Genomic DNA, 62,613 nt, shown 5'->3' with positions numbered 1-62,613 from the left:
AGTTTGACGTTGCCATCATTATCTCTACTGTAAATCGTTATTCTCTGTCTACTCAGTGCGACGCTTACACCCTGATATCATAATGAACAATAGACAAAATATTGATTTTTGTGGTAGTTCAACTATTTCTCACGAACAAACGACGATAAAGGGTGTTGTGACGATAATAGACGACGACGACGATGACAAAAGGTATTTCGACGGTAGCAGACGATGTCAAAGGGTGCTTCGATGATAATAGACAATGACAAAGGGTGCTCCGGCGTCAGTAGACGACAACAAATGGTGCATCATCAATCAGAGCTCCTTTTACAGCAGATGATGCATCATCAAAGGGTGATCCAGAATGTTTAGGATGACATATTGTGAGGAGCTCATGTTAAAGCAGAGGAGTTTACTCTTTAGAGCTAAAACAATGTTGATTTGAACCCTTTCTGGCAGGAGGACATTTTTATCATTTCCTCGAAATGTCATTTTATGACGCTAATAGTGGGAAAAGGTACTTAAGTCTTTGCAAACACACCAGACTCCGATGCTAAGTGATGCTGACACACACGGGGAAACAAGCTCCACGTGATTACATATGTGGTGCTCATTCAGACCCAAGAACACACACCTACGTGTTCCCGGGGGAACATATAACCTGCTTCATTGGATGATAGACCATGTCGTGGTGTGTTGGGCAAAATATTTTCCTCCATGAGGGAGCATGACCCACAAAGAGTGGTGGAATATGGTATTCCTACTCATAATTAATATACCCATTATCCAAATCATTTGGACGTGAAATGGAGTGGAGTTATAAAATTTCTATTATACTTTAGCTTTTCTAGCTCATCTCTCTCTCTCTCTTTCTCTCTCTCTCTCTCTCTATATATATATATATATATATATATATGAAAACCTACCAACTAAAAAACATGTCAAATCTACCTATTTCACATTTTATTGAGTTTTTTTTTTTTTAATTCTAACCGTACATATGTGATCTATATGCTTGTTTTTATATGAATCAGTTATTGGAGCATTTGATTCTAATGCATGGATAGGTTTTTATAAGTTATAAAAATTAACAACGTATAATTTCTATAAAATTTTGAAGCTCCCAATATCAATTTTCTATCCAAAATTCATGATCCAAGTGTCGATTTCTTGTAAATCAATCATGTTGAAAACATATGTACCATCACAATTTTGAAAAAAAATACTAAAACTTTTTCATTGGGTCGGTTTTGCATGTTTATCAATCCAATAAAAAATGGTATTTTTTTCAAAGTTACAAGAAATCAACACTTAGATCATGAATTTTGGATAGAAAAATGGTATTTAGAGCTAAATTTTATAAAAATTGTACGCCATTGATTTTTGAAACTTATAAAAGCATATCCATGCATCCAAATCAAATGCCTCAATAATTGATTCCTATAAAACATACACTTCACGTGTATGGTTGAAATTAAAAAAAAATAATAATAATTCAATAAAATATGTAGTGGGTAAGTTTGACATTTTTTTTGGGGTAGGTTTTCATTTCTCTCTCTCTCTATATATATATATATTTAAAAAAGTGATTTGGCATCCTCACATTGACAATGTACACAAGGGCCATGGTCCTGGTGGGATGAAATATGGATGGCGATGTCAAATCACTTTAAAAAAAAGTGATTTGACAGATCACGGGGTCTGCTCTCACCAGGGACCCCTCCTTTTACGTCAGTTAATCAACGACCTACTTACCAATGGACATCACAGTTGCAGTCCCATCACATGGTGACAAGAGGAAAGTTCCTCATTAATTCTTTATACATGTAAAAAAAGAGAACTTTTTTGACAACTACAAAGACATAATGAACAAAAAGTTTGGATGCTGAGTGCATTAATTCTATAATTGAGTTTTTTCTCTAGATAATTAAAATAAAAAATAAATTGGTTGAGTTTTCATATTTCCCTCTCCCAAGCACCCAGATCAATAGTTTGAGGTCAACTCATTAAAAGTAAGGTTTTTATTTTCACCCTTTAGATGAGATCTATTGCTCCATGCTAAATGCATTCGAGGATTTTAGGTCCTAAAAATATAAAACCTCCTTAAAGAAAGAAGAGTTAATTGCATTTTGAGGGCATGGGTATGCAAGATATATCACTGAAGGCAAGAATAAAGTATGAATCAATACAGTATACAAAGTCTAACCATGGTCACAAGCCAATACGTGGGCAACTTATCTTTGCCTCAGGCACATTACTACAACAACTACAACTACAACTACAACTACGCCTTCATCCCAAAACAGCCATATGAACCAAAAAAGAAAATCATTCTGGGTCTTCCACATGAATCCTTCTTCTCCAATCATTTATATCCAATGTCATGTCCTCGGTGAAGTTCAAAGCATTCATATCCTTTCCTATCATTTTCATCCAAGTCTTCCTAGGCCTACCCCGACCTCTTTTAACTAATATATTTTTTCATTTCTCCATCCTTCTAACTGGAGCATCATTAGGCCTTCGCCGAATATGTTCAAACCACCGTAAACGATTCTCTCTCATCTTATTTTCAATGGGTGCAACCCCTACCTTCTTACGTATCTCCTCGGTCCGAATCTTATTTTTATTGTATTTCCACACATCCATCTAAGCATACGCATCTCAGCTACACTCATTTTTTGAATATGATGTCTCCGGCACATTACTACTGTCAAAATTTTGATAAACTTGATTAACGAAATCAATTTCAGTGGTTACAACCATCAATTAATCTCAAGAAAAACATATAAATAAATAATTTTGTAATTAAAGTTTGACATAAAAGCAAAATGAATTGAAATTTTTATGGGAACTAGTCTACTTTTAAATATATTTTCATAGAAGATACTTTAAACATTAGCTAGCAAAACCTTTATTTATGGGTACACTAAGATGCACAAATGCCACAATCTCCTTACATGAATATAGCACCTCTCAAAAGGCAAAAACAAGGCATGACAAAATATTTGGAGAATAGGTTAATATAAGCATGTGAAAAGTTTTTTCTTTTTTCAAAGACAAATTCATCCCGGATGGGGATGAATTAATAACAACATCAAACACTGTTGAGGGTAAGTATTGAATACACAGAAAGCTGAGAGCAAAAAAACAAAAAAGCAAAATATGTAGCAAGGAAATTCTTTGGTTTTGCCTAATGAGCATTGAGATCAGTCAAGTAAAACTGTTTTGTTGATGAGCATACCATTTTGCAGCATGGTGACTGACACCAAAAGGTATGAATCTATTAAAAGCATCTGTAAATAACACAACCCTTTGGAGAAGCCACGAGACTGATGAGAACTCAACAAGTAATGACATCATAACCAAGGACAGAATATGCAAAATCAACCATTGTTCAATGTGAAAAGCATGTAGGCAATGGAAAATGTTGGGCCATGTATCTAGGATGGGGTTTGTAATTACAATGAGCACCAAAATGCTAAGAAACGAGAAGTGTATTGGATCAGAAGAAGCAGATCCGGATCCACAACTCAATGAAAGAGATAGGGAAAACATCAAATGGAGAGTTCAAAAGGGGGCTCCTCCGGGTTGGTAGGAGCTGTCCGTGCACGTCTCTTTGTGGTGGGACATTGTTGGTTCAAAACCCAATGGTATGTTGAATAATAACTGGTGGGCCGGTCTTCTTAAGCTCATTTGGTAGGGGCGACTTGAATGTCATCAAGTTGACGGGATGTCACAAGTTCAAAACCCACATGTAGCATCCCTTGCCGCAAGGTCATAACTGGGTGTACTCACCGGTGGGCAGGGGGGACATTAAGGGTTTTACAAACAGGAGGCCATACAAGGTGCGGTTGGTGATGGGGGCTTTTCCTTGGATTATATAAAAAAAAAAAACCCAGCTTGCCTTTCAAAAAAAAAAAAGATGGCATCAAACATGGGATTGCTGAGAAGGATTACACAGTGGAGGCAAATATAGCCACAGCTCATTCAAACCTTCCAAGATTTGTAAATCATCTTATTTGAACTAGACAAGGATGATAGCAATCAGTTGGGCGTTAATCATGGTGATGATATGAATGATATGAGAGCAGATCATGCTCTGTCAGCTTCTTCCATCCCCAACTTCTCTGCGGAGTCCTCCTCCTCCTTGCAAATTCGTCGCCAGATTTACTAATAAGCTACCAAACTACGATTATCTCTATTAATTACCGAAGAAAAGCACAAAATTGAGGAAAAATAAGAAAAAAAAAGAGAAAAATAAAAAAACTAAAGAAAAAGAGAATAACTGATTTATCTCATTCAATTCTACCTCATAAATCTCTATAATGAGTATTTATAGAAAAACACCATAAACCCTAGGTTTACTTTAGATCCGACATGGATCTATTACATAAAAAGATCTAATTCTAAATAAGAAATTCAAATAAAAATCTTAATATAAATTAGATCTAAATGGATCTTTAATTATGGACCTGGGTCTTCTGCTTCGCTCTTGCATCATTCTCTTCAGGTTAAAGAAGACTTGCCCTCAAGCCTAGGTCTCATTTACACTTCTTCCAGTTTCACTTGACTTTTATGAACTATAAAAGTAATACAGTCCCCAACAAGCATGAATCTATCAAGCACAAAAGTTGGCCATGGTAGAATCTTTTTTGTTGATGATCCAAATAGGAAGAGTATTTAGACTTTGTTGCTCCCTGATGGCCTGGTGTAAAACAACTCCAAACAGATCTGCTTGTAATATATGATTCAAAGAATAAATGTTCAGTTGTAAACACTTTTGGATCCAATTGAGTTTAAACGAATCCAAATAGTTTATAATTGGGTCCAAGTTTTGGTGGTGTGTTGGGGTAGGACCTGGGTCAAACGGAAAAGATTAAATTTAGATTTGGGTTGGGCATTTAGAAGTAGGACTAAAGACCTGAATTTAGATTTGATCCAAAAAGGAACTCATACCAAACCAACTAAATCTAAGTAAGAAAGGTGGATCTAGGTCTAAAAGTAATGGAAACAAGTTATGGATGCGGAAAACAGTCTGAAAAGACTTAGAACCGGTTTGAGAATGCTTTGAACCAATCCAAAAACCCCACAAACTGGTCTGACTCTGAGTCAAACCGGTGTGGTGTGTTACAACAGAACTAACCCAATTTATAAAGCCAGTTCAGAATGTTATGGCGTCGGGTGGCTTCCCACCCATGTTGGCAAACACTGTGAAAGGCGCCCCTCCCCCTGCCTGAGGTACCACCACGCAGGTGCCTCCTCCGACTGACGTGGGCTTCGACTAATATGGGATCTTGTGGGCCTGCTCCGTCTAGCGCCAAGCTGCCAGATGGCGGCCATCCGATGGGAGCACCCTCCCTTGCCCGCCATTGATGAGAGATGGGAAACAACAAGGGTGGTGAGCCGCAGTTCACCATCAGTGAGTTAGATTTTTGTTGATCGTCCCCATCCAGCAACAGCTTGCCGAACGACAACCCTCTGGTTGGTTGCCTTTGCTTTGCTGAAAAAGAGAAAGAAGGGGGAGGAGTAGAGAGCACCCTTTGGCCCTTCATGATTGTTGTCGATTGAGGGAGAACCACCAGTGGATTGGGTGGCCGCCGGTCAGCCCCGTCCGTCGGATGCTCACCAGACTTGCCTGCATCGCCTGCTGTGTGCTAGTCTACCAGAAAAATAATGAAAGAAAAAGGGAGAGAGAGAGTGTGCAGGCCTTCCCGTCATCTCTGCCCTCTCCCGCCATCGTACGCCATATCAACGACGACATCGCTAGCCCAACCGTGTTGGGTAGGGTAGCAGCGGTGATGCAAGACTTGTCGACAATGATGATAGCAGGACAAATGGTGGTTGAAGTCTATTCAAAGCAGGCTCCATATGTGTCTCGAATTGCATCCTGAACATCTTTACCAACGACGTGATGTCTTGTCTCATCTTATCGATTTGTTGTTTTACATGGCATACTTCAGTCCATACACGTTCTGATATCAAATTGATGCAAATCTGTCACCAAATTTATGAAGCTATCCAATTCTATTATCTCTACTAATTACCTAAGAAAAACATGAAATTGAGAAAAATGCTAGAAATAAAAAAAAAATACTAAACTAAAAGAAAAAAATAACTAATTTATCTCGTTCAACTCAACCTCAGAAATCTCTATAATGGGTATTTGTAGGAAAACATGATAAAACCCTCGTCTACTTTGGATTTGACATGGACAGGGCCGTACCTGTGTTTTTTTTATGGGGCCTGAGGCGGAGGGAAAAAATGGGCCCCCTATTAATAGTAGGAGTTTGGGGGGACAGGGCTTCGAAATTTTTTGAGCCCTTGTTAAAAAAAATTTTGAGCCTCTGTTAAAAATGGACTCCTTAAAAATAGGCTCCCTATTAACAGTAGGAGTTCGAGGGCAGCGCCTCAGAATTTTTTGAGCTCTTATTAAAAATGAGCGCCCTAAAAATAGGCCTCGTATTAATAGTAAGAGTTTGGGGGCAACGCCTCATAATTTTTTGATCCCCTATTAATAGTAGGAGTTCGAGGGCAACGGCTCCAATTTTTTTGGGGCCCCTATTGAAAATGAAATCCCTAGTAAAAATGGGTCCCTAAATTTTTTTTTGGCCCAAGGGCCCAAGTCTCATTGGCCTCTTGACAGGTCCGGCTCTGGACATGGATCCATTGTATAGAAAGATCTAATTCTAAAAATGAAATTCAAATAAAAATCTTAAATCAAATTAGATCTAAATGAATCTTTATGGACTCGGGTGCGGATACACTATAGGAGAAAGAACGTTTTCCTTTTCTTTCTGTAAAACCAATAGAAATCGTTCTTATCTCCATAAACAAAAAAAAAAACATAAAAGACACTAAAGTCACAATAATTTAGTGAATGATAATAAAACCTAAATACTTAGTCATTTTATAAAATGTTGCGTGATTGGGGTATTTCTTACACAAATAAAAAATGCAAAATAATTGAATAAAAGACATTCAACCCCTATCAATCCTTTCATCATTTTTAAAATGTTCTTAACTCAATTTTTTTCTCCACTAATGCCCTTGAACAATCCATTACACATATATATATATATATATATATATATATATATATATATATATATATATATATATATATATATATATATATATATATATATATATATAAGAAGAGAGTAGCCGCCACCCCTTGCTATCACACCTTCATTGTCCATCACGAATGATAGACAACACTAAAACACCCTGCATGCGCAAAAAATGGGATTTAAGCGGTATGCACTAATGGGCGTTTTAACATGCGTTAGCCATGGTTGACTGCCAACACCGTTACAGCTACTCCCATCTCATATATATATATATATATATATATATATATATATATATATATATATATATATATATATATATATATATATATATATATATAGAGAGAGAGAGAGAGAGAGAGAGAGAGAGAGAGAGAGCTGCTTAAGCGTTAGGTGCAAAATGAACATGCTAAATGGGGTTTTCAGCTTTTTTTTCATTTTATTTTTAAATTCTGACCATACATATGTGATCTATGTATTTGATTTTATAGGGATCAGCTCTTGAAGCGTTCTATTCCAACACATGAGTGGGTTTTTATAAGGTTCAAAAAATTAACATTCCAATTTTTTTGTAAATTTTCGAGGCTCCAAATATCATTTTTTTTTATAAAAAACACATGATCTAGGTATGGATTCCTCATAAATGGACCATGCCTGACACATTTATGGGGTTGGAATTGCGAAAAAAATATCAAAAAGCAGAAAAACCTATTTAGCAAGTATGATTTTGCACCTAATACGTGAGCAGCTGCCGATTTCTATTTCTATATATATATATATAGCTCCTAAAGTAATGTTTATGTTACTAACCATTTATATCTCAGACCATCCCAAATCTCACTAAAAACCTAGCTGCACATGTTTTTGTTTAATCCTAACTTGCATATGCATTTATTATTCACTACACAACATGATTTGGATTAAATCAATTTGATGAAAAACTTTGATTTCTACTCCTAAAATAATGTATATGTTACTAACCATTTATGTGTCATACCATCCCAAACCCCACTAAAACCCTAGTTGCACATGTTTTTTGTTTAATCCTAACTTGCATATGCATTTATTATTGCTTACAACATGTTTCGGTTTGAATCAATTTGATGAGAAAATTGGATTTCTATTTTACCAAGTTTTGGAGCAATATAAGCTGTGCATTTTCAAAAGCTTCAAATATGCATCTAAGTAAGAAAATACTTAATAAATACATGTTTTTATATTAAGTAAACTATAAACAATATATCTATAAGTTAAGATTAAGCAAACACCAAAATTTTTGAATCCATTCAGGACAGTTTAAGAGATATGATTGTTTTCCCGAGTGCCACAAAAAGGAAATATTCATGAGTAGTTGAGCTTTGGTCACCCACCGAAGGCTCTTGAGCCTTGTTACTACATCGGAACCCATCGGAAATCCTAAGCCTGCTTATGCTGGGCAGACTTTCACTTTTCTAGAGACATTATCAACGCATTGAACTTCAGTGGCCTAGGCAAAAAATGAAAATTTATTTGGACGGTTTGGGTGTTTTAGGCTTGAAAGCTTAATCTGGACTGAACGAAATCACCATATAGGTTTCACGATGCACAATCTGATTTCACTCGTCTACACGATCAGTTGAGGTGGGAGGTTCTGTAGAGAACTCGTCGGAAATGGCTTGGGGCTCCTGTTGACTGGATTGGGAAGAACATCTAGCTCTAGCATAACTAATTGTAAACTACATGTGTATCCTGTCCCATGTACCCTGTTTTTGCCATGTTCATGCCGTTGAGTCATTGTTGTAAATGGCAACTTATATTGTTGGGCATGATACCTCATCACGTGCCACTATCGCGGTTTTTGAATGAAATTTCTTCTAAAAAAAAAGAGATAAAACTGTTTTGGAGCTGTTCATTACTCTCTCTCTCTCTCTGCTTGCTCGTGATGTCGGCCGATTCCTTCGAGCCGTCAGGGTGGAATCCCTTCAGGCTTGCTCTGTTGGCGCCTCTCTCCGGGCTCCGTTTTTCTTTCGTAGGCCTCCCAGTTCAAGCGTCGGTCGGGGCTGGCAGGAGGTGAAAGGTTCCTGGCAACAGTCTTTCTCTAAAAAGCTGTCTCGTTCTCGTCTTTCCCGGGCTCAACCGGGTGACTGGTGGTGCGCGGGTTGCCTTTCGCTCAACTTTCGCAGGCGTCGTGAATGCCTTCGTTGTGCCTCGTTGTTCAGGTCTCGACGGCACCCGGTTCTCAGGCGCTCGTGGGCGGTAGCTTCTCCTTCCTCCCCAGGGCGATCCTCTTTGCCAGAGAGGCACCTCCATCGCAAAACTTCTTTCGCGCCTTGGGTTCAGATCGGCATATTGGGTGATCCTTCAACGTCGTTTTTGGGTATCAAGATCGGCTCTGTTTGGGTGCCGATGTCATCGTCGATGTCCGCGCCGATGTCGTTCTCAGGGAAGTGTTTCAGTCTCAACCATCTTTGTCGTGACCGCCCCAGGGGATCGCTTGCTCTCATGGGTCGGGTCGTTCCCTGCTCTACTTTGTCGGGCCCGCCTATCCGCAGTGATGACGTCGTCTATGAGGGCCCCTCGTCCGGTGATTCTTGCAGCACGAGGGTGCAGGCGCCAGTCTTGGGAGTGCTGGCGGCATGCTCTAGGGTGCCTGCGTCTTATCAGTATGTACCTCTTCGTCGAAGCTTGGGGGTGCAGATTGCGGGCTCTGGGGTGCCATCGTTTTATTCATGTTTTTCTCTTCGACAAAGGTACAATTTCTTTTCTTTCGCCTTTTTTGATTTTCGAAGAGATGGTAAGGCCAGAGGGCTAGCAAGCAGGCTCTCCTCGATCCATAGACCGAGATCTCGCCTCTCTTTGTTTTGGTGGTCGTGCTGGGCACTCGGTTATCCCGCCGTTCGACGTTCGGTGGCTGGTGGGGGCCCCTTTTCAGACGTCATGAGGTCCTCTTGGGCGAGCGGGGACTCTCTTCGTCCGCTGTCATCATATTGCTCTCCCTCGGGGGCGTTGGGGTACAGGCCTCCTCGGCTCCTTGGCAGTGTATGTGCCCCTGTGTTGGCTGGGGGATTTTTGCATCCTCGGGGTGTGAGACTGCTGTCATCATCATTATTTGTAGTATCATCTTTTCTGGGCTCGTTGCTCGAAGGCGGGCGGGCTATCAGGTGGATTGGCGGGTATGACGAGGCTTCTGTGCCTCGGTCAGGTAGATGCTTGTGGTCATGGGAATCCGGTCGGTCTGATTCTCAGGTTATGTTGCTGCGGACCTTTTTGGTGGATCCATTCTTCGAGGTTGATGAGGATCGGGGAATGTCAGGGGTCGCCTGGGCGACTAAGGGTTCTCTCATCCCCTATGCAGTTGCAATATCTTTAGATTCGTTTGTTATGTCCTATGAGGAGGCTGGTATTGGGTCTTTCTTTCGAAAGAGGTCTCACCTTTCGGAGGACTCAGTTCTTGCTCGGGCCCACAGGCCGCCTAGTATCGGACTCTCGATCCGACAACGTTTTTTCTGCAGGCTAGTTGATGGCCTCTCAGCTTTGGTTTCGTCTATCTCAAACAATTGCACCGTCTGTCCGCTTCGCCTGGTCTTCATCAGTTGGGTAAGTGCCCCTCTGTTGGCCGTGTTTTGCAGGGCTCAGCCGGCATTGAACAACACCTCTTTTATCTGGGAGGGTGACTTCGAAGGCACGGGGGGCTCCCCAAACTCGGTCTACCCGTCGCTTGCGGTTTCGTCATCTATGAGTGATCTTTTTTCATCCGCTATGGGTCTGTCTGTGGACGATGCAGCTCGGCGTCTCGAACTTGCGCTTACCCAAACCCAATTACTCAGCATCGAATCTGTTATGCATGAGTCCCTGGCTGCGATTGCAGATCGTTTACCGATCTCGGTCGTGGATGAGGGGTGTTTCTCGAACGTCAGCGCCCTCTCTCCTTTGGTCAGGGGGTTATCTCAACCTGAGCAGGGTGGTCTTTCGATTAGGAGACGTCGTCGGCCCCCGCCTTCTCCTTTCGGCGAGTCTGGGGTCTCTACCAAGCGGTCTATGAGGATCCGCACTCCTCGGGGATTTCCGGACTTTCAGTTATGAAGATCTTGTGTTGGAATATTCGGGGACTGAATTGCCCCTCCAAACGTCTTTTCCTGGCGAGTTGGATCCGTCAAGAAAAGCCTGATCTGATTGCACTTTGTGAAACGAAGATGGCAGATATCCCGAGATCCGTCGTCTCCGAAATCTGGCGTGGTGCAGAGTTCTTCTTCAAGCCTGCGATTCAATATGCGGAAGGCATCCTCATCCTCGGGAAGCAGTCTCTAGCCTTACAACAGGTGGATGTAGGTACATTTTCCATATCCATTGCTCTTCTTCTTCCTTCAAATGCAAATCCAGCTGTGGTCACTATGGTGTATGGTCCCCACCGCCAAAGTCGGCGAGAGGAGTTTTGGTTGGACTTGAATAGGGTCATTGCTTCATTTGGGGACCATCATATTATCATGGGAGATTTCAACTGCCTTCTGTCTCCTATCGACTCAAGTATTCCGGTGCCCTATTCGGCTTCCATGAGGATTTTCCAAAACTTTATTCAGATGAACCGGTTGTACCACGTTCCTCATGTAGGCGAAGCTTTCTCGTGGACCAATCGACGATCTAGACCATGCTTTCGTCTGCTAGATAGGGTGCTTGTTTCGTCAGATCTGCTGAGTTCTATTAATGACATTTCATGTTACCTACTTCCACCATCTGTTTCGGACCATAGTCAGATTGTGATCCGATGGGGTCAAGGCTTCACCGGCGACAGATCCTTTAGATTTGAGCAATGGTGGCTTAAGGAGGCGGGTTTCGAGTCACTAGTCCAACAATCTTGGAGTCAGCCTTGCTATGCGGTCCAGGCGGCTACTAGATGCGTGGTTAAACTTTTTTGCCTATCCCGGGATATTAAATATTGGCTTATCTCCAATAAAATAAGCAAATTCCAAAATATGGAGGATTGGGAGCGCGAGCTGTCTTCTATAAATCAGTCTCTCTTGGATACGACCCATATGAATGCATCAGATATTGAAAGCCTCAATGCTAGATCGGCCGAGCTGACTCTTCTAGTGAAATCTTAGCGTCTGAAGGATGAGATTCGTTGGAAGCAGCGGTCAAGGGTGACTTGGCTTAAAGCGGGTGACGGGAATACAAGGTTCTTTCATTCTTTAGCGTCGCACAGGCATCGAGTACATGCGATTCATTCTATGTATATCAACGATGTCTCCTTTTCGGGCGATCAGGTAATCAATGTTGTTACCAACTATTTCTCTAAACTGTATTCCTGCAACCAAGCTGCAGGTGGCAATATGGGTACGACTTTATTTTTGTCCTTGGATCGAGCGCTCTCCAACTCGATTCATGGGTTATTCACCGAAGAAGAAATCGTCTCGGCGGTGCAGGATTCGTCTGGGTGGAAAGCTTCAGGTTTTGATGGGTATCCAGTGGATTTCTTTCACATATTCTGGCAATGTGTTAAGAGTGACATTCTTAGTGTCTTCGCTGAGTTTCACCGCAATGGCAGATTGCCGGTTCATGTTCACCTAGCAATTGTGTCACTTATTCCTAAGGAGGAAGCCACATCGGATATCTCGCGGTTTCGACCTATATCAGTGTTAGGGAGCTTATATCGCATTATTGCCAAGGTCTTGGCTAATAGGATGCGGTCAGTCGCTCCTAGGATTTTTTCGGAGGCGCAGTTTGCCTTTATTCCTAACAGAAGGCTTCAACATTCCTTCATTCTGGCCACAGAAGTGTTGCACTCTCTGAAGATCAGCGGGGGGGGGGGGGCTTTTTCACTCTTAAGCTTGACTTTCATAAAGCCTACGACTCGGTTCATTGGTCGTTCCTCTTCAACATGTTGGCGAACCTGGGCTTCGGTAGGCGTTTCTCTAGCTGGGTGCAGGAGCTGGTTACCAATGCCCAGTCACAAATTCAGATCAATGGGGTCAAGGGAAATCAGTTCAAACTTGGTCGTGGTCTTCGGCAAGGATGTCCTCTGTCTCCGTTACTCTTTAACATCGTCTCTGAAGGCATTGTGGTTTTGGTTAAGAGGGCAGTAGAGGATGGTCTAATTGAGTCTCTCGGTATTCAGGAGTGTCGTAGTCAGATCCTGACCTACGCGGATGACATAATTATCTTCAGAAGGGCGTCCATCCAACAGATGTTAAGATTCAAGCTTGTCCTTCTTTTTTTCCTATCGATGTCAGGGTTATCCATCAACTACGATAAGTGTTGTCTATCCATGGTCAATGCTCCTCCGTCAATGCTGGACATGGGCCAGCGGATATTCGGGTGCTCGGTATCGGAAAACTCCTTTTCTTACCTGGGTCTGCCGCTTCAAATCAGTCGTGTAACAACGGCAGCCTGGAGCGCTACTATTCAAAGGGTTCAGAACAAAATATCGGGCTGGCAAGCTTCTTACCTTTCTATCGCAGGTAGACTGACTCTCATCAAGCACGTTCTTTCTGCTATGCCAGAATTTTTTATGTCTATGTTCCTGATGCCTATGGGGGTTAGTAAGAAGCTAATTCAGGTAGTGGCAAACTTTCTGTGGTCGGGGAGAGGTACCAAAAACAAACGCCACCTTATAGGGTGGGACACACTTCGACTTCCCCTATCCAGGGGGGGTTGGGTATCAAGGATCCAAGGATGAGGAGTATGATTCTCGTCGTGAAGCAGAGCTGGCTTGCACACCAACCTGGGTCCCCGTGTGCAAGCATGCTTCTGGCTAAATACGGAGGTGTGGAATCCTTGGTGGGGGCCATTAGCGTGCGTCAGCGCACAATGTCAAAGCTTCGTCGATCATGGATCCAAGCTTGGTCTGCGGTTCTGTTTCATAATGGAAATGTTGACTCGCAGTCTCAGTTCGTTGGTCACATTTTTGCTCCGAACGGATCTTTCCGCTCAAAAGAAGGCTACCTCGCTCTCTTACCGTCGGGGGTGGACCGGTTTCTGACGAGCCTGCTCTGGGGCAAGGGTCCGACCCCGATATCATGTTTCTTGGCTTGGCAAATTTTACACGATCGGGTGCAGACTGACAATTTCCTCAAATCCATCGGATTCCATCAGCCGAGTAGATGTGTGTTGTGCGAGGCGGCCGAAGAATCTGCGATTCACCTTTTTTGGGAGTGCTCTGTCTTTCAAAACATTTTCAAGGTGACTTGGAATAAGCCGGGGGTCAGCGTGCGCCAGGAATCGTTCGCCAGCGATTTGTTATGGGGTCCTAAGCAAGTTTGTCATTGCAACTATTGGCGGATCATTTGGCGAACCTGGCTTCTCTCGTCATGGTGGGTTGTATGGATGACTCGCAACAATGCTATCTTTCGGCATATTCCGGCAGTGTTCAACAAAATGGTGAACCTTATTTTGGCGGACGTGTATGCCATTATTCGCATCAACATCCCTGATCTTCAACACAATCTGCCCACTAGGACCACTCATGACCCAAGGTGATGCTCGCCGACAAACTGGAGTTGTTCCGTGCTTTTCTGTTCACTTTTTTTTTTCCATTTTTCTCATTTTTCATTTCTCTTTCTTCTTTTTTTTCTTTCGTTTTGGGGCTCCTTGGCATGTCTTGGGCCTGGTGGGTTATCTGGTAGGTTCAATGTTGGTTGAACCTGTTTCGTAATGTTGATGGTTATAGTTCGTCTCTCTCTCTCTCTCTCTCTCTCTCTCTATATATATATATATATATATATATATATATATATATAGAGAGAGAGAGAGAGAGAGAGAGAGAGAATCACTAGAATATGAGAATTAGAAATATAATAATTAATGTGTGAACTATGATTTTCATAGATTTTTTGTTCTTTTCTCTTAAATCTATGCTTGGTTTTATAAGAACCCGCTCTTGAATCATTTGATTTTGATGCAATATTTTGTTAAGGCTTTAAAATCAATGGCTCACAATCTTCATAAATACTCAAGCGTTCAAAAATCACATTTTTTCATAAAAAAATACATGATCCAATGATTGATTCCTAGCAAATTCATCATGCCAAGCACATCCACATGGTTGGATTTGCAAAAAAAGTGTTGAAATGCCCATATTTTCAGTTCTCATATTCTAGTGAATATATATATAGTAAAACTTGAATATTAAGTGCTTGAGATATGTGTTTAATGAGTTTTTCATGTTTTTTCGTTTATTTTTAAATTCTGACCATACAGATGTGATATATGTACTTGATTTTATAGGGATCAGCTCTTAAAGTGTTCGATTCTGACACCCGGGTGAGATTTTATAAGGTTCAAAAAATCAACGGTCCAAAATCTTTGTAAAATTTTGAGGCTCCAAAGATCATTTTTTTTTCATGAAAACACATGATCCAGGAAGAGCAAAAACCCCCATCAAGCACGTATCACAAACACCTAATGTTCAAGCACCTACGCTCTACTATATATATATATATATATATATTGAAAGGCAAGCTGGGGTAAGGCGGACCCCTACCAGAATGACAGCCACCCCCATGTGGCAGAGGAATTCTATCCTAAGTCTTCATCGTGACAGAGGACTTTTTTTTCATTGATCCTGCTATTCTCACAAGTTTCATATTTTTAGAGCCTTTAGCTATTAGTGTACCTTCTGTGTGAAAAGGTGTTTAATCTCTTGCAGTCTGCTATATTAAAAGCTTTGCCTTGGCATTGAATGGTCCATTAGTCCACCCTTTTATCACTTGCACCAAACCAAAACACAATGTAAATTCCAGTGAGTGCTTGCCTTAAATGCCAAGATACTTGCAAGGGAGATACTTTTCTTGAGTGCCATAAAGGATCTAACTTTTACACTGCTACTGCCATCCTAGTTTGTTGTGTCCTTTACAGTAAGTTGCCTAGCACTTGGATCCCACTTATAATTAAAAGGGAAATTTACATATAAGCACCTACATGTATAATTAATTTATGTTTAGCTGCCTCATGTTATAAATATCCTTATTTTTTTTTAAAATTGTTTGATTGACTGCCTGTGTTACTTTTACCCTTTAAAATTACTTATTTGCCTTTAATTATAACAAATACAAAAGTGACATTCAATAATTTAAAGAAAGATAAAAAAGTGTCATTTGAAGACTGCAACTATGAAATGCCACTTTTGTTTCTCTTTGAAAATCTTCAACACCCGTAATTGCCGCGTCCCTCCTTCCCTTCCTGCTAGTTTGAGGCCTTCTCTAAGGGGGCGTTTGATATGCCAGGTAAGTTTTTACTCAAGGAGAACCAACATGACTTTCCCCCCTTTCCTTTTGAGGAGAACAGCGAAAATCCAAGAGAGAAACTTACGCCTCCAAGGCGCATGCAGGGACAGCAAAAAAACAAAACAAACAAACATATACTTTGTATATGAAACCAAACTTTTGTTTTTTTGAAAGGCAAGCGGGGGTTAGGCAGACCCTACCAGTTATACAACTATACCATTGGGTTTTGAACCTGCAACGTCCCAACACAAGGAGACATGCACTAGCTGCTCCTACCAGACAAGCGGAGCCCCGTTGGTACAAAACCAAACTTTTCAGAAAAAAACCAAACAGGTTCTTCATGTCATTTCAAACTAAGTTGAAAAAGAAAAAATACTTTGCACCAATGTTGTGAGAGGCGTACGCCTCAATACATGAAGCGTACGCCTCAGAGGCAAGGCACACGCTCAAGGTACTGAGGCGCACACTCAATACCTGAAGCGTACTGAAATGTAAGGTTAGTTCAGAGTGGTGGCTTAATGAAGGTTTTTTTTTGTAGTTGGGTCACGTGCAATGTTGTGCAATCAAAGGCTTATTTGATCATTATGCTCCTGAGAATAGGAAAATGTCGTTGTCGTCCATCCCCTGCTTGTGAGTACAGGTGAGAGGGTGGTGCGATGTTAAAAAGGAGAGGTTTGTGGTTTGAGAACCTGTCGACCGTCCATCTTAGAGTTGGTAAGATGGACAGCGAGGGTGCACTCGCTCATGCATTGTGGGGGTGTTGGGGGTCGGCTATCCTAGAGCTTGGAGGGAGGTGGGTTCTTGGTGAGCTTTGATGGGTCGAGCCTAGTTTCTGCTCAGCTCAGCCTGTTTGCTTGTAAATTTAGCTTAAACTGTCGATTCTGACATCACCTCCCTGTCCGGCCCCGATCAGTTAATGGCGGATGCAGAGATCGGTGATGAATCTGATGATGGCAAGATTCGATATGGACTCGAGTTCAGTCTTAATGCAAACATATCCGGTTAGATAAACGGTTCGGCTTCATAAGCCCAAAATTTAAAACATTACTTCAATATTTAATATGATTTTAATGCCTTTTAATAGTGTTTCACTAAAAAAGTAAGTTTATCTATCAAATATCAAAAATAAGTTTTATTAATTAAAAATGAAAAATCAGTGTCCTCTTACTGCCTACCTTGCCTTTCTTTAAACATCTTTATTTTATTTTCTTATGATTTTGTACTAAAATAACTAAAAGCAAATTAGTGGTTCTTATTTAAAATTTCCATTATTTTATTAATATTATATATTTTATTATTTTGATCATGAAGCTTACGCTAGAACGCCTTGAGGCATACGCCTCGCTTCATAACATGCTCAACGCCTCGCTTCATAACATGCTCAACGCCTAGCTTCGCCTCATCGCATTTAACAACCTTGCTTTGCACCAGTTCACTTTGGCTTCAAATTTATCCTTATCTTTACATGGAATCTGAGCTCAACATTGTTTGAAAAATGTAAATAAGAAACATTCAACTTGTCACAGAAGTTTATATAAGGAGGATTGAACGTGATAGCTGGATCGCTAGAGTTACACCGTCTTACTTGACGCTCACAAATTGAGTCCCATCAGGGGTTATCCCGCAGCTAGACTTTAGTATCTACATATATAAGGGCACCACTTTTTATGGACCATGCCAACTTTGAAAATAAAAGCAATTGGATATTTGTATTTGATAGAGTCCAGTATAAGGCTACCAAGGTCTATGGACCATCATACCTTGAGGGTGCTCTTGAATGGCGGGGCACACTCGTCCCGCATACCCCACACGCAGGACTGTGGCAGTCCCGATCAAGCAGGACGGATTTGTAACTTGCGGCCTGCTTCGGTGGGATGCCATAGTGCGACAATGACATTTTGGATGCACTTGTATGAACAAGTGTGCCCAGAATGCATTTGGCCCGCCATTCAAATGGCCTTGAGGGTCATCCGGGTCTAGATCTCAATCTACCTGATTGAATCAATCAGGTTAGAAGGAACAGTACCTAGTTTGTGGATTTCCAATTTGCATCTGACCACAGACCTACTCAACCCTTGTCCAACTCAACCCGGGGTCAATCACCATGTTATATTCTAGGTCTCAACTGGGTTAGTGCTGAGCTGACCAGAGACTTGGGCAAACCAAGAACTCTACCAACACGTCTAGGAGCCTGCTTAAGTCATCCTAGAGCACACAGACTTCAGCAAGAAGTCAGATCTACAAATGCACGAGTGCTGCATCAATTTAATATTTGACGCACACCAACCCACACATCTGAATCCAATGTCGGAGTATTTTAAAGCTAACAAAACCAAACTAATGACAATGAAGCACACTTCATCTACAAAAGTACATTCCTCTTTTCCAATTTCTGAATGGATAGTGTCAGATGGAATGGAACAAAAAAGGACCATATCATATCCAAGCCCCTATATATATGATTTATTCCAAAAGATTTAAAGTAGGAATTACAAAGGTACCTCCAGCTTCATACTTGTTGAGTACCAAAAAGCCCACAACTTTCATATTGAACACACATAGTGTTGGGTTCAACCGTCAAGACGCCCAGTAGTGAAGAGGATGCAACCACAATGGAAAGTTCTAAACCTCATTGAAGAGCTGACTGTTACCTAATCACTGTTACAATCCTCTCCTAGGTCCACTCCATGCAGAACCATTTTGTCCGTCCCATCTGTAAAATCTAGCATACCTAAGTCATCTATTTGATATTAGTTTCATCCCTGCTGTTGCAGTGCTTTCTGTTCCTCTTGCTGCTGTTGCTGCTGCTCATATATCTGCATGAAAGCTTCAGATAGAGCTACCATCTGTGGAAGAGTTTCAGCCACATGAAGATCTTGCATTTCATACCTGGAATGACAAACAGGGAGATAAAAAAAAAACTTACTTTATGTTAAGGTATACAATCTATAAAGCCAAAGAAAATGTTTTCACCATAGCTCTTCTGATTTTCTTTGAACAAATACTCTGTAAAATCCTGCCCCTGGCTTGCCATCATGAACAATATTAGCAATGAGATCATATTTTGATCGCAACTTCTTGTCGGCTTTAGGGGTGAGCAATGGAATGTAATCCTTTAACTCAAGGTTCTTCACAGGAAAATTAACTGTGTCATGCAACACCAGAACCGATCAAAACATGTTTAAAAAAGGAAACAACATGAACCGAAAGTACAGGAGAAATATAGGATGCGAACACTAAAAGGAAGAAAAGAACACTAACCAAGAGTAGGATTTTTCTCTATGAAAAAATTGTTGTTTGTGAATCGGCGCATGTGCAGAATCAAATATTGTGGCAGCTTTGTGACACGGTATCTCATCCTTGCTATGCATGGCCGCACAACTTCAGTGACAGACTCCCCATCAAATTTCTTCAATATGTTAAATAGCGGAACCTAAAATAACATAACCCTGGGTAAAAATCTCACCTAATAGATCAGAAAAAAATAAAAAAAGCAAATTGTTCATCAAGTTTGAGCACTAATCAAACCATCAGTATCTTCATATTGATTGGCCAGGAAGTTTCACATGATATCAGTTCTTTACTAAAAATGACTACTTCACCTGGCCATGAAATTATGAAGATATGGGACCAACATGAATGTTATCCAAACGCACATGCATGTCGAATAAGATAACTCTCAACTCTTATTGCCTTGTGGCTCTCTACTGCATAATGGGCTTATTGGCCAGAAAGAAACTCAAGAAATTTTAATTCCAGATCATGCAGGGCCACTGGCTGGCACAAGATCATTCAGGGGGAAGTGACTGCATATTTTTTTCTAAGGTGGTCAAATTCTGATACTTCTTGGATTGGCATTCCTTTCCCTTATGAATCTATGGATTTGTTTCTTTGAATTTTTCATTACCTTTTCAACTCATGTGCCCGTTTCTGTTTACACACACACACACATGCACAGAGAGCAAGGTCTTCACTATATAGTCAACAGTTCATAGGAACTAATCCCCACCTTTGCATCAAAAAATGACATGCTTGGATAACAATGAGAAAAATTAATACAATGAAAATCCTCAGCATATGGCAATTATAGGAGATAGTACAAGCCTTCCTAAATAGAAAGTTAAATAATCATTAGATATGCTCACAAACCTGTGGAATAATATTCTTTTCCATCACATCTTTAAACAGAGGAGGCGGAGGAAGATCAAGTCCAAGCATTAAGAACGGCATCTTGCATTTTTCCATGATAACACTACCATTTTCCAAACCACCCTCCTCGGCATTTTCTTTATTTTGCTGATCTGCATTTTCTTTCTTCTCAGAAGATACTTTCTTATGGATTTCTTTCATGACTTCCAGCTCCCCCTGTTGCAAATAGCTGGTTTAGACAGAAGAATGACACAAACACAATAAGAACCTTTATGGGCAAACAAATGCTTAAAAGTTTTGGCAAATTCAAGAACCTGAAAGCACTTGTATATAATACTACTGTTGGGTTTCTTTGAGCCTCCAAGATCTCTGTGCAGTGTATTAAGTAGCCAAGACATGAACTCGACTGGATCAGACTGCACACCTATTCGAAAGCATTTTTTACTAGCTTTCATGACTGCCTGTAAAAACTCATGAGGACTGACCTGCAGGTGAGTTCAATTTAAATTTAAAACTGCATTCAAGTTTCATACTGTAAAGCTAGTACCTGTAAGGGGTATCATGAGTTACATACCTGACCCTTAAAGTTTCTGGGATGCCAGATTTTACGTGTGAGTTCTCCAAAACGGTGAACAAGTGGTGATTTGAAGCTTTGGTAGTTCTCAGGAATAAGAAAGAAGTTCCTTAAGGGTGTAACACGCATCAGAGACTGAATTGTAACATTCACAAAATCAGTTTCCTTTATGTTATTGAGGCCCACCTGTGGGAAAAATACAACAAATGTCATGTTTTACGGATGTATAAAACTAAATTAAATAAAAACAGAAAACAACATTGAACCCCAAAGTTTTCAAATGCACAACACGAGGAGCTAGCTAATCACCATTCCAGGGAGATAGTCAGAACCATCAAGTGCCCGTGACCACAGCTTATTTTTGTCTATTTGTTCAACCTGCTCAGGCTTAAACCTGCATTTACAATATAAAACCAACCATGTAAGCCATTGGGCTACTCGCTTTATCTGCTTAACAAAGTTTGCTTCCTTGAAAATTTGCTTTAACCGAAGCTTCATGTATGCTTTCATAAAACTCAAAAGCCTCCTAAAAATAGAAAATCAGAAAATCACAGCTAGTTTAACTTGAAAAGAATAGCTATGCAGGATCACATGTAACATAGTGTCATTAACTCATCTGGGCCTTGTCTTAAAGACAGGACAGTACAAATCACAGAGACATAGTTTCTGCTCTTTCCAATATACTAAAAAATATGGATGAGATATTCACCCCATCCAGGAGCGGAGCTACATACTTGCCAGAGTGGGCAAGTGCTTACCCTTCCCTCCCTGCGTGCCCCCCACCTACATCCCCTCCCCTCCTCTCTCTCTCTCTCTCTCTCTCTCTCTCTCTATATATATATATATATATATATATATATATATATATATATATATATATATAGAGAGAGAGAGAGAGAGAGAGAGAGTGTGATGGGTAGGTCGGTGCCTACCGAGCTTTGGGAAGATTGTTTCTATTTTTTCTAAAATCTGACCATATAGATGTGATCTACATGCTTGATTTTGTGGGAATCGACTTTTGGATCGTCCGATTCCAACACCAAGTTAGGTTTTTATAAGATTCAAAAATCAATGGTCTACAATTTTTAAAAATATTCAATGCTTAAAAAATCATTTTTTCTCAAAAAAAATATGACCCAAGTGTGATTTTCTAGCAAATAGATCATGCAGAACACATCTATAGGGTCAAATTTTTGAAAATCAACCTTAAAACCCTTATCCAAGCTCGGTAGGCGTGCAGTAGGCGCAAAAAGCATCAGGCACCTACCCATCTATATATATATATATATATATATATATATATATATATATATATATATATATATATATACCTGTGTGTGTGTGGTAATGAAATGAAGACCTTACACAAAAGTACGAATCCTCGCAACAAGTGTCTATTAAAGACACCTTAACCATAACCCACAAAAGAGCACAAATGAGAGAGCTCAAGAATAAAATAATAAATTTATTTCATTCACATAAAAATGCTTTACGGTACAATGATCAAAAGTTTGTTTAAGAGAAAATAAAATCTAGGAGTGACGAGAGGTTTGGTGAAGAAATCTGCTAATTGGTATTCCGATGTAACATAACGCAGAGATCCCATGTAGATACTTATCTCTGACGTAGTGACAACCTATTTTGATATGTTTGGTGCATTCATGAAATGTTCAATTGTTGACTATGTAGATTGCACTCTTGCTATCACAGCACATGCGTGATGCTTTTATCACTTCAACTCTAATGTTAGCCAGTAGTTTTTTCAGCAAAACTATCTTCATCATTGTGGTGGTCATGACTCGATATTCAACTTCGGTTGACGAAAAAAAGACCTTCTGCCGCTTTTTGCACCACCACAAAATCAAGGATTCACCTAAGAAAACACAAAAATCAGTGGATAAATGTCTCTTATTAGGATCACTTCTCCAATCAAGATCAATATAAGCAATCAAATTTAATGAAGATGAAGCGGACAAGAAGAGGCCTTGAGAAAGGAAAGACTAAATATATCTAATAATAATCAAAATGGCTCTCATGTGAACAAAAGTGGGAGTGTGCTGAAATTGACTAGATATATGTACAGTGGATGCTATATCAGGTCTAGTAATTGAGAGATAGAAAAGTGATTCAATAAGTTATTTGTAAGGAGTGTGATGTTTAAGAGGTTCTCCATCATCAATTCGTATTTTGGTGTTGACAACCTCTGGAGTATCAATTCTCTTTTCATCTATGATTCCAGACCTCAAACTGTGAAAGTATCTTTAATAAGATACTATGATCAAGACCTTAATATTCTTGATGATAAACCACGTGCACTCATGCACAATAAGAACTCTTAGAACACTTGTGCACAAAAGCACAACCCACTAAATCTCACAAATGCTCAAAGGCATAAAAGAACAGAAAAACTTTATTAATCACTTGAGCTTTGACCCAAAGTCATAGGAATACAAGAGGGGGAATACCCCTTTTTATAGAGGAGGTGGAAACCTTGGAGGGGCTCCACTTCTAGTCATTGAAGCCCCTCCAACGGTCACAAATGTGACCGTTGGAAGGGGCCCAACGACTAGATGGTGGGCCCCTCCGAGGTATACACTACCTTTTACAAAAAGAAGAAAATAAAAAAGGGAAAGAAAAAAGAATTAAAGAAAAATAATTACAACATATTCAAAAAATGAATGTGCAAAAAGACTAAACTACCCCTACGACTATTACAATAAATAAATATATATATATATATATTATATAATTACATTGATTTGATATTACAATTTAACACCCCCCTCAAACTTAGGGCATGATGACCGAAAGTTTGCCTAGAAGAAAGTTGAACTGCGAAAAACACAGTGCTTTGGTGAAGAAATCTGCCAACTGATATTCTGAAGTGACATACGGAAGTTCTATGACTCCTTTCAGATAGGCTTCCTGAACATAGTGACAGTCTATCTCAATGTGTTTAGTCCGCTCATGAAACATATGATTTTTGGCAATATATATTGCACTCTTATTATCACAGCATAGCTTGGTGAACCCTTCTATTGTGATCCCCATGTCTTCTAACAAATGATAAATCCATACAATTTTTATGGTAGTAGTTGTCATGGCACGATATTCAGCTTCAGTTGAGGATAAAGACACTTTTTTCTGCTTCTTGCATCTTCATGAGATCAGCGAGTCTCCTAAAAACACGCAAAAACAAGTGGTGGAGTGACGATTATTTGAGTCACCTTCCCAGTCAGAGTCACTATAAGCAATTAACTTTAATTCAGAAGAAGAGGACAAAAATACTCCCTTATTTAGTGTGCCCTTTATGTATCTTACGACCCGCAAGATGGCACTCATGTGGACTGATGTCGGTGCATGTTGAAACTGACTTGCAGTATGAACTGCATGAGAGATATCTGGTCTAGTAATACTCAGATACATTAATGACCCCACAAGCTGTCTGTAGGGAGTGGGATCGGAGAGAGGAATATCATCATCAATTTTCATTTTGGCTCCTACTATAACAGGAGTTTCACAAACCTTATCATTCGTAATACCTGACCTGTCAATAATCTCAGAGGCAAGTTTAGTTTGAGATAAAAAATACCCTCTATGAGAGTATGCTACTTCGATACCCAAAAAATAAGTTAGAAATCTCAAATCTATCCTTCAAAATTATTTTTATGCTTTTAACCCCCTTAGAATCACTTTCGGTTATAAGTATATCATCCACATATAAAAGCAAAATGACAATCCCTGCATTGGTTTTTCTAACAAATAAGGCAGTGTCAGTGAAACAAGATGAAAATCCATTTTCTATCGTTACGGAGTTAAAACTATCATACCAAGCCTTGGGGGCTTGTTTTAAACCATAAAGTGCTTTGCGAAGGCGAAGTACTTTCCCCTTAGGAGTCTTCATTCCTGGTAGAGCATCCATATATACCTCTTTATTCAGATCACCATTTAGGAAGACGTTTTTAACATCCATTTGATAGATGTTCCATTTGTTGATTGAGGCAACGGTAATGAGACATCGAACAATAACCATTCGGGTCACAGGGGCAAAAGTTTCTTCATAGTCAATCCCATATTCTTGACTATATCCTTTTGCTACTAATCAAGCCTTATATCTCTCAAGAGATCTATCGCTCTTAGTTTTTACTTTAAATACTGATCTATATCCTATTGCTTTCTTACCCTTAGGGAGATCTTGGAACTCCCAAGTCTTTGCCCTGTTGAGAATTGAAAGCTCACATTTCATTGCTTTCAGCCATTCATCATCCTTTTTGGCTTATTCGAAGTTTCGAGGTTCTATATAGGAATAAATGGCACTAAGGCAGACTCTATGTTTAGGAGTAAAGGAGTCATAAAATAAACCTAGAAGGCATATTTCTACTTCTCTCAATCCTTCGTAGGTTTTCATCATTTGTTGAGTTGAAATTACTAGGTTCACTGTATTTTTCAATTGCACTCCTAAAATTGTTTATATCTCTATGGGTATATGTTATAGGATCTCTCAATGCTCCTTCATTAGTATGTTGGGAAATAGGAGGATGGGAGGAACCATCTTTTTTATCATTGACTTCATTATGAATGAAATCATCATTATTATCATCATCATGTGCTAACATTTCAAATAAAAAAGACTAATCCATGTTTTCTTCAAAGGGTTCACTCTTTTCAAAACCATCAACATTTTTCAGAAAACTCACATTTCTGGAAACATATAATTTATCATTCTTAATATCATAACAACGAAACCCTTTTTGGGTTTCGGAATATCCAAGAAAGGCACAGGCAATGGCTTTCGGTGAGAGCTTATCGTTCTTGTCAGTAAGAACAAAGCATTTGCAACCGAAAATTCTCAACCGACTATAGTCGGGTTCTTTGGTATACAACATTTCAAAAGGCGAGATATTGTTCAAAATTTTCGAAGGTAGCCGATTTATTAGATAGACAGACGCTAAAATAGCTTCATCCCAAAAACCTTTTGGAATATTTTGAGAAATAAGTAGAGTTTGAGTTGTCTCTATTATGTGTTTATGCTTTCTTTCGGCTAATCCATTTTGTTGAGGGGTTTTCAGACAAGATCTTTGGTGAAGAATACCATGACTTTCAAGATAATTTTTGAATTCACTTGAAAGATATTCTCCACCAGAGTCTGCTCTAAAAATTTTTAGATCCCCATTGAATTGATTTTTAATCATCATATGATAGGTTTTAAAGATCAAAAAAACTTCATATTTGTGTTTAAGAAAATAAATCCAACAATATCTCGTGTAGTCGTCAACAAAAATGACATAATATGCAAAACCTCCTTTTGACAAGACAGATGTCGGTCCCCATACATCCGAATGGATAATTTCAAAAGGTCGTGTTGTAAACATAGATCTTTGACAAAAAGGTAATTTTTTCATTTTTCCAAGTATATAGTCGTTACAAGTGAAATCACTTTTACATAGACTTTTAACAAAAGGTAAATGAGAATTTTTTACAATATTTGGGTGTCCAAGTCTCTTGTGCCACACATTAATATCCTTTTGTTAGATAACATTACAAAAAGGGTTTTTTGAAATTTGAAGTGAATCGACATAGTATAGATCGCCCTTCCTAGAGCCTTCCCCAATCAATCTCCCGGACCGGCGATCCTGTATCCAACATTTGTTAGATGAAAACTTTATATCACACCCATGATCCGAGAGTTTAGAAACGAAAAGTAAATTTAAGTTTAATTTGGGTATAAATCTAATTTTTGGAATAAAGAACCCTTGTTTTTTAAAATTTTCTATTCTTTTTACTTCAAGAGATGTTTCATCAGCGGTTGAAACAAAGGAAAAAGATGATTTTTTTGAATATTGGGAAAAAGAACTAAAACTTGGAGTCATATGAAAAGAAGCACTCGAATCTAAAAGCCAAGAGGTCTTACCGGGAGGAGAAGAGTTTGACATGACAGCTCCGGAAATAGCCCATTTTAGAAGAGGTTGAAGTGCATCCACGATTTGTTGCAATGAGAGAACTCCATTTGAAGATGACGAGCAATCTTCCTTTTAAGGTTGGGATGCAGTAGCCATGGCTAATAACTTTTTTCACTTTAGGCAAATAAGCTTAATGTGCCCTGGTTCCTTACAAAAGCGGCATAAAAGCTTGCTATAATCCCTCTTCCCTACTGGACCATTTGAGTTTTGATTCTTGAAGTGATGAGGCTTGTAGGTTCTTAAGGTACTCCCCGGTCTTGAGACGACATTAACACCTTCATTTTCTTCATTATTAGAAGATGTAGCTAGAACACTTGGGTTGTTTTTTCTTATACCCATACGAGTTTCTTCCCCACTTAGCTTAATAATTACATCTTCAAGAGAGGGGGAAGTGAAGGCGGATAAAAGAAAAAATCGGATTTGTTCGAATTCAGGCCTAAGCTCATTCAAAAAATTAAAAAATCTATCTTCTTCTAATTGTTTATGATGAAGCTCTATAGCTTCTCCACTCCACTTGGGTTCGAGCATAGCAAGCTCGTCCCAAATAGAAGAGAGTTCGGCAAAATACTCCCTTATAGTCATCTCCCCTTAATGAAGAGTGAGCACCCTCTTTTGGAGATAATACTTATAGGACAAGTCCCTAGAGGTGTACATCTTTTCAAGGTACTCCCACGCTTGAGAAGCCTTCTTAAACTTGATAATATTGGCGTTAATTCTTGTTTCTACGGATAAGAAAATCCATTAGAGGATTTTAAAATTTCTCCTCTCTCATTTTTCATGCTTTTTGGTGTAGTCTTCAAGAGCCATGGCTTTTTCTTCGCCTTCAAGGATTTTTATTTCTCCTTTCTCCATCAAGGTTATCTTTGGCTCTGGTTCGGAAATCGAGCCTTGGACATAGCCACAAAGCCCTTTTCCTTTAATACGAGCCTCAATGTTTCCGACCAAAACGTGATAGTTGGACCCATTGAGTTTGATGCCGAGAGAGAAATGGGAGTCTTTTTCACCCATTAAAGAGGAGACATGATGAAAACGAATACGTACCACAAAGGATTTTTAGATCTTTCTTGATAGAAGAATCTTCTAAAACATTGGATGAATAAGATGATCCACTCCAATCTCCAAAAATTTGAGAGAACACTTTTCGAGGCATCAGAAAAAAAAAGAATCCACACAATCTTTCTTTCTCCAACCTTGCTCTGATACCATGTGAAAGTATCTTTAATAAGATACTACGATCAAGACCTTAATATTCTTGATGATAAAACACGTGCACTCATGCACAATAAGAACTCTTAGAACACTTGTGCACAAAAGCACAATCCACTAAATCTCACAAATGCTCAAAGGCATAAAAGAATAGGAAAACTTTATTAATCACTTGGGCTTTGACCCAAAGCCATAGGAATACAAGAGGGGGAATACCCCTTTTTATAGAGGAGGTGGAAGCCTTGGAAGGGCTCCACTTCTAGTCGTTGGAGCCCCTCCAACGGCCACAAATGTCCGTTGGAAGGGGCCCAACGACTAGATGGTGGGCCCCTCCAAGGTGTACACTACCTTTTACAAAAAGAAGAAAAGAAAAAAGGAAAAGAAAAAAGAATTAAAGAAAATAATTACAACATATTCGAAAAATGAATGTATAAAAAGACTAAACTACCCCTACGACTATTACAAAAAATAAATATTATATATATATATATATAATTATATTGCTTTGATATTACAATTTAACAAAAACAATATCAAAAGCAAACTTAGATTGAGATAATAAATAACTTCGAGGGGAATAAGCAACTTTAATTCCTAAAAAATATCTCAATAAACCTACATCAGTCATTTCAAAATGATTTTTAAGAAGTTTTGTAATGTTTTCAACTCCCTGTTTGTCTCTCCCGATGATAATCACGTCATCCACATACATAAGAAATCTTAATAAACAAAGTAGTGTCAGTCAAGCAAGTTTTGAATCCAATATCGAGCATATCATGACTAAACCTATCATGCCAGGCTTTTGGTGCCTGTTTAAGACCATAAAGAGCCTTTTCTAAATGAAGAACTTTACCCTTAAGAATACTTATACTAGGTGGTGCCTCTATATATGCTTCAATTATGTTTTCATTAAGAAAAATATTTTTGACATCCATTTGAAATATATGTCATTTTCTAACAGAAGCTAAGGCTATTAAGGTCCTAAGTATAATCATCTTAGCAACGGGAGCAAAAGTGTCTTAGTAATCCATGCCATACCCTTTGGAATATTAATTGACCACTAATCTGGCCTTATATCTTTCAAGAGTTTCATCACTCTTGGTTTTAATCTTATAAACTCACTTACAACCTATAGGTTTTTTTCCTTATAGAATATCTTGAATAGTCCAAATGTTAGCTTTTTCTAAGGCTTCTAATTTTGTCCTCATGGCTTCTATCCATTCAATAAATTCTTCAGCTTAAGTATAGGATGAAGGTTCTATATACGAGTGTATTAATGCAACGAAGGTTTTATATTTAGGAGAAAAATATTTGTAGGAAACAAATTTACCGAGAGGTTTAGAGACTCTAGATGACCTTTTGTTTTGTACTCATGAATATTTTTCTAGTGCACATGGAAGATTGGATATCTTATGTCTTGAGTATTGCAAACAATTGGTGTCCCTATAGGTTTGCTCTTTATTAATTACATTTTGTTCTGTATCTATAATATCTTGACCATCATCAAGGTCACGTTCATAGTCACAACTATCATACTTTGAAGTCAAATCTATCAAAAAAGAATACTCGATTACTTCCCTGGCTTTTTCAAAATAAAAAAACCTTTCCTTTTTCAAGAAAGATACATTTCTTGACACATACAAATTTTCATTTTTATTATCAAAACATCTATAGCCTTTTGGCTATCTACATAACCTAAGAAAGCACAAGGAATGGCACGAGGAGAGAGTTTATCATTCTTGTCAGTCAAAACAAAACATTTGCATAAAAAAACTCTTAATCAGGAGTAATCAGGAGTTAATTTAACAAGTTTTTTAGTTGGGGTTATATTTTTCAAAGAAGAAGATGGTATTCTGTTAATTAGATAGGTAACAGTTAGGGTTGCTTCAGCTCAAAATTCTTTTAGTATTTGGTTTGGTATCAATAAGGTCCTAGTAGTTTCCATAATGTGTCTGTGTTTTCGTTCGGACAAACCATTTTATTATGGTGTGTGAGGACAAGATCGTTGATGTGTGATGCCATGTAGATTGAGATAATTCTTAAATTCTTTTGACAAAAATTCTCATGAATCGGTACGAAAAATGAAAATATCATTTTGAAATTTATTTTTAACCATTTTGTGAAATGTTTGAAAATATAAAAAGACCTTCGATTTATGTTTAAGTAAATCCAAGTATGCCTAGAGAAATCGTCAAAAAAAATTACAGAATATGTGTATCCGACTTTTGATATGACTGGTGTGGGACCCCAAACATCTAAATGTATTAACTCTAGTGGCCCAAAGAAAACAAAAGTTCTATCATGAAATGGTAATCTCTTCATTTTACCAAGAATACAATCTTTACAAGCAAAATTTTACCAAACTTGAAAAATATTAGATTTTAGATATATGAAGATGACCAAGTCTTTTGTGCCATAGATGCAAGTCCAATTTTTGAACACTATAACAAAAAATATTCTTGGGTAATTCCAAAAAATCCATATAGTAAAGGCCTCATTTTCTATGGTCTTCCCCAATCAGCTTCCCTGACTGGCGATCCTATACCAACAACCATTAGAAGAGAAGAAGATCTTACACCCATAATGAGATATTTGAGAAACATACAAAAGATCTAAATTTAATTTGAGAATATATCTAACTTTTGAGATAAAGAATCTTTTGGAGTTTTGAAAATCTTTGAAATTTACTATTTCTTTTATTTCAAGAGATCTATCACCGGCTTTGAAAACATTTGACACACTTGAATTGTTATGACATTTGAACAAACTATTATTATTTGGGGTCATATGAAAAGAAACACCAGAGTCAAGAAGCTAAGGAGAATTATCGGGATCAAAAAATGATGAAATAACTGCTTTTGTTGAGGCTTCAGTTGAGGAAGATGCTCCTTTGAGAAGAGGTTGAAGAATTTTCATTAGTTGCGCCATAGATACAAGTGCATCTTGATTGCCTTGGTCTTTTGATTCATGTGATGAGTCGACTGATGCAACTTTCTTTTTATCTCATCTTTTTAATTTGGAGCATTGAGGCCTACAATGTCTCAGTTCATGACAATAGTGACAAATCACTATTTTTTTGTCATAATCATTGCCTTATTTACCGAAATGAGGCGGCCTATAGGTGCACATATAATTCCCCGATCTAGATACGGCTACAACGACATCCTCTTCATTATTTGGAGTATGATTTTTTAGCCTATTCTCCTCTATAATTAATTCCACAATAGTGTCAACAATGGAGGAAACTTTCCCTCTATGTAGAAGGGTCAATTTGGTGGTTTCAAATTCCGGCCTCAAACTATTTACAAATTAGTAAAAATGTTCCATATCAAGTTATTTTTTACAAAACTCGTTATCTTTAGAATAATGCCAATTTGGTTCAAGAAGAGACAACTCTTCCCAAAGTTTGGACAATTTATTATAGTATTCTCTAATACTTTTGTCCCTTTGGGTCATAGTTCACACCTTGTCTTGTAAATTGCACACATGTGCAATATCTTTGAAGGAATACATATTTTTAAGGTATTTTCAAGCCTCATTGGCATGCTTAAACTTTGCAAGACTAGAGCATTTCTTGATATCTATTCTATTAATTAGCCAAAACAAGATTTTGGCATGTCTCATCCAACGTTCTTTCCATTTTTTCTCATATGTAACTAATACCTTAGTTTTCTCTCCTTCTACAAGAAGTCGCTTTCTCATTTTTTATTTTTATGAGAAATAATTTTGGTTCCGAATCAGAACCATCGACTAACCCCCACAACCCCTTCCCCTAAATGTGGTGCTTAATAATTGAAGCCCATCACATAATTGGTATCATTTAGTTTTATGGGCATGATGGTGACTTTATTATTGTCATCCATTCTTACAGGGGTGAGGGAAAGAGAAAGTAGATGAAAAAGAAAGAAAAGGAAAATATGAGAAAAAGGAGAAAGAGCAATAACACAATCACAATTCCATGATTTTTGAGTAGAGTCAACGATCTTTTAAACCAACGAACCACTCTTTTCTTCAACTATGCAAGCACAAGAATACTTGAATCACAAACAAGACAAATAAACTTCTTGCCATAATGGCATGAAAATCGAGGCAACAACTTTCCAAGATCTAGAAGCTTCTAAGCTCTAATACTATGTAATGAACCATTTACAAAAGCACAAATGCTCACAAGTGTCTATTAAAGACACCATAACCATAACCATAACCCACAAAGGGCACAAACGAGAGAGCTCAAGAAACAAATAATAAATTGATTTCATTCATATAAAAATAAAAGCATATTACAATGAGAGGGGAGTTACCCCTATTTTTACATATAAGAGAGAGGGAGAGAAGTGCCTTGAAGAGACTATAAAAGAGTTGTTATTTGTAGCTGTTGGACTAGCGCCAATGGCTTTTCAAACTAGTCAACATCTTGATGTTGACTAGTTTGAGTCTAGTTCAAAAGGAACTAGGCAACCTAAAAAGGCAAAAATAAAATAAAGAAAAGAAAAAAATATAAAAATATAAAAATATACATGTATTATATATAATTATATATATCTATACATTTATGTATATACAATTTTTAACATGGATGTGTGTGTGACCACCCTAACTTGGATTTCTGGCTCCGCCCCTAGGTACATCTCTCACAAAAACAACTTTTAAGGTTCTATTGGGTTACATGAGGGTGGATCTCCCAAAAGAAAGAAAAACAGGAAAACATGTTGGGGGCATGGTTTTGGACAAATCCTCAAATTTGTAGGGTGATTTGATGCCTTGATGGAAAATCGAGAGAATGATTGTTTTTTTTAAAGGTTTGGGTGTGAAAATAAAGGATCCCCTTGGCCAAAACAAACCCCACCCAAAAGTGGAAAATCACTGAGAAACAGTAGACTGTATGGTACCAGTCATATCATATAGTACAGTCGTGATTAGACATTACGGGGCCCTGTACCTTGTCAATTCAGGTCCCACTATACTGATACATCATGTTGTATTGTATGATATGTTTTTTACGACATTGATATGTCCATCAAAATAATATGATAGCCTATAATGAACGAGTAGCTGATATAATAGAATGCTAAAACATTCAGCCTCAAAAAAATGACTTAACAGTACCAAATTATTTGGTAACAGTAACACACATGTAGACAAATATATAGCAACCGGTATTGGTCTTGCAATAACATTGGCAAGGGTTTTCTTCGGTGGAATTAAAAAAAGTGGCTTTCTCAAGAAATCTTCAGATTTAAAAAAAATCAATTTCTTGGAAGACATCAGCGAATTGTTGTGATGATACTGCAATACTTTCATTTTTAGAGTTTTCTTTATTATTATTATTCATTTTTTTTAATATAGCACACGATTTTGGAGTATTCATTTACAAAGAGGCTCTTGAATTGTGATAAATTGAAGATAACATGATTTTTGGTGGCTATAATATGTTTGTGTGTATGTGACCGCACACATTACTTTTCTGTCACCAAGGCAAAATAGGTCAGAAAGCAAGAAAGAAGGGGAATGCTGGAAGGCTAGAGTATTTATGATGATCGATTAGGATCCATTCACCCAGATATAACATGACATCTTAGTCCAATCTGCAGATTAAACTAAATTTCAAATGGGCCATTCACTCCTGGCATTTCCAATTGCAGCTGAAGCTTTAGAATAATTTTTTTTTTGCTCATTACTCAAACATCTTTTATCCCTGGTTGCCAAGTTTCAAGATCTCTTGGAAAGGTTCAAAAGTGTCATGCCCTTAATTTCAATATCTTATCATACGCAAGCACAACTAAAGAGTTGCCCGTTGTGCTAGGTGGAAGTCTTTAAGAAAGTCAATCCACAAGGAACAGGACAGAAAAACTCTCCAACCAGCAGTGGCATCCAGTAGTGATGCTGGAGATCAGGATGTAAAGCTTCTAAAAGTTACTACCAGTCTATGATACATAAATCAGTGCTCCTCTGATTAGTGGCAAAATACCATCGGTTTGCATAACAATTGATTTGATAGGATACTCAAATCTAAGCTAACTTTTTCTAGAAGTGCTATTCCTAGGACTATTCTTAGTAAAGTATTGAACTGTTATTGGCCAAAGAAGGTTATGTTTGAGTTTGTCATAAAAGAATTATGTCAATAGATTCCTACCAAAGAGAAGGATGATGTTGAGTCAGTGACATTATCTTAGAACATAGTCACAAATATCGGTATTGGATATATCTCAGCGAGGCATTTCTCGCAATATTATAGGTTTGGTGAAAACTCTCAGGACTTAAAATAATAAAAGTATATAAAAATAACAAAAATAAGTAAGAAAATATCATGTTTAGATAATAAAATACATATAATAAAAGAAATAAGTAAAAAATGAAAAATAAAGAAGAAAAACATATTTAAGATTAGAAAATAAATAAAAACAGTAACAACAATTGATAATATCATGATACTATCATGAGCATATCAGGATATTCTCGTGATAATATCACGATCTTATCAAATTGGTGATATTTTCAAAATATCATGATATTTTATCTATAATATCGTTTGTTGAAAATACAGCAATAATATCACGATATTTTAAAAATATTGTCGAAATTTGTGACTGTCTTCGAAACATCTAGGATGAATCTTGGCTGGCAATTTCCAGTTTTCCCCTCCTCTTAATTGTTATCGAGCAACAAAGCCATTGACTACTACCTGAAAAACAGTATGGGTCTGGAACCAGATCCAGACCCGTGTGTGTTGTTATGTGCCACTTAATGGCTTTATTGTAATTCTCATATTTGGTTGCTGGGCAGTTTAATACCCTAAATAGTTTGTAAACACAAACTATAAATAATCGATTTCAGGGCTGCGGGTGATATTAGCTGCAGTCGATACACAGTTGGTATCAGCCCTTCCCATCGTGTCTTCCTCTTCACTGCAACAGATCCTGGTGATACAAAAATTAACATGGTATCAGAGTAGACCACTGTTGGGTTTGAAGAAGTCTCCAAAAGGTATGACCAAAGAGACGTCTGATCTCCAAGTCAATTTTTTTTCCATAGCTTCTCTCTCTCTTCTCTTTTACCTAATCTGCCTCTAAACAGAATCTGTTTTTCACGATCTGAATCTCCCTTTCTACTGAAATCTATTCCTGCGTGAAGTCTTCTTCTTTTCTTTTTTCTTTTATAACAAGTCTATGATCTGGTAAAATCAGATCATCCACTTCCCGTTATCCCTCTTTTGTCTCTCCCCACTGAACGTTAGCTCTGGATATTACATCTATTCCCTGTTATCTTGCCCCTTCCTTAAGAATCAACGTCCTCCCAGTTTCAGCCACTTCTATTTCTGAGATCTATTTCATTCACGTGCTTGGGCTTTCTGAGAACCTTTCAAAGTGTCACCCAATTTCAGCCCAGTATTCCCCATTCATGTGCTTGGGTTTTCTGGGAAGTTCCTTTTGCTACTGTGTACTGCGTTTTATATCTGTTTTGCATGCTATTCAAGGCAAAGTATATATTTATATAAAAAAAGGGCAAAAAATATTGGTTAATTGTAGGATCTGAACGTGTCTATTGGCAGCTGATTTCAGATTCGAGCCTGTGAACAGTTGTTGACCCTAAACCCTAAAAAAAAGGGGGCGGGGGGGGGGGGGGTGGTAAAGAAGGACGGCTCACGGTTAATCTTATTTACACCTCTTGTGTGTGCTTTGCATTTTCCTTCCTCTTGTGTTATGGATTCTTTCTCGTCCTTCCCATCTCATTCGGGCCTTTCCTCGAGCTTTCTTAATCAACTTGTTTTTGACTTGGACTCAAACTTCTTGACTTGGAAGAGACAGATTATTCCTTTTATAAGGACTCAAGGCCTCCTTCGTCATCTGGATGGAACTACTTCAGTCCCTCCATAATTTATTGCATGTGAAAGAAAAGATGACAAATGGGCGATCTCAACTGTATATGTCAAAAATCTAGAATTCGAGACTTGGGAAAAGAAAGAACAGTCAGTTGTGGCCTATATCACTTCAACTTTATCGCAGGAAGTGCTCGTAGCTATACCTGATGATTGTTCAGCTAGCCAGCTTTGGCATAGATTAGTTCAGACATATTCTCAAGTTTCGCAGGCGAGAATGGTGTTTTTAAAGCGAGAGTTTCAGTTGCTCAGAAAGGACAGCATGACCATCATGGAGTTTTTAAATAAGATGAAGACTATCACAGACCAGCTTGCCATTGTGGGGTGCACGGTAAGTGACACAGATATGGTTTAGCAGACTCTGAGTAGGCTAGGGCCTGATTATAACATGATTGTTACTTCTCTATTGTGCTTGCCAGTCCTCTTTACTTTTGAAGAGTTGCACGCCAAGTTGATTCAGTATGAAATGACTTTGAAGGGTTTTTTTGAGGAGTCACACTCTCACACACATGCTCAGGAGGTTCTTGCTACAGGAATGTCATATGGGCGAAGACGAGGAGGTTTTGGGTTTCGTAGAAGAGGAGGACAAGGACGGGGAGGGCAAGGTGGACGTGGACTGCTGCCTACACCAAATATGATGCCAAATGCGCAAGGGCAAAAGACAGTACACACTTGTTATCTTTGCAATAAAAGAGGACATATTAAGGCAAATTGTTGGTTTAATCCTCAGAATAAAGGAAAGTCCCCACAAACAGATATCAAGAGAGAGTCTGGTAGTGTCAAGGCTAATGATGAAATCAGAGAGTTACTGTTATCTGCATTGGCAGGATTAAATTTGAAGCAAAGTGATCAGGGGACTTGGTATGTTGACTCCGATGCAACAACCCATGTGACTGGTGATGCTGGTAAGATTCTTAATCCTATCCCTTATTTTGGTAAAGGTAACATCGTCACTGGAGACGGAACTCATCACCTTGTCTCTCACATTGGAAACTCCATTGTTCCTATGTCAACCTCTACTCTTAAGTTATCTAATGTTCTTTATGCTCCCAATATTAAGAAAGACATTGTTTTTGTCTCCAAGCTTGTCGATGATAATCATGCCTCAGTTGAATTCACTCCCTTTTTTGTGCAGGTCAAGGACCTTCGCACGAGGGAAACATTCGTTGAGGGAAAAAGGCAAGGGGACATGTACGTCTTTCAAGAACATATCTTGGATTTTACTCGTCCTAGTCATTCCATCTCAAAGAATTTCCCCATGTCATCTTCAGTGTTGACTAAGTGTGTTATGAATGTAATAAGCCATATGTTTGGCATAGTCGGTTGGGTCATTGTGGGAGTCATTTTATTGAAAAGCTTGTTTCCAATAACCTCATTCCTAAGGATAGTATGAATACAGGAATGAGTGATCAGATGTATTCCAGTTGTCGTCTATGCAAAAGTCATGTACTGCCTTTTAATTCCGTTAATAAAAGAGCTTCAAAGCCTTTTGAGATTATTTGTTTTGATGTGTTGGGATCTGCTCTTGTTACTTCTAGTTCTGAAAGCAGATACTACTTAATTTTTGTCGACAGCTACTATCGTTATACTTGGATATACTTTATGAAAAGTAAATCTCAAGTTTTTTCCTTGTTTCAAAACTTCCACTCTCTAGTGAAAAATCAGTTTTCTGAATCTATTCAACATTTCCAATCTGATGGAGGTGGTGAATTTTCCTCCAGTGACTTCATACATTTTCTCCAAATTAATGAGATAGGAAAAAGAGTGTCTTGCCCTCATACACCACAAGAAAATGGCATAGCTGAACGAAAGCATAAATGTATTGTTGAGATTGCAATGAGTATGATGCATGACAACAATCTCCCTATTTCTTTGTGGACGGAAGCTTTTTATTCTATTGTTATGTGATAAATAGATTGTCTATGACTCTTTTGAAAAATAAGTCACCTTATTTCTCTCTTCTTGGTGTACATCCCAACTACCATGACTTACACGTTTTTTGTTGTGTTTGCTATGTTCATATTGATGGGTCCTTGAGGCACAAATTTCAGGACAAGGCATTAAAGTGCAAGTTTGTAGGGTATGCAGACGAGTATAAAGGATACAGATGTTATGATCCCATAAGCAAACACATCAAGATATCGAGGAATGTTATATTTGATGAGTTGAACTTTGATCTTTAAACCAACATGACTCCTGCAGATCCTCCACCGGGCGAAATTTATCATCCTTGGCTTAGCTCAGAACTTTTTTGCAGAATTGATGATAATTTTCCTTCAAGTTGTATGCAGTCACAAGGGTATACTGGCGCAGAGGATGAGACACCAACCCCAAGAGAAATGACTTTACCGCCTGGACCAGACAGGTATAAGGGCATCGTTTACACTCGACGAAATGGAGAGAATCCATCAATTTCGAGACAAGGGACTGAACAACCATCCACTTCCTCGCATGCTCTTGATGTTAGGAGATCCACTTGTGTTCGCCACCCAATTGAAAGATGGGTTAGTTATGACAATTTCTCTATGGATTTTCAGTTGTTTCTAACGGCTTTACAAAAAGAGGATGAACCTTGAACATTCTATCAAGCAAATAACTATAAGAAATGGGTAGAAGCCATGAATGATGAGATGGAAGCTTTAAATGAGTGTGAAACATGGGAGGTTGTCCCCAGACCGCCCCACAGGAATGTTGTAGGATGCAAGTGGGTGTACAAAATAAAGTACAAGCCAGACGGAAGCATTGAAAGGTATAAGGCAAGACTTGTAGCTAAAGGATTTACACAGGCGCCAGGTCAGGATTATGACGAGACCTTCAGCCCAGTTGTGAGAATGGGGACCATTAGAATTATCATTTCCCTAGCAGTTGAACATGGATGGAAGCTCAGTCAGTTTGACGTAAAAATGCATTCCTGCATGCCGACTTAAAAGAGGAAGTCTACATGGAACAACCTCCTGGATATGCAGAAGGGGATCCTCGGAACTACGTTTGCAGATTGAGGAGAGCCCTCTATGGGCTGAAGCAAGCGTCCCGCTCCTGATTCGACAGTTTTTCGTCTGAGATACAAAAATATGGTTTTGGCATATCTCTTCTAGACCATTCTTTGTTCATTTTCAAAAGTGAAGATGTAGTCACTTTACTGGTTATATATGTGGATGATATTGTTATTCCAAGTAACTCAGAGGATCACATTGCAAAGGTGAAACAACTGCTAAATCAGAGATTCAAAATGAAAGACCTTGGAGACTTGCGATACTTTCTTGGGGTGGAAGTTGATAGAAGAGAAGACGGGTTGGCACTCACCCAACACAAATACACAGTGGATGTCCTGAGCAAAGCAGGTATGAAAGACTGTAAGCCTTTAGCCACTCCGAGCATTCTTCATCAAAAACTGAGTGCCCAAGATGGGGATTTATACGACGACCCTACCAGATATCGGAGCCTAGTTGGGATGTTATAGCATCTTACGTTCACCCCGACCTGACATTGTCTACTCAGTCAATCAAGTATCTCAATTCATGCATGAACCGCACGCTGGGCACATGGAGGCGGTCAAAAGAATCCTTAGATATTTAAAGGGGACAATTGGTGATGGACTTCTCTACAGGCAAAGGCCGACAGAACAAAGGGCGCATAAAATTGTTGTCTACAGTGATGCAGATTGGGTCGGGAATCCAGATGAGCGAAGATCTGTCTCGGGGTATTGTGTTTTCATTGGACAAAATTTGGTCTCCTAGAGTAGTAAGAAGCAGAAAGTTGTAGCTAGGTCAAGAACTGAAGCAAAGTACCGATCTATGGTTGTTGCCACTGCAGAAGTTACGTGGGTTAGACACGTATTGACAGAAGTAGGGAAAGAAATTTTGCAGTCATCCTTGCTATGCGATAATCAAAGTGCCATCAACATGTCATTTAATCCAATCCACCATAGTCGAGCAAAGCACATTGAGATAGATTAACATTTCGTGCGGCAGAAGGTTGAAGAGAACGAGATTAAACCTGAATTTGTGAGAACCGAAGATCAAGTAACAGATTTGTTCACTAAAGGATTAACTAAAGACAGGTTTTGGAAGCTCAAAAACAAGTTGTTCATGGTACAAGACCATGCACAACTTGAGGGGGGGTGAAAAACAGTATGGGTCTGGAGCCAGATCCAGACCCGTGTGTGCTATGTGCCACTTAATGGCTTTATTGTAATTCTCATCTTTGGTTGTAGGGCAGTTTAGTACCCTAAATAGTTTGTAAACACAAACTATAAATAATTAATTTCAGGGCTGCGGGTGATATTGGCTGCAGTCGATACCCAATTGGTATTAGCCCTTCCCATCGTGTCTTCCTCTTCACTGCAACAGATCCTGGTGATACAAACACTACCAACTTTCGTTTTCTATCAATAAGAGTCTACTTTTTTAGAAAAAAAGAGAAAATCGACTACATGGAGACTCCTCTTATGGGTCAAAGGCTATGTTTCATTTCATCATGAAGGAACCATGTCAAAGTGATGTCCACAGAAGATAAAGGATGATGCAAAGTTGGTGAGATTATCTTGGAAACATATATGATATACCTGCATTCTCCTGTTTTCTCCGCCATTAATTGTTGTCAAGAAACCTAGCCATTGACTGCATTCTTTTTCTATGGAATGAGTCTTTTTAGAGAAAAAAGAGAGAATCAATGCAATCAAATGCCTATTTGTTTTAAAGATTAAGTAGATTGGGCTCCAGCTACAAAATGTTACAAGGATCACCATCAAAGTCAAAACAGCACAAGATGGGGAAGCATACACAAATGAAACACAAAAAAAATATTGAAACTGCAAAATGAAGTATTTGAAGAGATTCTCCCAGTATCATTGTTAGAGCAAAAAGAGCAGCTTTATATTATGCAACTGTCAATATAATGTGAAAATTTTATCTCCTCTTCTCCAAAAAATTGCAAATGTTTTATTTTCAATTTTTTCTTCGGTATAAACATGAACAGCATTTATATTTTGGTTTTCATTGTCATTTTCGCATTTTTGAACAACAATAAATAATAAATACCGCAACTAATACTGCTACTACTATGATGATTATTATAACTCACAAAACTCTCATGCTATGTCACAGGGATACTCCAGCTTAACCTCATCTCGTGTTAACTTATATACTGTCATTAATGGTAAAATATGCAAGAAGGTGTATCCCATGTCCTTTTAGCCGCGTCCATGTGACATAGCTTATGTTATTAATTTCCTCTTAAAAACATTAACTGGTGTACATGTAAGTTGCTGCTTGCTAAGATTTTCACAATCATATCATAAACAGACAAAAAGTACATCAGCATACAAAAATCCAAGGTCTATTGACTCTATTCCACAGATTTGATTGTTCAAATAAAGCAGTCTTTTTGGGTCACTGAAATTCTGTGCATGAGTTTTTTTTCCTTCTGTTGAAAGTACAAAATAATATAAAATTAAAGAGGCAGACAGCAATTAATTATATAAGAGGTTATACAACATGATAACAGTAAACATAAGAAAAATTCAGATAAATGATGCTTTACCTTGGGTTCAAGACATGGTGAATATCATCTAATGATGGATCATTAACCTCATAGCCATCTGGAAGGCAATAGACCTTCTCTGTTCGCAAATTTATATAAACATGGTGATCTGCTTCAAGGCTGTGAGTATATGCGTGTGAATTTCTTCCTCTTCCTTGGTAATACTTCCCACAAACCAAGCATGCATATACATTCAAATTAGACAAAGAAACTGAGCAGAACTTCTCAAAATCAAAATCCAACACCTGCAAAGTTTTAGGAAAAAGAATTAAAAAAAATCTTTCCAGTTAGCCATAAAATGATGAGACCATTGGAAAATTTGTTAGAACAACATAAACTAAAAGTTAAAACAGGCTATGAGATGGGTGCATTCAAGGAAGAGCTAATTCTATTAAAAAGCTTCCAACTAATGGAAAATAAGAAAAAGAGATACCTAGGCAGCTAGGCCTAAAACTTGAAATGGTAATGGAACACATCTACATAAAAAATACTCAGCAATCATAGCCCAATAACACCTCTAGTTGCGACAAATAAATAAGATTTTCTAGGATGCAATTTGAGATCAGCATATGTTAAAGGGAAAACACAAGGTCGCACCAACAATACAAGCAAAGTACAGGAAAGAACAGAAGTACGAGACAGAGACCTTCTAGAACCGGGTTACTTGCCCTTGCAGAAAACATGAAAAAGACAAAACTTGCAGAAAATTAGGACCATAAGCTATAATCAATTCCAAAGGCCATGAAGAAACGTTCTAACACTGAAAAGTCCCACAGACTATGCAGAACCGATCTAACACTCAAATGGAGTGATTAGTTAAACAATTGTCGAATATACAGTGCATATTATTAGGGTAGGCTAGTGCTTGGAGTATCTATATATCCATAGGTATCAGGTGTCACCCAGTGCACAAGCATGTTCAAAATGGGAGACAGTTACCACATTGGGCACCTAAATGCCCTTATACAACTCTAATGCTTGCAAAAATCTCAAAAATATTTTCACCCTTGGATGGTGTGAGAAAATAAAAGATGGACAATACATGATAGGACTGTAACCTCATTCAATTATATGATAACCACAATGAAGGTGCTCATAGCAGGAACTCTTTAATGGTGAGTAGCAGATTTATTACTTATAATGAGCCAATGACTTCCTATATGAACATCCATAAAAGAGCTCAGGAACTATATTTCCTTCCCTGCAGGTATGAAAAATTTTGGAAGTCTCAAGTCTTTTTTGGTATCATGTACACTCTCCTAGTAAAAAGAATTACAAACATGTGTGGTGCTATTGAGGATATCAACAAGTAACTTAGAATAGGTTTCAACCAAGAATTAGGTAATTTTTGTTGAAAAAAGTAAAAATACCTTGAAATTCAACAGCAGGAATCTACTACACTGAACTGAACAAGACAGTTGGTCAAGAAAGTGTACCTTGTTTTTGAATCACATCAAATGTCAAAAGAAGGACCTACCAAATTAATCTTAAACATATACTGGAAATCTAGATAAAATGAATCTGCAAATTCTCACCATATGGAGAAATAACTATAGAACTCTTCCCTAGACCGTTCTGTGAAAATCTCTATAAAAGAAAGAATTTGTGTAAACACAAATATAGAAACAACAAGTGTGCACAAAGGCACAAGAACTCTCACAAGTGCACAAAGGCATGGATACACATGCACAAAGGCATAAAAAATATGAATTTCAATATATTGAATCCCAAAGGGGTTGTACAAAAAGCTTGAGAAAGCTTGAAGAGGATCACCCCTATATATACATGTTGGAGGAGTGGGGGGGCTCCAATATAACCGTTGGAGGGGGCTCCAACGTATATGTTGAGGGCTCCCCCAATGTTATATCAATGACAAAAAAGAAAAAAGAAAAAAGAAAAACTAAAAGAAATAAAAACAAGAAAAATACATTCATATTCTCAAATGAGAATATGTGCAAATGGGAAATGACCAAAATACCCTTTATCAGGTTTTGAATATATATATATATATATATATAAAGAACATTACATTTTAACACCCCCCTCAAACTTAGGGTGACATAACCGAAAGTTTGTCAAGAAGGAAGTTAAATCTTTGAGAGCACAACGCTTTGGTGAAGAAGTCTATCAGTTGGTATTCTGATGTAACATATGAAAGGTCTATGGTTCTTCTTAAGTATTCTTCACGAACATAGTGGCAGTCCATCTCAATATGCTTCGTGCGCTCATAAAATGTGTGATTTTTTGCAATGTAAATTGCACTTTTATTATCACAATATAGTTTTGTGGGCCCTTGAACTTGAATATTCATATCTTCCAGCAAGCTGTGAATCCAAACAATCTCCATGGTAGTAGATGCCATGGCTCTATATTCGGCTTCTACGGATGAAAGTGAGACCTTCTGTTGTTTCTTGCATCTTCAAGAAATTAAAGATTCCCCTAAAAAGATGCAAAAACCAGTGGTGGAGTGACGGTTATTCGGGTCACCTGCCCAATCAAAGTCAGTATAAGCAATTAAATTCAATTCAGATGAAGAAAATAGAAACACCCTCTTGTTTATTGTACCCTTTGTGTATCTGATGATGTGGAGAATGACACTCATATGAACCGTAGTAGGTGCATGTTGAAATTGACTAGCAACATGTACTGCAAGAGAGATATCTGGCCTAGTAATGCTAAGATACGTTAGAGATCCAACCAGTTCTCTGTAAGGTGTGAGATCTTTTAGGAGAATCCCATCATCAATCTTCATCTCCGAACCCACTATTTCAGGAGTTTCACAGACCTTGTCATTTGCGATTCTTGATCTGTCGAGAATCTCACAAGCAAGCTTAGTTCGAGACAAAAAATAGCCTGTGAGAATAAGCAACCTCAATTCTCAAAAAATATGTCAGAAATCCTAAGTCTGACATTTCAAATTTTGAAGTCAAGATAGATTTAATGCTCTTGATTCCTTTTGTATCATCTTCTGTTATTAATATATCATCAACATATAACAGTAATATAACAATTCATGCACCAAATTTCTTAACAAACAATGCAATGTCAGTATAGCAAGAAGAGAAACCATTTTCTATCATTACATTGTTAAACCTATCGTGTCAAGCTTTGGGAGCTTGTTTCAAGCCATAAAGAGCTTTTCGAAGACGGAGAACTTTATTTTTAGGGATTTTCATGCCAAGTGAAGCATCCATATAGACTTCTTCATTAAGATCTCCATTTGAAGAGGCATTTTTGGCGTCCATTTGAAAAATATTCTATTTTCTAATTGAAGTTATGGTAATGAGACATCTGACAGTAACCATACGTGCTACTGGAGCAAATGTCACTTCATAGTCAATCCCATATTCTTGACTATACCCTTTAGCCACTAAGCGAGCTTTATACCTCTCAAGAGATCCATCACTCTTGGTTTTGACTTTGAACACCCATCGGCATCCTATAGTTTTCTTTCCATTATGAAGGTTTTAAAATTCCCAAGTGTTAGCTTTCCTAAGTACTTTGAGTTTGCTCTCTATGGCTTCTCTCCATTCAACACATCTTTTGGCCTCTTCAAAAAATTTTGGTTCAAAATATGAGTGGATGGCACTTAAACAAGCCCGATATTTAGGAGAGAAAAAATCAAAAGATATGAATCTAGAGGGAGTTTTTCTAATTCTTTCGGTTCTTCTAGGATTTGTATCATGTGAGGAGATAGATTTGCTAGGTTTATTGTACTGTTCAATAGCACTTCTAAAGGTACTTCTATCTCTATAAGTATAGGTAATAGGAACTCTAGTTATATTTTCTTCTTGAGAAGTAGGGAGATTAGAATCTTTGTTGTTTTCAACCAATTCATTGTCACTATCATATGTTAATTCTGTAATGAAATAAGCGGAAGAAACCAAGAATGCTAAAGCATTCACTATGTCCCACACGGACAAATGCAACAAGCACGAGAGAGAAAATCCACTAAGGGATATACAAAGGGCCTTATAAAAAGGCTACACACATGAAAAATAATATCACTATTATTGAAGAGGAGCTCTCAAAAGCAATACTACATACATGGGGGGTTCCCCCTATTTATAAGAAGAGGAGACCAAAGGGGCTCCCAATAGAGTCGTTGGGAGCCCCCAACGGTCACATATGTGACCGTTGGGGGCCCCAACGACTCCATTGTGGGGCCCCTTTTCGGTATCCAAAAAATACAAAAATAAAAATAAAAAGAAAAATAAAAAATAGGGAAATATGAGAAACAAAATAAGTACCCCTATGGGGTACTTTGTGAAATGACCATAATACCCCTATCGGGTATTATGGTATTATTACATATGTTTTAACACCCCCCCTCAAACTTTACGGGGGAATGACCGAAAGTTTGCCAAGGAGGAACAAGAAGCGAGGAGCAGGCAGGGCTTTGGTGAAGAAATCAGTAAATTGATATTCTGAAGTGACATATGGCAGTGTTACTGTCCCACGAAGATATTCATCACGTACATAATGACAATCCATTTCAATATGTTTCGTCCTCTCATGGAAAGTGTGATTGCTGGCAATGTAGATAGCACTTTTGTTGTCGCAACAAAGCTTCGAAGCCCCGGTAATTTCGACTCCCATATCTTGAAGAAGACTTCGAAGCCACACCAGCTCCATTGTAGTGGTTGCCATAGCCCTGTATTCTGCTTCAGTAGAAGACAATGAGACTTTCTGCTGTTTCTTGCACCTCCAAGCAATTAGCGAATCTCCTAGGAATACACAAAAACCAATAGTTGAGATTCGATCATTTGGGTTTCCTCCCCAGTCAGCATCAGTATAAGCTAGTAAATCTAAGGAAGAGATTGAGGATAGGAATAGCCCTTTAGTCAAAGTATTTTTAATATATCGAATGATCCGGAGCACAGCACTCATATGCACAGATGTAGGAGCATGCTGAAATTGGCTTGCAGAGTGCACAGCATGAGCAATATCGGGCCTGGTGATAGTCAGATAGGTGAGGGAGCCTATGAGTTGCCTGTAGGGCGTAGGATCGTCCAGCAGAACTCCATCCTCCAGTCGTAGTTTAGCATTGATAACCTCGGGAGTCTCCACCTTTTTATCATCTGAAATCCCAGATTTGGAACATATGTCTGCAGCAAGCTTCATCTGTGACAGTATATACCCTCGAGGAGAGTATGCAACTTCTATGCCAAGAAAGTACTTGAGAAAACCCAGATCAGACATATCAAAATTATGTTTTAACATATTTTTAACTTTAAGAATACCGCTGTCATCATTGCCAGTGATGATCATATCATCAACATAAAGCAGAAGGATGATGATACTATTACCTGCATTTTTAACAAAAAGAGCAGTGTCAGTATAACATGAGCGAAATCCCAATTGTAACATGATAGCACTAAATCTATCATACCAAGCCTTAGGGGCTTGTTTAAGACCATATAAGGCTTTTAATAACCGAAGGGTTTGACCTTGGTTAACACTGATTCCCGGCGGAGGATCCATATATACTTCTTCATTCAACTGACCATTAAGAAAGGCATTTTTAACATCTAATTGGAATATAGGCCATTTCTTAGATGATGCTACCGCAATTAAAGTTCTAACGCTTGTCATGCGAGCCACGGGAGCAAAAGTCTCCTCATAATCGATGCCATATTCTTGTGAGTATCCCTTAGCAACTAATCTAGCTTTACAGCGTTCTAGGGAACCATCACTTTTAGTTTTGACTTTGTAGACCCATCGACATCCTATAGCTTTCTTATTTGGAGGAAGGTGAACTATTTCCCAAGTTTTAGCTTTATTTAAAGCATCTAGTTCAACTTTCATTGCTTCAACCCAATGAGGTATACTTTTTGCTTGATTATAATGGGAGGGTTCATAGTAAGAATGCAAGGCTATTAGACAAGCTCTATATTTAGGTGAAAGAGTTTCATATGAGACAAACCTATTAGGTGGAATTGATTCTCTAGAAGAACGCCTAAGGGAGGTTTCTTCTAGGGGTTCATTAAGCCGCAAGAATTTTTCTAAAGCACTAATAGGTTGGGCTTCCTCACGCCGAGTGTATACTTGGAGATTGTCACCATTAGTTGGTGATACATCATCATCATGAGAATCATGAGTATTTTCTAAAATTTCCGGATGACTCAAAGAGTCATCATTTGAATCTTCTAAAAGATCATTGATAAATATATAATCAATTTCATTTGATTTTTCCAATATGTCATCCATTTTCATCTTCTAAAAAGGTTACATCTTTGGAGACAAATAACTTATTGTTTTTATGATCAAAGCATCTATAGCCTTTTTTATTTTCACCATATCCTAAAAATACACATTCTATTGCTTTAGGTGACAATTTATCTCTTTTATGTAAAAGAACAAAGCATTTACACCCAAAAATCCGAAGACGATTGTAGTCGGGTGTCATATTAAAAAGTTTTTCATAAGGAGAGATATTATTCAATTTTGAAGATGGCATCCTATTGATTAAATAGGTGGAGGTTAACACGGCTTCGGCCCAAAAATTTTTAGGAATATTTTTAGAAATGAGTAAGGATCTAGTGGTTTCCAAAATATGCCTATGTTTTCTTTCCGCTAGACCGTTTTGTTGAGGAGTTCTTGGGCAAGATTTTTGATGACAAATGCCATGTTGTTTTAGATATGCTTGAAAATCATTTGATAAGTATTCTCCACCCGAATCGGATCTAAGAATGGATATTTGACTTTGAAATTGATTTTGAATTTTTGCATGGAATTCTTTAAAGAAGTTAAAAACTTCCGATTTAAAGTTAAGAAAATAAATCCATACATATCTAGTATAATCATCAATAAAAGTAACATAATATGAATAACCACCTTTAGATAGAACCGGAGATGGCCCCCAAACATCGGAATGCACCAATTCAAAAGGTCTTGTTGTCACAAAGGATCTAATAGGAAAAGGAGTAGATTTCATTTTGCCAAAAATGCAATCTTTGCAATTGATATCTTTTTCTTTACAAAACTTGTGTCCAAAAGGAAAAAGATACATTTTAGAGTAACTTGGATGTCCAAGCCTTTTATGCCAAGTTTCAATATTTTTGTCTTGGACATAAGTACAAAATGAGGTATTTGGAAGCATTAAATTATCCATAAAATAAAGGTCTCCCTTCCTATGGCCTTGCCCAATCCGCTTCCCGGACCGGAGATCCTGCACAAAGCACCCTTGGGATGAGAAAGATATTTCACATCCATGGTCGGCTATTTGAGAAACGGAAAAGAGGTTAAGATTTAATTTTGGAACTATTCTAACTTTTGGAACAAGGAAATTTTGAACATTTTTAGAATCAAGAGTTCCAACACCATTTATTTTGAGAAAAGTTCCATCGGCCGTAGAGACACAAGACATTTTTGAATTGGTGTGCACATTGGTTAATGCATTTTCATGAGGGGTCATGTGAAAAGAAGCTCCGGAATCTAAAATCCAAGAGTACGTACCGGGAGGTGATGATGAGGCAATGGCGGCACCGGAGGTGGAAGAAGTGACCTTTAAGATTTGTTGAAGAGCCAAGGAGATTTGTCCAAGAGTGTCTTTGAGATCCCCGTTCTTGCCGTCATCTTCTTTGGTGGTAGATTCTTCAACGGAAGCCACCTTTGGCTTGAATGCCCCATTTAGCTTTGAGCAAACGGGTTTAATATGTCCCGGCTCATAACAATGGTGACATATAATCATTTTTCTTCCACCACTCCCTTGCTTACCAAAATGAGGTGGTTTGTATGTTTTAACATGATTGCCGGGTTTAGATACGGCAAGAACTTCCTCTATGCTTTTTCCCATGCTATGCCTAGTCTCTTCTTGAGTAATCTCGGAAATAGCTTCTTCTAAGGGAGGAAACGTGGATCTATGGAGAAGTGAGGATCTCACTTGTTCAAATTCGGGACGAAGCCCAAATAAAAATTGAAACAATCTATCTTGTTCCATTTGTTTTTGTCTTAGAACCACATCCTCCATAGATACCCATTTAGGCTCTAAAAGAGCCAATTCATCCCACAAAGGATTTAGAGCACTATAGTAATCTTGTATGCTCATGTCGCCTTGTTTTGTGGTTCTTACTTTTTCTTGCAAGAAATAAGCTCTTGCAAGATCCTTTTGGGTAAACATACCCTTCATAAAAAACCAAGCTTCATTTGCCCGGCGGAATTTTGCAATATTTGCACATACCTTAAGTTCGACATTATTCATAAACCATGCAAGGATTTTTGCATGGTTGCTCTCCCAATCTTCCATTTGATGATTATAATCTTCAATGGCCTTGAGACGAGCATCGCCTTCAAGTGCTTTCTCTTGATCTCCTTCTATCTTTGTGAGCTTAAGTTGGGGTTCCGGAACGGTTCCCATTACATAACCCCAAAGCTTCTTGCCTTTGAGATTATTCTCCATTGCGGATGCCCACATCATGTAATTTTTTCCATTGAGTTTGAATGATAGATCGATCTTGACTTCCATTGCTACACAAGGAAGATGTGAGAAAGAAAGGAAGTAGAGAGAGACAAGATTTTACCTTTAGAAGATCTTATGGCTCTGATACCATGTAATGAAATAAGCGGAAGAAACCAAGAATGCTAAAGCATTCACTATGTCCCACACGGACAAATGCAACAAGCACGAGAGAGAAAATCCACTAAGGGATATACAAAGGGCCTTATAAAAAGGCTACACACATGAAAAATAATATCACTATTATTGAAGAGGAGCTCTCAAAAGCAATACTACATACATGGGGGGTTCCCCCTATTTATAAGAAGAGGAGACCAAAGGGGCTCCCAATAGAGTCGTTGGGAGCCCCCAACGGTCACATATGTGACCGTTGGGGGCCCCAACGACTCCATTGTGGGGCCCCTTTTCGGTATCCAAAAAATACAAAAATAAAAATAAAAAGAAAAATAAAAAATAGGGAAATATGAGAAACAAAATAAGTACCCCTATGGGGTACTTTGTGAAATGACCATAATACCCCTATCGAGTATTATGGTATTATTACATATGTTTTAACAAATTCATCATCACTAGAGAGATCGTCTCTTTAGATAATAAATCAAATCATTTTTTTCAAAGCTACTATCATTTTCCAAAAACGTTACATTCCTTGAGACATATAACTTATCATTCTTAGTATCATAACATCGAAATCTTTTTTGGGTTTCAGAATAGCCATGAAAAGCACAAGGAATGGCTTTTGGTGAGAGTTTATCATTTTTATCGGTAAGAACAAAACACTTACAACAAAAAATTCTCAATCTATTATAATCGGGTTCTTTTACATATAGAGTCTCAAAAGGAGAAATTTTATCTAAATTTTTGGATGGAAGATGATTAATAAGATAAACGGATGCAAGAGCCGCCTCGGCCCAAATTTTTTTTGGAATGCTTTGGGATATAAGTAGAGTTCTAGTGGTTTCAATGATATGCCTATGCTTCCTTTCGGCCAACCCATCTTGTTGTGGGGTCTTAGGACACGATCTTTGATGGACAATACCATAGTCTTCAAGATATTTTTTAAATTCATTGGAGAGATATTCACCTCCGAAATCGGTCCTAAATATCTTTAAGTTACTATTAAATTGATTCCTAATTATCATATTATATGATTTGAAACATGAAAAGACTTCATGTTTATGTTTAAGAAAATATATCCAACAATACCGAGAAAAAACATCCACAAAAATCACATAATAAGCAAAGCCTCCCTTGGATATGACGGGTATCAGTCCCCAAACATCCGAATGAATAATTTCAAAAGGTTTGGTAGTAAACATAGATCTTTATTCAAAAAACATGCTTCTCATTTTTTCAAGAATGCAATCATTACAAGAGAAGGTACTTTTACACAAATTTTTAATAAAATGCAAATAGGATAACTTGGTGATGTTGGGATGACCAAGTCTTTTGTGTCAAACATTTATGTCTTTATGTTGGGCCACATTACAAAAAGAAGTTTTAGGATTTTGAAGAGAGTCCATATATTACAAGTCTCCCTTCCTAGAGTCTTCCCCAATCAACTTCCCGGACCGGTGACCCTTTATTAAACACGTATTAGATGAGAATTGAATGTCACATCCAAGGTCCGAGAGTTGAGAGACGGAAAGTAAATTCAAATTTAATTTTGGTATAAATCTAATTTTGGGAATAAAAAAATTTTGAGTTTCAAAGTTTCCAATCCCCTTAATTTTAAGAAAAGTGTCATCCGTGGTTGAAACAAAAGATGATGACAAATTTTTAGAATATTCGGAAAGAGAAGAGATGTTTGGAGACATATAAAATGAAACACCCGAGTCTAAAAGCCAAGAAGTTTTACCTGGAGGGGAAGGAGTAGATACGGTGGCACCGGAAATGACTTCCTTAAGAAAAGGTTGAAGGGCTTCCATAATTTGATTTAGAGAGAGAGAGCTCCATTTGTGAAAGTAGATGTACTTTCTTCTTTTTATGGTTGGGATGTGGTTGTCATAGCCAATAATTTCTTTCACTTAGGACAAACCAGTTTGATGTGTCCCGATTCCTTGCAAAAGTGACATACAATTTTACTATAGTCCCTTCTTCCGCCTTGTCCACCATTGGATCCCTGATCTTGATTTTTAAAATAAGGAGGTTTATATGTCCTTAAGTTGTTCCCAGGCCTAGAAATAGCATTCACCCCATCACACTCTTCTTGATTTATAGGTATTGCAAGAACACTTAGATTTTGCTGGCTAATGCCCATACGAGTTTCCTCTCCACTTAATTTTGTAATGACATCTTCAAGAGAGGGAGAGGTGAAGGAGGATAGAAGAGAAGATCTAATTTGCTCAAACTCGGGCCTTAGCCCATTCAAAAAATTAAAGAATTGATCTTCTTCTAATTGTTTATGACGAAGCTCCATGGCTTCTCCACTCCACTTTGGTTCGAGTATAGAAAGCTCATCCCAAATGGAAGAGAATTCGGCAAAATACTCCCTTATAGTCATTTTTCCTTGAAGAAGAGTAAACACCCTCTTTTGGAGATAATACTTATGGGACAAGTCCCTAGAAGTGTACATTTTTTCAAGGTACTTTCATGCTTGGGATGCCTTTTTGAACTTTATAATATTGGCATTGATTCTTGTCTCAACGGAGGAGAAGATCCATGACAAGATCTTGAAGTTCTTCATTTCTCACTCATGGTTTTTGCTATATTCCTCAAGAACCTTGGTTCTTTCATCTCCCTCAAGAATTTTAATTTCTCTTCTTTCAACCAAAGTGATTTTAGGTTCCGGTTCTGGTTCCGGAATCGAGCATTGAACGTAACCCAAAAGCCCTTTTTCTTTAATATGAACTTCCATATTTCTGACCTATACGTAATAATTGGAGCCATTAAGCTTGAAGTCAAGAGAAAAATGTAAGTCTTTTTCACCCATAAGAGAGGCAAGATGCGAGAAAAGGATACGTACCACAATAAGATTTTAAATCTTACTTGTAGTAATCTTCTAAAATATTAGATGGAGAGGAGTCTTCACGCCAATCACCAAAAAGTTGAAGGCACGCTTTTCGAGGCACTCGATATTGTGAAGAACCACAAGGTTTTCTTTCTCCAAACAACAATGCTATGATACAATGTGAAAATCTCTATAAAAGAGAGAATTTGTGTGTAAACACAAATATAGAAACAAGAAGTGTGCACAAAGGCACAAGGAGAACTTTCACAAGTGCACAAAGGCACGGATACACATGCACAAAGGCATAAAAAATATGAATTTCAATATACTGAATCCCAAAGGGGTTTTACAAAAAGCTTGAGAAAGCTTGAAGGGGATCACCCCTATATATACATGTTGGAGGAGTGTGGGGGCTCCAACATATACGTTGGAGCCCCTCCAACGGTTATAAATATAACCGTTGGAGGGGGCTCCAACGTATGTGTTGAGGCCCCCCCATGTTATATCAATGACAAAAAAGAAAAAAGAAAAAAGAAAAACTAAAAGAAATAAACAAACAACAACTACGCCTTCATCCCAAAACAATTGGGGTCGGCGATATGAACCAACAAAGAAAATCATTTTGGGTCTTCCACATGAATCCTTCTCCTCCATTCATTTCTATCTAATGCCATGTCCTCGGTGAGGTTCAAAGCATTCATATCCTTTCATATCACCTCCATCCATGTCTTCCTAGGCCTACCCCGACCTCTTTTAACTAATATATTTTCTCATTTCTCCATCCTTCTAACTGGAGCATCATTAGGCCTTCGTCGAATATGTCCAAACCACCGTAAACGATTCTCTCTCATCTTATTTTCAATGGGTGCAACGCCTACCTTCTTACGTATCTCCTCGTTCTGAATCTTATCTTTTATTGTATTTCCACACATCCATCTCAGCATACGCATCTCAGTTACACTCATTTTTTGAATATGATGTCTCTTGGCAGCCCAACATTTCGTACTATATAGTAAAGCAGGCCTAATAGTCATCCTATAAAACTTTCCCTTCAACCGCAATGGCATTCTACGATCGCATAATACTCCAGTTGCACTTTTACATTTCATCCACCCAACCTTTATCCTATGATTTACATCTCCATCAATTTCTCCATACTTTTGAATGATAGATCCCAAATATTTGAAAGAATCATCCACCGGTATTTCTTGCTCACCAAGCTTCACTACACTCTCATTTCTATTTCGTTGCTTACTAAATCGACATTTGATGTATTCTGTCTTACTCTTACTCAACTTAAAACCTCTTGCTTCCAATGTCTGTCTCCATAATTCTAACTTAGCATTAACCCCAGCTCTAGACTCATCAATCAAAACAATATCATCAGCAAACAACATACACCACGGCACATTTTCTTGAATTGATCTCGTAAGTTCATCCATCACTATAGCAAATAGGAAAGGGCTTAAAGCAGATCTTTGATGTAACCCAACCGTTATAGGAAAATTGGTTGTCACCCCTCCACAAGTGCGGACATTGGTTACTACTCCTTCAAACATATCCTTAATTATACAAATGTACTTGAGAGAAACACCTTTCTTCATCATTGTTCACCAGAGAACGTCCCTAGGTACTCTATCGTATGCCTTCTCCAAATCAATAAAAACCATATGCAAATCTTTGTTCCTCTTGCTATTTCTCTCAATAAGTTGTCTAAGAAGATGTATAACTTCCATAGTTGATCTTCCAGGCATAAAACCAAATTGATTCTCCGATATCATGACAACCTTCCTCAACCTAGACTCAATCACCCTCTCCCAAAGTTTCATAGTATGACTCATGAGTTTTATACCCCGATAGTTTGTGCAATCTTGTATATCACCCTTATTCTTATATAGAGGTACCAAAGTACTCTTCCTCCACTCATTCGGCATCTTATTTGTCCACCAAATCTTGTTAAAAAGATTTGTCAACCATTCCAAACTTTTCTCTCCCAAGCATTTCCAAGCCTCGATAGGTATACCATATGGGCCAACTGCCCTTCTTGATTTCATTTTCTTCAAAGCCTCTGCAATTTCTATCTTTTGAATCTTGCGTATGAAGTCACGATTCATCTCATGAAAAAGAATGGAAAAGTCTCCAAGATCTTGAGCATGACTTTCATTAAATAGCTTATCAAAATAATCTTTCCATCTCTCCTTAATCTCCTCATCTTTGACTAAAACCCTTTGCGTTTCATCTTTGATACATCTAACCATACCCAGATCTCTCGATTTCCTATCTCTCATATTTGCAAGCCTATAAATATCATTCTCGCCCTCTTTGGTATCCAACTTGTTATAAACCTCCTTATATACCTTATCCCTCGCGTTCCAAACTACTTTTTTAGCTTCCTTCTTTGCTATCATATACTTCTCCAAATCCTCATTATCACGACTTTTACTTAGATTTCTATAACACTCTCTTTTAACCTTAATAGCTAATTTGACATCTTCGTTCCACTACGACGTATCCTTACCTAGCGGTGCACCGCCTTTAGACTCACCCAATACCTCCTTAGCCACCTTTCTCATGCCACCCGCTATCTTATTCCACATAGATTCTGAATCCTCCTCGAGACACCAATCAACTTCCTTAACTACCCGCTCTACAAACATTCCTTGTTTAGCTCCTTTCAGTGCCCACCACTTAATTCTAGGATATATCCTATGTCTATCCCTTTTGCGGCATTGTCTAATTCTAAGATCTAAAATTAAGACTCTATGTTGTGTAGCTACACTTTCTCCCGATATAACCTTACAATCGATGCAACAACCCCTATCTCTCTTTCTAAGTAGGAAAAAATCTATTTGACTCGTATTAACCCCACTTTTAAATGTTACTATATGAGATTCCCTCTTCCTAAACCAAGTGTTTGCTAAGATCATATCATAGGACAAACCAAAATCTAAAATCCTTTCTCCACTTTCGTTTCTTTCTCCTATACCATAGCCTCCATGGATACTCTCAAATCCATCCCTACTAATGCCTACATGCCCATTAAGGTCACCGCCGATGAAAAGCCTTTCTCCATAAGATATCCCTTATATTACTCCATCTAAATCTTCCCAAAATTGACGCTCAATGGAATCATTTAAACCTACTTGAGGTGCATAAACACTAACAATATTAATAATATTTGTACCTAATACTAATTTAATAAGTAAAATCCTATCACCCTTCCTACGGACCTCAACTACATTATCTATAAACTCACGACTCATAACAATCCCTACTCCGTTCTTATTCCTATTTATTCATGTATACCAAATCTTATATCCCCAAGGTTCTATCACTTTTGCTTTCTCACTTACCCATTTGGTCTCTTGTAGACATAAAATATCAATCTTTCTCCTACACATAACATCTACTAACTCTACCAACTTATCACTTAAAGATCCTATGTTCCAAGTGGCTAACCTAATTTTATGGTCTTGGACTAACTTCTTTACCCCCACCCGTCCAACAAAGTGAGAGAACCCTTGCCTATTTGACACCACACCCGGGCGCTGGTGTGACGCGTCGCTTCCGGGCGACGACCTAGCAACCCTTGCCCATTTATCACTGCCTCCGGGCCTATAGAGTACAACGCATCGCTCAGTAGGGAACGCCCCAACGAAATTCTCATATTGGTTCATATTCATAGTAAAAACAAGAAAAATACAATTATATTCTCAAATGAGAATATGCGCAAAATGGGAAATGACCGAAACACCCTTTATCGGGTTTTGAAAATATATATACATACATACATATATATATATATATATATATATTATATATATATGTGTGTGTAAATGTATCTCTCTCTCTCTCTATATATATATATATATAAATAAATAAAGAACATTACATTTTAACACGTTCATGGTGTTGGACCTGTCAAAGTGTATGTTTCCAATAGTCCGAATCTTTCCTGTCCTCTTCCGCATCACATGCTTTCATCTGGGAAACTACCGTAGGCCACAGTGAGAATACTAGCAATTTATTCAGTGGTCCAACCCCTAGTGGACTTTTGCACTTTTTATCAGCATGCATGCAATCTATATTTCATGCCTAATCTCCAGAGAATAACACATGTAGAGGATCCAAAATACAGTCATATCAGCATTGCAGGAATGAAGAAAGCAAGAATATTCTGTTTATATCAATTGCACAGGCTACACTGTTTTGGCTGATTGCTCCCTTCTTTCAATATTGAAGGTAATATACTCTAATGTTTCACAGCTCTATACCGAAAAATATCACACATTATGTTGCTTTCTGTTGCTACCTGTAGGATGCTGGACTAAGAATCACAAACTCCTAAGCAAGGACCAAAGTGGATTTGTTCCCATAGAATAAGACAATTGCAGCATCTTGGTATTTTGGATGAGTGGGTGACATGCCCTCAAACACTCAAGTGTAATATCAACTCCTCCTCCCAACTCTTTCTAACAATGAATTCCGTTGTTTCCCTCAACAAAGAAAAGCCCATCCTACTAGGTAAAATTTCAAATAAAATCCGAAGCTATCTTTTGTTTTGTCCTATACAAGTTGAGATCAACGGAAGACTGGTTGTTGTTGTCCAAGGCTAGTCCTTTTCTTCATAGTTAAAGAATCAAATATGATAAATGATCATCACCAATAGAGCATTTCATATAATATATCTCCAGTTTCGAGTATTTAACGAACATCATCTATCTAAAACACCAAATCCACAACCTCCTAACCTTACGGGTAGTGAGTGGAAACGATGATACAGCAACTGGGTGCTAATAAATCCCAAATATGATCATGAAAACATTCCGAATAACATCAAATGAAACCTAATTTGCATTAAATTGATTTGATTTCGTAGAAATCAAGCGCCAAAATCATCAAATCAAAGTTGGGTGTTCTTCCTACCAGGCTTTCGAACACATTAAACTCATTGGGGAGCTAAAACCCACAAAAAATACAACGAAAGAAGGAAAATCAAAAGCTAAGGAAAGCTTTGGTGCTAACCTGGCGATTGACGGTATCGAGATAAGGGCAATCCCTTCGGATCTCGACATGCCGTTGTCGAGGAGGGCTTGCATTCGAGCCGTTCTCGTACGATTCTTCTTCTTCCCCTTCTTCTTCTCCTTCTTTATCACCATCATCTTCTTCGTCTTTTCTTCCTCCTCCTCTTCTCAGTCTTTCTTCTTCTTCTTCGTCTTCATCGTCGTCGTCGCTATAGGAAGCGAGCGGGAGAAGGGAGTTGCTCACCGCATTGAGAACGTCGATGTTGTCGTCATCATTTTCGTGCACCAACTTCTGCTTCTTCGTCTCCGGAAGAAGATCATCTTCTGCTCCTTCCTCTTCTTCTCTCTTCGTTTTCATCCCTGTGTGTGCGTAAGTCAGGAGGGTTCGCCGATGCAGTCCGAGTCTTCATCTCATCAGCAGTTCCTTTTATTTGTGCTGTCTCGAGGGACAAAGTCGGGATAGCATGCCACTGCCTAGCGGCCTAGTTCACATTTTTTCCTTTCGAGAAAACAAGGCAAGCCCAGGCAACTAGAATGTCAATGGGTCGGATTTTATCCGTTACTCTATGGTTTTTTATATTGTGCTACTAAATCCAATTAATATCTGGTTTTAAGAGATGTCCGAATCCGTTTACATATAAAAAAGTGGATTTGATAAGAGCATTTTAGCATCTAAATCTAAATCACGTTTAGCTTGCATCTGATTAGTCGGATATGGTATTTGCTGCAACCCAAATCTGAACTGTTTACATCCCTGCCGGCAATAGATTAGTGATGTCAATACATTGGGTTTGGGTCAGATATCAGACTGAATCTGAATCCAATTAGCCAGATTCTAAAAAAAGCAAGTAAAATCCGGTTAAGAATAGAATTCTGATTTGGTATGCACTGCATCCCAATTTGAATGCCAAGTGAATCTATAGATAATAAATCATATCCAATTAGCTAATTGGATCTCAATTGCCGCATTACCTTTTTCCATTCAACTCCGAATCTGAATTTGAATCTAACTAAGCTAGATCTGATTAGGTTGGAACCTATATGGTCTTACATTGGTGAAGACATCTCGCCAATTGAGTGTTCTTCTAATTGCTTTTGAGTCCAGACCGGATGTAGATAAAAAGTTAAGCATTTAACCTATTCAAATTTGTATGCTTTCATTAAAGTCTATATGGGAAAGTATTTGGTATCCTCGTGGATCAGGAACTCCTAGTTAGAACTCATGGTGGGACATTGTTTTGGCTAAATCAAACTCTATGGATGTTTTCAACATGGTCAAAATAATAGGAATAAACCCTTGGACCATATTTTTTGACATAAAATATGATTTTATGAGAGTTGAAAAATTGGTATATTGTAAGCTGTTGATTTTTAACCCTTGCCAAATCTTACATACACTTTGAAATGACGTCATTAGGGCTGGTAAACAAACCAAGCACCTCATGACTCAGCTCAGTTGACTCATCATGATAGGTTCGTATAGCTGGCAAGTCAAGCCATAGCTTAAAGGAGTTGAGCTTGAATATAAGGTGTTGGGCAAGGATCAACTTGACTCGGGGGAGCTCAAATAGATAATATATATATATATATATATATATATATATATATATATATATATATATATATATATATATATATATATATATATATATATATATATATATATATATATATATATATATATGTTTTTTTATGTATAATATATATTTTAAGTATAAAATAAAAAAAAATAATGAATAAATTATATATAGAGATGGTGTTCATAGGATATGCCTTAGGAGTGTCTTCTTAAAAGATAACCAGCAATTAGCATATTATGATCCACCTTCTATAATTTCTCCAAGTTTACGGTAAAGACCACATATATATAATAATTGAAATTAAAGAACTCAACAACAAAAATTAAAATAGCTACCAATTCTTTACATTTCTCATTTATGTTGTATACTATCTAAACTATAATACATAATTGGATGTTCCAAGCACCTGCTCATGAGTGTGAAGAGCAACATGAACAAAGATGGTGCTCATGGCAAAGAACCCACCTATGGTCCACCATGGGATCTCAAAGGCGAGTTTGGTATTCAAGGGGATCAAATTGGGTCTAGGGAGCCACTCAAAGGCAGGTTGTGGTCTAAAGTTATAGGAGAAGAGCATAAAAAAGAAAAACTCACCTAAGAGATACTTGTGAAGGCATTGAGATGAAGGCACCATATCAAACCCCGTTGGCAAGTGTCCATAGATTTTGAAGGTTGTAAGGCAGGGTGGTCGTAGGCCCCACCTTTGCTTTGGAGGGAGAGGGATTTTTTAAGTGGCCTAGTTCTCGGTGAGGGTTCCTTGTCATAAAAAAAAAGGTAAAGAAAAGAAAGCTCAATTTAGACCATTGACAACCAGAGTGGTGAATGACAAGAATTGCCTGACTGTGTTAGCTCAAAGGTATAAATAAATGGTTAAGCCATTATTTTGAATCCCATTGGCCAGTTCTATTGGTGGTGATCTATATACAACGATGGATTTCACCTACAGTTTTAGTAGCCTCCAAATGATTTGGAGCAATATGGCTACAATGATATCCTCAACTCGAAAAAGTGGGTTGTTCTAGATACACTTAGGCAATGAACAAGATTCTATTCACACCTTGCATAAAAGAGTCTGGAAGAACATTGATTCTAAATTGTTGGTATCTTACCCATTCCATGGAAAGTGTGTGTTAGAGTTACTGCTGTAACTATTGGGTAAATCAATTATAGGGTCGTGTAAGTGGTAAAATGGTTGTTGTAATATAGTTTAACCTCACCCAAATGAGGTTACCGTGTATCCTCAAAGTTGGTATGCCAACTCAAGGTTGTTCCATAATGAGTGGATAGATAAGGTTGTTATATGTATGTATCATCATTATAAGGTTCTAATTAACTAATCATTCACTTTTCAATTTCATCTTCCATATTTGACATTAACATGGTATCGGAGCATCTATGATTCCTGCATGTACGCCGACCATTGTTCTATCGTTCATAGGCAGTTCTATACCCAGTGAATGCTGAGCTAATTATGGTGGTGGTTGATCCTCTGGTTGGAACATCATTCTACTGCAACAAGTCTTGATTGCGCCCAAGTTCAACATTGATCTCAAACAATGGCTGGCAATAACGATAATCAAGTAAGTGTGTTGTACAACGATTCTTCACGTGAGTCCATGATAGTCGACTCGCATTAATTGCATCATTCAAATAATCTTGGTGTTTCCCTTATCTCACAACCTCTCATGGGAGACAATTATCACATGTGGAAATGTGCTATGAGCATAGCATTGAGTGCCAAAAACAAACTAGGTTTTGTCGATGGATCTATTTTGAAACCTAATTGACTTTCATCGTTGGTTGCATCATGGGAGTGATGGAATAACATGGTCCTTTTTGGGGTTCTTAACTCTCTAAGGACCTCTCCTACAATGTCATATATGCTTAATCTACATCTGAAGTTTGTTAAGAATTGAGTGATAGATTCTCTCAATCTCTGAGGATATATCAAATTCAACATAAAATAATAAATCATAAATAATTATAGTATTCAATTGAGATTTATTTTACCAAACTGAAAGGTTTATGGGATGAGCTATCAACATATGTTACCATCATGTCTTGTTCTTGTTGGGCGATGAAAGTGATTCAGGAGAATCAGCAATGGGAAAGGTTAATGCAATTGCTTATGGGATTGAATGATAGTTATAGTTCTATTAGGAACCATCTACTTCGTATGGATCCGACTCCTTCCATTTCTAAAGCTTATGCACTGATTGTTCAAGAAGAATGACAACGCAAAATACACATTATACCAAAATTTGAAACTCCCATAGTCGTAGCAGCCACCATTGTAGCTGCACCTAAATTCTGCCAAGGTCATTTTTGACCTAAGTGTGATCACTACGGCAAGCTTGGCCATGTAAAGGCCAAGTGCTTTCTTCTTCACAGCTTTTCAGCACGTCCAATACATTCTTCTTTGGGCTCAAATGATGTCAAAGTCAATGCAAGTGCCAATGTTATCCAAAGTCTACAAGAACCAAATCCAAACCCACCATCTCCTCAAATTTCTCCATATCAGTATCAAAGGATCATAAATATTGTTAATTCAGGTAACCAAGGTCCTCAAGCCAATCTTGTAAGTGATATACCCAGTTCTTTTGCTTTCCTTTTTGTAGCTCAATCATGGATCATAGACACAGAAACTATTGATCACATGACCCATTCTCTCTCATGCATGTCCTCACTCGAAAAGTCCTTATGTCGTTCGGTTGGCCTCCCTAATGGGATGGCCAACACTGTCTCTCATATCAGAAACATAATTTTATCACTTCGTTTAACCTTGAAAATTGTTGTATGTGTTCCGAACTTCTGATTTAATCTTATATATGTGAGCAAAATTATTCAAGATTTAAAATTTTATGTTATATTCAAAGATGACTCTTGTTTATTTTGAGACCCTATCTCGATACAAACGATTGAAGAGGGTAGGCTTCGGGACGGACTTTATATCTTGGAGATGCATAGTGGTGATCTTGCTTTGAGTGCTTTTTTATTTTCTTCTGAACTTTGGCATAATTGTTTTGGACATTTGTCTAATGACAAA

General features: G+C 38.0%; 1 protein-coding gene across 1 annotated transcript; it reads right to left on the bottom strand.

The window, feature by feature from the left end:
* Positions 1-18,545: 18,545 nt before the first annotated feature.
* Positions 18,546-58,473, bottom strand: LOC149833929 (uncharacterized). Its single transcript, XM_090011117.1, has 9 exons — positions 57,989-58,473; positions 41,556-41,800; positions 21,282-21,366; positions 20,973-21,158; positions 20,713-20,883; positions 20,399-20,614; positions 19,511-19,682; positions 19,223-19,394; positions 18,546-19,138 (listed from the first exon to the last, which is right to left on the bottom strand). The coding sequence occupies exons 1-9, from the start codon at positions 58,343-58,345 to the stop codon at positions 19,006-19,008; spliced, it is 1,737 nt and encodes a 578-aa protein (XP_089867243.1). The 5' UTR covers positions 58,346-58,473; the 3' UTR covers positions 18,546-19,005.
* Between the last annotated feature and the right edge of the window lie 4,140 nt (positions 58,474-62,613).

The sequence above is a fragment of the Nuphar pumila genome, chromosome 6 (genome assembly GCF_984573655.1).
Source record: "Nuphar pumila chromosome 6, dmNupPumi1.hap1.1, whole genome shotgun sequence".
Classification (NCBI taxonomy): Eukaryota; Viridiplantae; Streptophyta; class Magnoliopsida; order Nymphaeales; family Nymphaeaceae; genus Nuphar; species Nuphar pumila.
The sequence above is the reverse complement of the archived record's forward strand: the minus strand, read 5'-3'. Positions and strand labels throughout refer to the sequence as shown.

Bases quoted from the DNA above. Each gene is read 5' to 3' on its own strand.
- LOC149833929 (XM_090011117.1), bottom strand. From the start codon at position 58,345: ATGAAAACGAAGAGAGAAGAAGAGGAAGGAGCAGAAGATGATCTTCTT. The intron at 21,367-41,555 runs GTAAAGCATCAT...TTGTAAATGCAG, and splicing joins CACCATGTCTTGAACCCAAG to GTTTAAGCCTGAGCAGGTTG. The intron at 19,139-19,222 runs GTGAAAACATTT...TTGTCATTCCAG, and splicing joins AGAAAATCAGAAGAGCTATG to GTATGAAATGCAAGATCTTC.